This window comes from Sus scrofa, chromosome 9 (assembly GCF_000003025.6).
Source record: "Sus scrofa isolate TJ Tabasco breed Duroc chromosome 9, Sscrofa11.1, whole genome shotgun sequence".
Lineage (NCBI taxonomy): Eukaryota > Metazoa > Chordata > Mammalia > Artiodactyla > Suidae > Sus > Sus scrofa.
This window is the reverse complement of record NC_010451.4, coordinates 67,312,771-67,384,511: the sequence shown is the minus strand read 5'-3', so window position 1 is coordinate 67,384,511 and position 71,741 is coordinate 67,312,771. Positions and strand designations below refer to the sequence as shown.

At 50.4% G+C, this 71,741-nt stretch overlaps 1 protein-coding gene across 1 annotated transcript; it reads right to left on the bottom strand.

The window, feature by feature from the left end:
* MAPKAPK2 (mitogen-activated protein kinase-activated protein kinase 2) lies at positions 19,452-69,861 on the bottom strand. The gene is given in 12 exon segments (XM_003130462.6): positions 19,452-21,154; positions 21,841-21,921; positions 22,024-22,109; positions 22,692-22,816; positions 23,204-23,279; positions 24,397-24,432; positions 24,435-24,522; positions 25,000-25,079; positions 25,354-25,418; positions 25,595-25,734; positions 69,250-69,455; positions 69,458-69,861. Coding segments are annotated over 12 exon segments (1,236 nt in total). The 5' UTR covers positions 69,567-69,861; the 3' UTR covers positions 19,452-21,010.

Genomic DNA, 71,741 nt, shown 5'->3' with positions numbered 1-71,741 from the left:
GCAAGGAGTTCCTTCCCTTTCACCACAGGACATGAATGCTGAGTTTCAGCAAATGCTTGGGCCAGGCCCTGTCTCGCCTTCTGCTGGCTTTTGCCTAAGGGATCCAGAGCTCTGCGGGGCTAAGGGTGAGCTCTGATGTGGTGAATGAAATGTGTCAGGAGCACCTGTTCTGTTTATCTGGCCCACATCCGCCTTTCTCTCAGGGTTCTACCATCTCACCCCCTTTCTCCTGAGATGGCACCTCCTTCACAGGGTTGCTCAACCTCTAAGGGCCTTGTCAGAGGCCTCCCGTCCTATGATTTCTTCTACCACAGTGGAAGACTACCCTCTGATCTCTTCTCATGGACCCAACCTCTGGACCCCCCATTTAGACAATCAGTGATAATCTGAAAGATTCTGTCTTCTGATTATTTCCCCTGGGCTGGACATTATTCCTCAAACCTGACTGTGAACCTTTGAGTTCAGGGTCTTGCTGCCCAATATTCCCAATAGTGTCAAGCACAGAGAAGGTATTTAACAAATGCTTGAGTTCAACAAAAAGGAAAACGTCCTCTATCGTCATAAAAATCACAAACATGTTGAGTTGTACCCTAAGACACTCTCTGGTCCAACTGCCCACCTGGCCACCACAATGATCCAAATAGATGGACCTCAAGCTTATACTTCTATGTTTGCAATAAAGCAGAATCCTTTACTTTGTGGGCCAGCTGTTTCATTTCGGGACAGCTCTCATTATCGGAAAGGGTTTTGAGGAGTTCCCATTGTGACTCGGTGGTTAACAAACCCAACGAGGATCCATGAGGATGTGGGTTCCATCCCTGGCCTTGCTCAGTGGGTTAAGGATCCAGCATTGCCGTGAGCTGTGGTGCAGGTCACAGACACGGCTCAGATCCCACATTGCTGTGGCTGTGGTGTAGGCCGACAACTATAGCTCCGATTTGACACCTAGCCTGGCAACTTCCATATACCACAGATGCGGCCCTAAAAAGCAAGGAAGGAAGGAAGAAAGGATGAAAGAAAGAAAGAAAGAAAGAAAGAAAGAAAGAAAGAAAGAAAGAAAGAAAGAAAGAAAGAAAGAAAGAAAGAAAGAAAGGAAGAAAGAAAGGAAGGAAGGAAGGAAGGAAGGAAGGAAGGAAGGAAGGAAGGAAGGAAGAAAGAAAAAGAAAGAAAGAGAGAGAGAGAAAGAAAAATAGAAAGTTCTTTGAGTTTTATTATCTGGCCCAAATTAGCTTCCCTATTACTTGCCTTCAGCTGTTTCATATTTTCTGGGAGAAATAGAAAAAACACATTCCATCTTCACATGGATACTCTTCAATTTTTTTTTCTTTTTTTTTTTTGCTATTTCTTGGGCCGCTCCCTCGGCATATGGAGGTTCCCAGGCTAGAGGTCGAATCAGAGCTGTAGCCACTGGCCTACGCCAGAGCCACAGCAACGCAGGATCCAAGCCAAGTCTGCGACCTACACCACAGCTCACGGCAACGCCGGATCGTTAACCCACTGAGCAAGGGCAGGGATCAAACCCGCAACCTCATGGTTCCTAGTCGGATTCGTTAACCACTGCGCCACCATGGGAACTCCGATACTCTTCAAATATTAAAGGCAGCTGTTATATCTGTTCTGGTCTTAATTTCTTTGAGCTGATTATTTTCAGTTATTTACATTATACTGTAAAATCTATGGTTTCCAGAATCTTTTCCATTCCCATATTTTTTCTTGTATGCACTCATTAAAAGAGTCATTTCTTTCTTCAATCGTATTTATTTGTTTATTTATTTTGATTTTAGGGCCACACCTGCAGCATAGGAAGGTTCCTAGGCTAGGGGTTGAAGTGGAGCTGTAGCCAGTGGCCTACACCACAGCCACAGCCACAGCCACAGCCACAGCCACATCCGCACGGGATCCGAGCTGTGTCTGCAACCTACACCACAGCTCACGGCAACGCCAGATCCTTAATGCACTGAGCAAGGCCAGGGATCGAACCTGCATCCTCATGGATCCTAGTCAGATTCATTAACCGCTGAGCCACAACGGGAATTCCCAACCGCATTTATTAATTCAACGAGTATTGACTGAGTTCTCACTATGTGCCAGGTGTATGGCAGAGACTCAGATGCGGAGCTCGAAGTCCCAGGAGGGAAGACAAGCAAACAGTGACAGTGAGGAACAACGTGTGTGTGCCTGGTCACTGCATTGCACAACTTTGGGGGCACCTTTCATACATAATACGATACAAATTTCAGCCCTTGGCCTTGTGCAATGTGGTAGACCAGTCACTGATGGGGGCAGGAAAACAGTGGATCAGAAAAGGCGTCCCTAGGAGAAAGGGCATTTCAACTGAAACTAGAAATAGGAGGGTCAGTTAATTAGGCAAACAGAGAAAGGAACAGTGTGGTGTGCTGTGCTGTGGGAACAGCAGGTACAAAGAAGTGGAGGAGAAGGGGGAAAGTGTGAAGGCATTTCCCATTGTGGCTCAGCAGAAACAAATATGACTAGCATCCACGAGGACAAAGGTTCAATCCCTGGCCTCATTCAGTAGGTTAAGGATCTGGTATTGCCATGATCTGTGTGGCGTAGGTCTCAGACACGGCTCGGATCTGGCGTGGCTGTGGCGAAGGCTGGAGGCTACAGCTCCTATTGGACCCCTAGCCTGGGAACTTCCATATGCCCCAGGTGTGGCCCTAAAAAAAAAAAAAAAAAAGAAGAAGATGAAGGGGGTAGGTGTGAGAGTAAGACGCAGTAGCGATAGATGAAACTTGAGAAGTTATCAGGGGTCAGGCCTACAGTTTCTATTAGGCCATGTTAGGAAGGTTGACTCATATCCTAAAGAAAGCAGGAATCCATCGAAGGGTTTTAAGCAGGGAAATAACCTGATTATATTTGAATTCTGGCTGCTGTGTGGAAAGTGGATTGGCTGAGAATAAGACCAGCCACTGGGAGGAGTTCCTGCTGTGACACAGCTTAAGGATCTGGTGATGTCTCTGCAACAGCGTGAGTTTGATCCCCAGCCCAGCACAGTGGGTTAAGGATCCATCACTGCCCCAGCTGTGGTGCAGGTTGCAGCTGTGACTCAGATTCAATTCCTGGCCTGGGAACTTTCATAGACCACAGTTTCAGCAGAGGGAAAAAAAGAAGACCAGAGACTGGGAAATCAATTCAAACCTGTTCCAGTCATCCAAGCAAAAAAAAAAAAAAAAAATCAGACAGCGGCCTGAACCAAGGTAGTAGCAGTGAAATAAAAAGGAAATTACATAGACACATTTTTGCAATAGTTCAGATGTAGCGTCAAATAGATGTGATGTCTGGCTGCATGTGGGGAGGGAAGGTAAGGGAGAAATGGAGGATCTCTTAGACGAGTGGTGCCAGAGGCTGAGACTGGAAACAGCCCAGGTTTTTAAAAAGGGGAAAGGCGCAAAGCCCAGTTTGGGATATATTCCGTGGAGATCCTTGAAGATACTGAAATGAAGCTGTCTAATTCGATTTCAGGAGACATTGGCACAGAATACTGACAGAAGTTGTGGGAGAGGATGTCAACTCACTCCGAAAAAATATGTAGAATGAAAATAGAAGGTTTAAAGCATCAAGGGATACAGTCATTTCAGGGGAGGGCTGAGGAAGGGATAGCAGAAACGGCGCCCAAAGAGGAAGAGCCAGAAGTACAAAAAAAAAAAAAAACAGAGCATGATGCATGGAAGCCAAGGGGACCAGGAGGACCAAGTACTGCCGAGCATCTTCAGGCTGTGCCTGCTGGCAGGCTAGGACCACGCTGCTTCCCCAGGGTTCTCTATCAGGATGCATCCTCACCACTGTCCTGCAGCTCTTTCAATGGCAGCTGCACCACACGCCTGGCCATCCTGGGTATTGTGGGTTGAACTGTGTCTCCCCAAAAGATCTGTTCAAGTCCTAAGCCCCCAGGCCTGGAATGTGATCTTATTTGAAAACAGGGTCTGGAGTTCCCATCGTGGTGCAGCAGAAACGAATCCGACTAGGAACCATGAGGTTGCAGGTTCGATCCCTGGCCTCGCTCAGTGAGTTAAGGATCCGGCGTTGCCATGAGCTGTCGAGTAGGTCGCAGATGTGGCTCGGATCTGGCGTTGCGGTGTCTGTAGCCTAGGCCAGCAGCTACAGCTCCGATTAGACCCCTAGCCTGGGAACCTCCATATGCCACGAGTGCAGCCCTCAAAAGACCAAAAAAAAAAGAAAATAGGGTTTGTGCAGATGTAATTCAGATGAAGTTCTACTGGAGTTGTGTGGGCCCCCATCCAATGCCTGGTGTCCTTATAACACAAGGGAAATTTGGAGACAGACATAGAAGCACAGAAAAGATTACCCATGTGAAGATGGAGGCAGGATGGGAGTTATGCTGCCTCAATGCACAGAACACTAAAAATTACTTACAACCACCAGAACCTAGGAACAGGAAGGAAGAGTCTTTCCTAGAGCTTTCAGAAAGAGCATGGCCCTGCTGACTGCTTAATTTTGGACTTCTGTCCTCCAGAACTGTGAGTGAACATATTTCTGTTGTTTTAAGCCACCCAGTTTGTGGTGGTTTTTACAGAAGTTTTTAGGGTACCAGTACCCTGAAGGTCAGCTAAAATCCCAAGAGGCTGAAAAGTTTGAATCCATGGCTGGGCAGCTGTTTTCCAGCAACAAAGATGGAAGAGGAAGGAATCTGGAGTGTAGAGCTATTAGCCTTTTCTGCCACAGGGGACTGCAAGCAGCTAGATATCTAGGCTTTGTGGGGCTGTCTTTAAAAAAAATAAATTAAAAGTTGCAGATACCAAGTCAGGGCTTTGAAGCTGAAGCTGGTTAGTTTCACTAAAAAGGCCTCCTAGGACAATTCTATAGCGGCCACCACTCTCCACTCTGCAGGGTCACACAAACCAAGAAGAAAGAAGTGAGAGGTCTGAATGGCTTCAAAACCCCTTCGAGGGAGGAGTTAATAGTAAACTCTGGTGTTGGTGACAAGCTACAGAATCCGTGGAACTCTAGTCCAAATTCTATGAAAACAATGGTAAACATGCTGTGAGAATTGGGGGCGGGGGTTAAATATTGTTGCATTATTTTCTGTTAGTGGCAGCAGATGAAATGTTACCTCTTGAGACCACAATCCCTAAAGAAATTACTTCCCTTTGGTTTTTGTTCTGTTAAGTCGCTATTTTCAGTGGTTTGGGGCAGAGATTTTATTTTCGTTTATTTTTATTTTGGGCCACTCTGCAGCACATGGAGTTCCTGGGCCAGGGATCAGGTCTGAGCTGCAGTTGCAACCTCCAGTGCAGCTGCAACAACACCAGATCCTTGACCCAGTGTGCTAGGCTGGGGATCAAACCTGTGTCCTGGTGCTGCAGTGACCCATTTCTCCATTGCTCCATAGCAAGAACTCCAGAGCAGAGATATTTTTTAAGTAAAATGTTGATAGAAGTGAGGCATAAAAAATAGTATTTGGTGATCTTTGATTTCAGCAAGTTTGGAAAACAGCAGTATCCCTGTGTAAGCCTCTAGCCCTGACAGTCTCTGACACAGGGTTGCCCTCAGAATGTTCATCACTCAGCCTGGATAGGAGCGTGTGATACAAACCAGAGAGGTTTTACGGGGTCTTAGGATCGCATAAACATTGTGACCCTCCACTCTCCCTGTGAACAACAGTAGGGCTTTAAATGGCTGGGTTTCAGCTCTACCCGGTGGAGCTGGGTGAGAGCTGCTGGGGGGTGTTCTCTTTCCGACCTTCCCACTTTTACTTTCGTTTTCCCTTGATTTTCTTACTTGTTTTTATTCAGCTCTGTTATAGCACAACGAATACAGTTTGGGAAGCTTCTACTTGGAGAAAAGTGGTATAAAATTAATACACTAGGAGTTCCTGTTTGGGCTCAGTAGGTTAAGAACCCGATTAGTGGAGTTCCCGTCGTGGCGCAGTGGTTAACGAAACCGACTAGGAACCATGAGGTTGCGGGTTCGGTCCCTGCCCTTGCTCAGTGGGTTAACGATCCGGCGTTGCCGTGAGCTGTGGTGTAGGTTGCAGACGCGGCTTGGATCCCACGTTGCTGTGGCTGTGGCGTAGGCCGGCGGGCTACAGCTCCGATTAGACCCCTAACCTGGGAATCTCCATATGCAGCGGGTTGCGGCCCAAGAAATAGCAACAACAACAACAAAAGACAAAAAGACAAAAAAAAAAAAAAAAAGAACCCGATTAGTATCCATGAGACTGCGGGTTTGATCCCTGGCCTCGCTCAGTGGGTTAAGGAGCCAGCGTTGCCATGAGCTGCAGTGTAGGTCACAGACGCAGTTTGGATCTGGCGTTGCTCTGGCTGTGGTGTACACCGGCAGCTGCATCCAGTCCGACCCTAGCCTGGGGACTTCCACATGCCACGGGTGCAGCCATAAAAAGAAAAATAATAATAAAATAAAACAAATAAAATACTGAACATAAATAATAAAGTGAAATGATAAGCAAAAAATGGTTTAAATGATGTAGCTGCTGAAATCTAGACAGAAGCTAGATCATTAAAAGGAATTCTCAGGGCATCTTTTAACCCTCGGCTTCATCCATTCACTCATCTGACACATACTGAGCATCCCCTATGGTTCAGCCTTCTGATGGGTGCCAGGGACTGAGCCCCCAGGCGCTCCCCCTACTTCAGGGGCAGAGTGTTTCAGGCTGGCCCCTCCCAGGCTGCACAAGTCTGTGGGCAATTTGTGGCAGCCCCCACAGGGCCCGCTAGGCCGTCAGGTTGAGGAATGAGATAGGTTGGAACGGTTAGTGTGGTTACTGCCACAGGACCCACTGAGGGCAGCACAGAGGAAATGGGTTGAAACAGCAGCTGGAGGGATGGGGTTTGACAGAAGGAAGGCTCCCCCTCTATCCAGGAAGGAGCAGCTGTGCCAGGTGACAGGCAGGCTGGAAGGATTGCAGTGCCAGCTGCCCTCCTCCAGGAGGCCGTCCCTGGGTCCTCCTCTGGGGACAGCTCCTGGCCCTGGCACGTGCTGCTGTCTCGGCCACACCCTTTGGCACTTAGTCATACAGAGCCTGGCGTTGCCTCCTCGAAACCATCGGGGAGTCAGGGGTTCCGTCTTTTACACGTTACTAGGATGTTCCCATCAACATTCAACAAATATTAGAAGGCCGACGTGTGCCGGGCACCAGGGATGTATCAGTGAATAAAGCATACACGAATTCCTGCCCTTGTAGAGCTTACAGCCCAGGCATTATAAGGAAGTTATACAGCCTTTTAGGGGGTGAGTTTACGGGAGGCGGCGGGGGGGGGAGACTAAGTAGGGTATTTTTTTTTTTTGTATGTACATTGTATTTCAATAAAAATGATTTTTGAAAGATAAAACCAAGGTAGTTCCTTCCCATCGTGGCGCAGTGGTTAACAAATCCATCTAGGAACCATGAGGCTGCATGTTTGATCCCTGGCCTTGCTCAGTGGGTTAAGGATCTGGCATTGCCATGAGCTGGGGTGTAGGTCGCAGACGTGGCTCTGATCCCGCGTTGCTGTGGCTCTGGCGTAGGCCAGTGGCTACGGCTCTGATTAGACCCCTAGCCTGGGAACCTCCATATGCCATGGGAAGCGGCCCTAGAAAAAGCAAAAAGACCAAAAAAAAAAAAAGATAAGGGGAATCCAGCACCCGGCATGAGGCGTTGGGGGTGGAAAGGAAACCAGCAGCTTGAACTAGAACTCTAGACATAGGTGCCATTGAAAAAAGGGACACGCAAAGAGAACATAAAGGAAATAAGTTGTGCAGACATCTGAAGGAGGCGTTGGGGCAGGGGACCTGCGCTGTGCCCTTCCAGACCCTGGGGTTCACGAGTGCCATGGCTTGCCAATGACAACCAGCCATGAGCCTCTCTGAGCCTCCGATGACTTTACGGCCGCCTCTTTGCCTCTGCGAGGTGTTCCAAGCGACCTATGAACACATCAGGATACTGTACCATAAAAAGGTGGTTTTCTAAGGACTTCAGGTGAGCCTCCATTTACAAATCTAGAAAATGGGTGATAAGTGCGCTATCTGGTAGGGTGGTTGGAGGTCAAAAGCCACAACAGAAGAGAAGGTTACAAAGCAGAATGTGGCCTCCGAGCTGAGCTGGGAGGTACTCTCATTCACTCCATGCCAGGAACTGGGCTAAGAGTTCACATGATTAGCTATTAATTCTCACAAAACACTATGACAAAGATGCTCTGTTTCACTGATGGGAAATTGAGGCTTTCGGAGGTTGAAGGCCTTGAGCTGGCAGGTGGAAGAGCCCAAACGTGACCCCGATCTGTGGGAGGCCAGGCCGCCAGCCCACACCACACGGCCCCGCCTCTCCTGCTCAATCACTCAAGCCACATTTTCTTTGCTGGTATGAGCAGAAAGAGCCAGATTCTGAAACCCAACCTTGACACCGCTGCTCTCATATTTCCTTCCAATCAGCCCTCATCTCTGAGGCCTCCTATGCTGGGATAGAACTCAGTGGTTTTCACCCACCCCCCTCTGAAGTCAGGGGCCTGAATGGGGGGAGGGCATGCCTTCTTAGAACTGGGGCTGAGGCAGGGGCTGGCAGACTCCACTTTCGGCTCCTGCTAGATACCACAGGCAGGGTGGTATGAGAGGAACCCTGTGACTCACTCTCGCTTCTCATGGACCCTGTTTCATTCAAACGTACACCGTCTTCCCATCATCCTCCCTGGGCCTCATTGCTCCAACTCTGCCCATTGCTAACGCTCCCCATTGAACCACCCGGCCATGCCTGGGGCCTCCCAGCATGAGCGGGGCCGGGGCTGTCTGCCGGGCCAAGGAGCCACGGATCCACTGGTCTGAAAAATCCCACCGCAGACCTTATCACAGCCTTTCTCAACCAAAGCCGCATGGTGCTGCCACCTTTCCCAAGCAAAGGGCAGTCAGGGGCCAACCCAGGACACCTGCAGAGATAGCTACTACCACTGGGTTAGCCAAGTCCTGGGTCAGATGGGAGAGGGGACTCAGGAGAAAACGGAACAGGGAAGAGGGCAGGAAGACACATTTCTAGATTCCCAAATGCACACTCTCCTTTTAGGTTAGTCAATCTGCTCACACTGACACAATAATAAGACTACCTCCTTGGATATATGATAATAACGAGCGCTGTGCACCAGGCATCCGCCAGGCATCAGCGCACAAGCCTTCGGGTGACCTTTACACAATGTTTCATTTGTTTCTCACAACAATGATACTATTGTGTTAGTTTGGGTTCTCAAGAAGCAGATGACAAAATAGGATTAAACATGAAAGTGTCTGGAGTTCCCAGCATGGCACAGTGTGTTAGGAATCCTACTGCAGCAGCTCCGGTCACTGCGGAAGTGCTGTTTTGATCTCCAGCCTGGCACAGTGGGGTAAAGGATCTGGCATTGCCACATGTGCAGCATAGGTCGCAGCTGTGGCTCGGATTCAATCCTTGACCCGGGAACTTCCATATGCCATGGATGTGGCAATAAACAAAAACAAACAAACAAACAAACCACGCTAGCATTTGATTAGGGGAAATGCCTTTATGAGAGAAAGGAGGGTGGGAGGGGGGCCAGGCAGAGAAAGCCAGCAGATCGTGACTGCCATCCACTGAGGAGAAAGGGAGAGGAAGCTGGGCATAGGCTCCAGGAGGTTCCAGAGTTGCCAGGGCATCCTCTGGCCAAAGTCACTAGAGTTGCCCAGAGACCAATGTGCTTCGGCCTCCCTGCTGTGCCCAGTCATGGCTGTGGCAGGGGGAGGGAGGATGGCCTTGGTGCAAAAGCAACAGTGGATTTCAGAGCCAGCAACTGGAGCCTCCTGGATGATCATGCTGGAACTGGAAGTCTGTGAGGCAACATTTTCATAATTAACAATTAAGTATTATAAATATTAATAGTTGTAGAGTGCCACAATTATTAGCGCCATTGCACTGGTTGGCAAACTGAGGCTCAGAGAGGTCCAGCACCTGTCCATAGTTAGAACCCAGGGGAGTATGACGCCAAAGCTCTGTCCTGTGCAGTGTTCATCTGAGTAAGAGACCACCGCGTCACAAGCCTGCTCTCAGGTTTGGCAATCAACAGAGGACTGGGTACGCAATCAATGTCCCCAAAAGAGGCTTTTTCAGGGGGGAGAAGGGGATATGGTTGAGCTTCCGCAAAGAAAAGAATTGTTTGCACATCTCCTGTGTCCCCCACAACACCTAGCGGCCTGAGTCCTCTGCCAGGTGCTTCTCTTTCCCCAGGGTCCCCGATCCGAGGGGCCATCCCTCCCCCAACCTCCCAAGCACTCTGGGCCACACTCTGAGAACAGCACCCACCAGTCTTTCTTGTGTCAAAGTCAACGGCACACTGTCATCTCCTTGATGTTCCCACCAGGGACACTGGCTTCCTAGTCTGAGGAGTGGGTCAGGTAACCTGCTCAAAGTTCATACCCCAGGAGGAGGCTGAACAAGGCTGAAACTCAGAACTGTCTTTGAGCCATTCTGCCTACACACCCAAAATTTATGCAAATAACTGTAATTGAGAGAGCAGAGCTGCTGATGTGGGGAGAGGTTTTAGGAATCCCCTGCCCCCTCCAGATCTGATTTTTCCAGTCGCCCACGATGCAGCCAAGGGTATGCATCTATTGGTTTTAGGAAGTGTTTCAAATGTCCTCTTATTCTCAGCTGATCTACTCTATCCCCAGATTGCCTCACCGCTGACAGCAGATTCTTTCCGGGACCTCTCATTCAGAAAACAATATGCAAAGTGCATTCATTCATAAATCGATACTGTCTTACAATGCATGTCCGTACGCACTATTCCTGCCTGGATTTAATGAGTGCACTTCTAGGAATCTATCCTGTAGAAATCCTTACACATGTGCGCAAAGATACTGTCCAAAGTGCTTGCAACATTAATCCTAACAGTAAAAAAAAAAAAAAAAAAAAAAAAAAAAAGAGGAGTTCCCGTTGTGGCTCAGTGGTTAACGAACCCGACTAGCATCCATGAGGAGGCAGGTTTGATCCCTGGCATCGCTCAGTGGGTTAAGGATCTGGTGTTGCGGTGAGCTGTGGTATAGATCACTGATGAGGCTCAGATCCCGAGTTGCTATGGCTCTAGCGTAGGCTGGTGGCTATAGCTCTGATTGGACCCCTAGCCTGGAAACCTCCTTATGCCTCGGGTACTGCCCTAAAAAGACCAAAAAAAGAAAAAAGAAACGAAAATGAAACATCTATCAATAGCAGATAAACAAATTACGGCACATCCACAGTATGGAATACACTGCAGCTTTTTTTTTTTTTTTTTTTTTTTTTTTGTCTTTTTGTCTTTCTAGGGCCACGCCCGCAGCATATGGAGGTTCCCAGGCTAGGGGTACAATCAGAGCTGTAGCCACCAGCCTACACCACACCCACAGCAATGCAGGATCTGAGCCATGTCTGTGACCTACACCACAGCTCACGGCAACGCCAGATCCTTAACCCGATGAACAAGGCCAGGGATCAAACCTGCCTCCTCATGGATGCTAGTCAGGTTCGTTAACCAATGAACCACAATGGGAACTCCCTCTGCATCTTTTAAAACAGAATATGATGGTTCTGAGTTCAGTCACAAGCAACCACTACGAGGTGCTAACTGAAAAAAAGCAAATTGCATGTAGATTAAAAGGTATGAAAAAGTTCTGAAGATTTGCTGGGCAACAATGTGAATATACCTAGCTTCGCTGAACTCTACCCTTAAAAATGGTGGCGATGATAAATTGTACATTATGTGTATTTCACAATTTGAAGCAAGTTGCAGAACAATATGCCTAATGAGTCCATTTATGCTTGTTATAACCTTCAAAGAAATTCTTCATTTGTGTTTCTAAGCATATATGGATGAAGATAAGTAAGAGGTAGGGTTTTTGGTACAATCAAAATAAAATCAAGCTGTTAAGGGTGGTTATTTCTGAAGAGGCAGTTGGCTTAGCTGGGTGAGAAGAGGATATAAAGAGAAATTTTCACATTTCACTCTGCATGCATATCTAATTACGTGTGTAGAATGTATCTGAGGCTGGAATTGCCTGTGTTAATGGTTCTTCAGATGCATTTGTCTTTCCAGCAGGTACGGTGCCCCTTCGCTGGGTCAGCCGCTCTTCTCAGAATCTGGAATAGGCTGATGAGGCCAGATTTCTCATCTCCCTCTCCCCCCTCTTCGCAGACTGGCTCAGAGAATGGCCTGCCGTCATCCCGCTGTGTGGGAGGATGGTTGGGTGGGTGGGGTGAAAGGTAGGGTTCGAGTCTCATTATGAGGAATATTTCTGTAAGGCAGATTTCTGACCAGAAGAGGAGACAGCTGAGTGCCCGAAAACTATCGGCCCCCCTCTAGGTCTTACTGCAAACATGAGACCCCCTCCCTGCACCACAGGCTCCAGTCACAACTAACCCAGATCTTAGTTTCAGAGTCAGAGGAGACTGATTTCTTTGAAAAGTAAACCTCTACCTGGTGAATTCAGAACCACAGGTCTCCAAACCAGAGGTGGGGAGAACTCCACTCTTTCTTAACTTTCAGGCCTCGTAGTCCCAGGAGGCTCTAGCTGTTTGAGGAACAAAAGAGCAGCAGCTGCTCAAACTGCGGAAGGACCAAGATCACGTCTCACGTGGTCCCAGACAGCACCGGCCTGAGCCAGTGACTAGCCTGGGCTTGGGCCAGAGTCACGAAGACTGGGGACTCATTTGCATGACCTTTGCTGTACTTTGCATCTCAGGGCCCAGGGACACTGTTCCCCTAGGATCAGAGAGGTCAAGACCAGTATTTGGTCACACAGGGCCTGGGCGACAGAAACAAAACTCAGTTAGGGGAGAGGGGGTATGGCAAAGGGGGAAAGCCAGTCCCAATATTTCACTTGCAAATCCTGGCAGGGGTGTTGGATGGGGTAGGAAACTTCACTGTCCCTTAGAGCAAGAAAGTTATGCAAACAAATGCATTTGCATGGCAGCCTGGCCCCTAAAAATGACTTACCAACGTACAGGTTCCTGGCTCTCAGGACAACCACTCGCCCCACAGCCCCACCTGAGATCCTGCAGGCTTGACAGCCAAGACTTCCACCAGGGGCTCAGGGCAGTAACTTCCCTTCAGAGAAATAATTATTCCCTCCAGAAGATGGATGGATATTCCATGGGAACCCCAGCCTTGAGATATTGGTGTGTGACAAAAAGCATGGACACTTAGGTACATTAAAATTTGTATTTGTTACAGGGGAGATCCTGGGCTTCAGGTTTAATACCGTTGTGGGGACAGGTTCTTTCTTGTTTGTTTGTTTGCTTTTTAGGGCCACACCCACAGCATGTGGAGATTCCCAGACTAGGGGTTGAATCGAAGCTACAGCTGCCAGCCTACACCACAGCCACAGCAACACCAGATTCAAGCTGCATCTATGACATACACCACAGCTCACCGCAACCCTGGATCCTTAACCCACTGAGCGAGGCCAGGGATCAAACCCGCAACCTCATGGTTCCTAGCCGGATTTGTTTCCACATCACCATGACGGGAACTCCATGGGACTATAGTGAATAGGGATAAAAGGCCTGCAAAGAACTCTTTAGTGACGCTCGGGGAAGAGGAGCAAGAAAGCCCTTGACAATTTCATCCCCATTTTCAAGGACCCCCCAATCTCACATAATGGTATCCTTTTCTCTAATGATTTGTAAAATGCCTAACTGAAAATAGATCAAGTTTAACGTATAACCTTGTAAGGATTCTTTAAAAATTAATAAACTTAAGAATAGGTGGGAGTGAGGTGAGGGAAGAAGGAAGGGCAAAATGAGAGTGGGGGATTAAGAGGTACAAACTACTACGGAAAAAATAAAAAGCCCTGTAAATCAACTATAATAAAAAAATTTTTAGGGAGTTCCCATCGTGGCACAGCAGAAATGAATCCGACTAGGAACCATGAGATTGCAGGTTCAATCCCTGGCCTCGCTCAGTGGGTTAAGGATCTGGTGTTGTGCTGAGCTGTGGTAATCGAAGACGTGGCTTGGATCTGGCATGGCTGTGGCGTAGGCTGGCATCTGTAGCTCTGATTCGACCCCTAGCCTGAGAACCTCCATGTGCCACAAGAGCAGCCCTAAAAAGAAAAAAAAAAAAAAAAATTTAAAATAAGTAAATAGCTACAAGGATATGTAGTACAATACAGAGAATACAGCTTATTTTATAACTATAAGTGGTGTATAACCTTTTAAAATTGGGAATCACTATATTGTATACCTGAAACTTACATAATGTTGTGAGTCAACTAAACTTCAATTAAAAAAAAAAAAAAGAACATGTGGGAGAAATTCCTGTCGGGCTATGTTCCCAAATTTTGGTTTAGAGGGAAACAAACACAGTGAAGGGGAATCCAGGCGGAAGCGGGTGAAAAAAGAAAACGGACAGAAACATGGAGGATGCTCCACTGAGGGGTAAGGCCAGGTTCCCATCAGAGGACCGATGGCCTAAGGTCAGGCTGAAGCCATGAACCGGCAGAGGTTCAGACCAGAAGACAGAGGGGGTGATCCAGACTCAGAGAAAGGAAGCGCCGGCTGACTCCGCAGAAACCAGAGCGGAAATCTGATAGGAGCGTCTCCACCACGCTGTCCACTCAGTTTCTACAAACTGACTTGTCACGTTTGCCCGCCTCAAGGGCCCCTGAGTCTCTGTCAGAAGAGCACCACCCTCCGCACCTCAGCCCCCTGTTTCTTTTATTTGCTTTACACCTTTTTTCTTTTGGCCACACCCACAGCCCGTGGAAGTTTGGGGGCCAGGGATGGAAGCTACGCCACAGCGGTGATCTGAGCCACTGCAGCAGCAGCAGCGGATCCTTAACCAGCTGAGCCATAGGGAACTCCTGTGCCCCTGCTTCATGAAAGTGTTGATTCTCCCTGCCTTCTGGCCTGTTCAACACCCGCTTCTGCCCCAAGACTGGGTCTTGGGAGGGCGAGATCCACTTCTCACTCAGCTGTGGCTCCCGGAGTCCCCGGCACTGGGTGTGGCGCACAGCAGGTGCTCCAAAGCTGAATCCAAACCTGGCATTTTGGGAGCTCCCGCTGTGGCGCAATAGGATCGGCAGTGTCTTGGGAGCGCTGGGATGCAGGTTTCATCCCCGGCCCAGCATGGTAGGTTAAGGATCCGTCATTGCAGCCGCTGCAGCTTACTTGGAGGCTGTGGCTCAGATCTGTTCCCTGGCCCAGGAGCCCATATGCCTTGGAGTGCCCGAAAAAAAAAAAAAAAGAATCTGGCATTTCTATCCTGGAGAGGGTCTTCTCAAAGAGCCACCCAGGAGGCTGAGGCACTGACTCTAGTGTGGCCTGTTTGGAAGAGGGACTCACCCCTCACACCTGGATGGTGTGACCCTGCTCCCCAAGTCCTGGCATAGCCGTGGTTTGTCCTGACCTGATTATCCCCAGCAAAGCAGGCACCGAGGGCTTCATGCAACAGAGGACAAAGCTCCTCCTCTGACCTCGCTCCTGACCTTGCTCCTCCCTCAAGTCTCCAAATCAGGAGCCCCGAGCCACCTGGGCTTCGACTGCACACCCCTCACTGGAGCAGGTTTGTTCTTTTTGTTTTTGTCTTCTTGTCCTTTTCTAGAGCCACTCCCGTGGCATATGGAGGTTCCCAGGCTAGGTGTCTAATCGGAGCTGTAGCCGCCGGCCTACACCACAGCCACAGCAACACGGATCCGAGCAGCGTCTGCGTCCTACACCACAGCTCACGGCAACGCCGGATCCTTAACCCACTGAGCGAGGCCAGGGATCGAACCCGCAACCTCATGGTTCCTAGTCAGGATTCATTAACTACTGAGCCACAGTGGGAAATCTGGAGCAGTTTTGAATAGGGTGTTCAGGCCAGCAGATGCAAAGGAAGCCTCAGATGGTCACACACGGATTCTGTTTCTCACTGACCAGGTGACTAAGCACCGGAACCAGGGCTTGTGTTTTCCCAAAGCAGCCTATAGAGTGCCTGGGTATTTATTTAGGAACTTAGTATGCCGGGTCCAACTGAGCACAGGGAAAGAAAGAGGAATTCACCAAAAGGCCTCCCAGACAGAGGCTGGAGCCCCTCCCAAAGAAAGGCTGCTCCCTGACTCAGCCAGCCTCCCCCGGGGAGGTGGTCCCTAAGTGTGGGCTTCGAGAGACAGGCAGGGAGGGGCTGTACTCCCAGCACTGAGGGCACAGAGCGCCACCCCCCCTCCCCGCCCCCAGGCCCATCTGGAGGATACCCAGCAGATCTGTTTACATCTAGGCAGGTGAGATGGCACTTTCCCCAGACCGGCCAACCCCAGCCTCCTCCCCTGAATAACCGAACTTCCTTCATAACATACCCCACAGGCCGGGCCTGCCCGCTCTACCCACAGGCTCCATCTACCCGCTCGTCATTCACAGTCCCCCCTGCGCTTCCTGTCTCCAACCCAGTCAAAGGAAAACCCCCAATTTTCTGTTATTGTTTACCAACCCAACCGCCTCCTCACCCCAGGGCGGGGGCCACACCCTCAGGCAAAGGACAGGAACAGGGACTTAGCCTGCTGACCCTGCTCCAAACCTGAGGCAGCCCACCAGAGGGTGGGACACTAAGAGTGATAAGGCCACCTGTCAAAACACCTAAATCCATCATCTCGTTGCAGTCCTCCTCTAATAGCCTCGGGACCTAGGAGTGTCACACTGCCTCCCCCACCCCCAACCATGGAAAAGGAAACTCTATTCCGTGAAAAGGAGGCCAGCCATCCCCCTGCTTGGCTCCCCCTTTCGCCTTCCGTATCAAGAGGACTTCAGTGAGTTTTAAGAAGCTCGAAATTTGAGATCCAAGCCAGACTGACCTCTGCTCAGTCGTGAGGCCTTGGCTCAGTCATTTTACATCTCTGAGGCTGGGTTTCCTTACAGGTAAGTTGGACGCTAGTTTGACTCCCTTAGAGGGCTCTTATGATGGTGCAGATTTTAAGGGGAATAGCCCAGCACAGCATCAGTGCCTCGTGAGTGCCCATAAGCCCTCCTGACACCTCACACCACTTAAGTGTGTTCAATTATCATGTCCTGGTGCCTCCTGCAACCATGCACGCCAGCATCTGCCTTTAGGTATGAAAGTTCCACCACCATCCCACCTGGGAGCTTAGCAGATGGAGGTTAAGTTTGTTCTAGAGACAGGGTCACACCATGGAAGGTCAGCAGATTGGAGAGAGAGGAAAGGCACAGGCGGCAAAACCCCACTCGCCAAGCCAGGCCCCTCCTGCCCTGCACCCCAGCCATCTTCCCTGAGTGTCAGACCCAGTACCAAGAGCTGGGCTGGAGTTCCCTCATGGGTCAGCGGCTAACGAACCCGACTAGCATCCATGAGGACATAGGTTCGATCCCTGGCCTCGATCAGGGGTTAAAGCATCCGGCGCTGCCGTAAGCTGTGGTGTAGACTGCAGGCGTGACTCGCATCTGGTGTTGCCATGGCTATGGCGGAGGCCGGCAGCTAGAGCTCCAATTCGACTCCTAACTTGGAAACCTCCATTTGCCGCGGGTGCCAACCTAAAAAGAGAAAGAGAGAAAAAAAAAGAAGCGCTGGGTTGACCCAGCCAGAGGAGGAAGCAAAACAGAACTGTTCACATGTGGGGCAAGAGGATGAGAAGGCACAAAACAGGCCATGGCAGAGCAGGACCCCACAGGTGCCCACATCCCGGTCCTGGACCAGTGAACACCTTGCCTACGTGGTGAAGGGGCTGTGCAGGTGGGATTAAGGGGAAGGGCCTCCTGGATTCCCTGGGCAGGCATAGTCTAATCTTTACACAGGTCCTCAAAAGTGGAGACTCCCTCCTGCCTCAGTCAGAGATGTGACAATGGAAGGGTTAGAGAGCTGCCACATTGCAGGCCTTGAAGACAGCAGAAGAGGGTCACGTGCTAAGGAATGGGGAAACCTCTAGAAGCTGGAAACGCAAGGTGACGAAATCTCCTAAAGCCTCCAAAAAGGAATGCAGCTCTGCTGAGACCTTGACTTTAGACCAGGGAACCACATCAGACTTCTGGCCTCAGAACTATATTAGATCTGTGCTGTTTTAATGTACAATTTTTTTTTTTTTTTTTTTTTTTTTGTCTTTTTGGGCCCCACCACTGGTGGCATATGAAGGTTCCAGGCTAGGGATCCAATGAGAGCTGTAGCCGCCGGCCTACACCACAGCCACAGCAACACCAGATCCAGGCACCACAGCTCACAGCAACACTGGATCCTTAACCCGCTAAGTGAGGAGAAACTGATTCGCTTCCACTGAGCCATGATGGGAACTCCTGCACTGTTTTAAGCTACAAAATGTATTGCAGCAACCACAGAAAATTAATGCAGCCTCCAAAGACGGGAGGGTTCTGACAACAGCCCTTCCCCTGGCACCCCATTCCCCCCTTGCGCCCCTTATTCTCTCTCCCCCCAGTTCTTAGCACCTCTGATACCTACGTAAGCACAGACACATGACTGGATTTCTCTGAAAACCTCACGCTGGTTCATTTGAGCAAGTTTCTAGAGTGATGGGTAGTTTCACAGCGACCCACTCAGGAGTTACGGGGGAGGGGGGTTGTCGTGGGGGCCACCAGGGATGCCCTGCCTCAGTCCTGGGCATGAGCAGGGCAGATGTGATCCCAGAGGTGACTGACAGGATGGGCAGGAGGCCAGGTCTAAGGACGAGACCCCCGCCCAGGTCTTCAGTCCCTGAGTTCTGGTCCAAACCGATCAGGTGTGCAGCCCCCAGCACACCCCCTCACCCTCTCGGTTCTCACTCATAAAACAGGGATGACAATCCCATCTTCCCTTCTCCCCTGACAGTTCTGAGGACCATCTGAGGAAACATAGGTGAAATTGTCTCCAACTATGTTTCCATCTGACTGAGAGGGACAACAGTGGGGTCAGTAGACCAATTTCCACCCCAGGACCCACAGCAACCCGACTGACAGTGTGACCTCAGATATCCCAGCTCTGGGACTCAGTCTTCTCATCTGTGAATTGAGGGGAATGGGTCACAGGAGCCCCGAGGCCTCCTCCAGGTCTGATGCAGAGGATTTGGTTTCTGCCGGACCCCTATCGCCCCCTCCTGGAATTTTTGGGAACTACACCAACCTGCTCCTCTGGACTCTTTCCCAAGAATTTGAACCCATTCACCAACTTCATGGATCTCCATGCCAGCGACCCCCTTGGCTGAGGGTGTCAATGCCTGGCTGTGGCTACAGAGGTCAAAGCACTGGGCTCAGAAGTGGCTTGGCTCCTGATTCAGTCCTTGGCAAAAAGACTCGGGTTTCCCAGCCGTGGTTGGCACCAGCCCTGCTCCTCAGATCCCCACAGCAGACACGTCCAGACCAGGTCCTTGGCAGGGCGGGCGCTGGCTCCCTTTCACCCAGAAGGCTCTCCTCTCCTCTCCTCTCCCAGGGCACCCGGGCTCTGCCCTCCCAACCCGCAGGCCCACTCTGCACATGTGGGAAGAGATAGGGGTCAAGGTCTGAGCCCCATGAAGGAAGAAGAAGGAAACCTTCCAACTATTAAATCTGTTTAGTAAAGACAATTTTGCTCATACAAAACAACAAGAGTTTACAACAATCTGAGTGCTGGACACACCATCAGAGACGGGGAGGTGTTGCAGGCCCTGGAGCCCTCCTCCCAGGCCCGGAGAAGACCCCCCCTCAACTCTGCCCCTGAGGGAGATGAAAGCTGAAGTATGACTGCCAGCCCTGCCCCAAGGGACCTTGGCCGAGGCCCTTTCCCGGCCTTGCTCCAAGCTAACACTGGGGGAGGGCCTTCCCCTCCCCACCTCACCCCACCCCCCTCACTGGCCGGGACACATGCTGCTGAGTTGTTTGGGGTGGGGGTGAAGTGGCTGACGGGGAAGGAGCAGAGTCAGGACATCTTTGGTGCAAAGACCCTCCACCACCACCACCACCCGCTAGGCCACACGATGGAAATTTGCAGGAGGGTCACAGAAGTGGTGCTGCCTTTGCCCACAAGGGGTCGCTGGCCAGTGCCCCCAGGAGGCACATGAAATGCAGCAGCCATGTCACTCATAAACCACTCAGGCTCACCCCCCTGAGGGAGCCTGTTGAGAAGTAGCTCAAACCGTAAGAAAATAAACAAGAACAACGGGTTAATAATGGCAGGAAGGGGAAGTAGAGAGGGAACTTGGTAGATGAGTGCCTCGGAGGGTCAGGACCAGCCCTGCGTGGGGAGTGGGGGTCCTGGGGCGGGGCTCCAGTCCATAGTCCAAGGCTAAGTCACTCCTCTCCACCTCCCAGAACCAGCTCACAGAGGCAGGCACGGACGGCCTGGCTCAGAACCTGGACAGGCTTCCCAGGCACTTTGGCAGGCCCAGCACGGGCAGGGCAGGCCGAGGGGGGAGAAGGTTCCTGAGCCACGGCAGAGACCCCCCCTCAGCAGCCCTGCCTGCCCTGACCCCTCAAATGCCCAGGCCCAGGTACTGATCCAGGCACACGTGCACGGGCACACGCACACGCACACACACGACCACACTCACTCCTATCCGTCTGGCACACAGGGGGGATGTTGGTGGGCTCAGCAGAGGAGGCAGGGGGCCCTCTTGGCCCCGGCCCCCCATGGCCCACAGCTCTGGGAATGGCTCAGCCAGCGGGGTCCTCGGGCTGTAGTGGGGAAATCAGAGGGTAGGTGGAACGACACAGGGACACCCCCTCTAACAGTTTCCACAAATCCCCTTGAGCAAACCCCAAACCCTTGCAGGATTCAGAGAGGCAGGGGCTTGGGGGAGAGGAGCAGGAGTGAGGGCAAGAACAATAGAAGAAGTTTCATAAAAATTCTAAGTCAAATTACTGATAAAATTGCAAAATGAGCACAGGTTCAAGAGCATCTTGCTCCTTCTCACCAAGCCCTCCCAGCCTCCCAGCCTCTCCTTCTCCAGGAGGCGGCCAGATCCAAAGGCAGAATCCAGCCCCGATGAGGTCCGGGCTCCATGCAGCCAAGGAGGAGGGGAGGCGGAAATGGACAATTCTGTGTCTCTTCATTTAAAAAATATATCCAGGTCAAGAGTTATTGCTTGTCCTCCAGTGTGGCAGGACGGGCTCAGCGGCTCAGTGGGCGAGGGCCGCGGCCTCCAGGGCCCGAGCTTTCTTCCGCCTCTTCAGAAGCAGAGGGTTGGACGCGTCTTCAATCTTTTTGATTTTGATCTGCTCGTAGTCGACCCGCATGGTGGCCAAGGCACTGGTCATCTCCTCCTGGGGGCAGTGACCGAAAGAGAGGTGAGAGGTGACAGAGCAAGGGCAAGGATGACGGTGATGGGGCTGGTGGTGGGTCCAGGGCTGGGTCAAAAGACCCTGGCCACCGTGCTGCCACCGCTCTCCTAGATCTATCCTAAGACCCCACAGGAGGGCAGAAAGGGTACTAGTCAGGAGACCTGGGTTCCCGTCTGCCCAGCCAGTCACTAGCCGTGTCCTTGAACGCGTCACTGCCCCCCAGCCTATTTCCTCATCTGCAAAATGAGAAGATGGTACCAATGGCTTTTCTTTTGCAGGGATGGGGCTGCACTTACACATGTGGAAGTTCCCCAGCCAGGAATCGAACCCACGCTGCAGGTGCGACCTATGTCACAGCTGCGGCAATGCCAGATCTGATCCTTAATCCGCTGTCCCACAGGGGAAGTTCCCAGATGGCCTTTCATGTCCCTTTAGAGACCCAGGAAGTAGCGGGCTTGTGGGAAACAGCCATGACCAAGTTTAGACCCAACACAGCATCCTCTGCCCACAACCCGCTCATGGAAATGGCTCAGCGTCACCGGTCCTATTGTAACAGACATGGCCTGTGGTGAGAGGACACAGGACCAATCCCCAGGCCAGCACCACCTCTCACCGCCGGGTACCCCAGTGAGCACCCCTGAGCCCCTCTGGGCCACTGGTCCCCTCACCTTGACATCCTCCCACCGCTCCTTGTCCTCCTTCAGGACCCGGCTGGTGTGCAGTGGGGTTTGAGGGACCTTCGTAGATTGCTGAGGGGAGAGAAGAGGGTCTGAGTGAAAGCCGGGGGTGGGGGGGGGGGTCCCAAAGGCCAGTCCCCCTGGACCCAGGTCCCTCGGGCCCCCCAGGCTCACCATGATCCAGGGGTGGTTCATGAACTCGGTGATGGTCATCCTCTGGGTGGGCTCTGTCTTCAGCAGGTTCCGGATGAGCATCTTCACTGTGGGGAGAGCAGCGCGTGGGCAGGGGACAGAGGCAGCTCAGGGGCCACTCTCCTGCTCTGGCTCCTTGCCACAGTTTTTTTTTGTTTTGTTTTGTTTTGTTTTTGTCTTTTTGCCATTTCTAGGGCCACTCCCACGGCATATGGAGGTTCCCAGGCTAGGGGTCGAATCAGAGCTGCAGCTGCTGGCCTACACCAGAGCCATAGCAACGCAGGATCTGAGCCACGCCTGCGACCCACACCACAGCTCACGGCAATGCCGGATCCTTAACCCACTGAGCAAGGCCAGGGACCAAACCCGCAACCTCATGGTTCCAAGTCGGATTCGTTAACCCCTGCACCGTGACGGGAACTCCCTTGCCACAGTTTTCAGGGAGAAACCAGATTGAAAGGGGGCATGGAGGCAGACCACCTAAGGAGCCGGACCCGAGGACCATTACAGTGCCACCAGCTGGGAGCCCGCCCCGCCCTGAGGCAGGCCCTTCACATGGGGGCCATACCCAGTGAGTAACCCACAGCCACACCACACACGGAGACCACCCTGCATACACACACACACACATTCACATGCAGGCTCTTTACCTTCTTCTGATACTTCTGACCATTCCGGGTTGGGAAATTCATACTGGCCCATTCGGATGCGACTCTTCATGCCGGGAGAGATGGCGAGGCCATGGTTGGAATAGAAGGGGGGGTACCCACACAGCCTGAGCCGAGAGGAAGCAGGAAGAGAGGGACAGAGCTGGTGTTATTGAGGGGTCCTGGGCCAGGACGTCAGTGAGACAGAGGCTTCTTCTTGTAAAGGTCACAGAGAAATGGGACTCACTAATTTGGGTGCAATATATAAAGAATAGAGTCCAGGAATCCAACATGGCAAGTGTCTCAACCACCCATTTTCCTGCCCGTCAGCTAACTTACAGCACTCATTAGCTGTCAGAGTCCACTAGACACCGAGAGAGGAGGGCAGGCAGGGGGTTCCCAGGGCATCTCCCATCCTGCAGGGGAATGCTCACGTCTGCCCCTTCCTCGCATCCTGGGGAGGTAAAGGCCTCCTTCCACCCCTGCCCCAGCCCCAACCCTCCCTGTACACTCACAGGATGTACATGATGACACCCAAGGACCACATGTCACAGGACTTGTCATACTTCTCGGGGCCCAGCACTTCTGGAGCTGCAAACCAAAGGTCAACGTGGGTGGGCGTGGCCCTCGGAACACAGGGATCTGCCCCCGTTCCTCTGTGGACGGTGTGCTTCCCGTCATGACAGGACCACGGCTGGGCTGGGAGGGGAACGGACACGGCCCGGGCCCCGGGGTGGACAGAGGAGAGTGAAAGACCCTCCACCAAAGGAGCCCTCGGGCTAGAATCTCGAGATGAAACAAGCCTTGAAATGCAAGAGCCTTCCAGACTGCCTGATTTTGGGGGGTTTTTGTTTGTTTGTTTTGTCTTTTTGCTTTTTCTAGGGCCGCACCTGCAGCATATGGAGGTTCCCAGGCTAGGGGTCCAATCAGAGCTATAGCTGCCAGCCTGCGCCAGAGCTATAGCCACTCAGGATCCGAGCCGCATCTGCGACCTACATCACAGCTCACGGCAACGCTGGATCCTTAACCCACTGAGGAAGGCCAGGGATCGAACCCGCATCCTCATGGTTCCTAGTTGGATTTGTTAACCACTGAGCCACCACGGGAACTCTGAGACTGCTGGTTAATTTGACAAACACGTTTTGAGATTTGACTCTGTGCCAGTCAGTTGGGGCTCCTGAACCAAATCTGCATCCCAGATCCACCAGGAATCTGATGGGAACGACGGCTCTTCCCAGCAAAAGGGCACAGGTGCACAAAATCCCGCCCATCACCTCAAGCAGATGGTTTCTTTTTTTTTTTTTTTGCTTTTCAGGGCCGCACCCACAGCATATGGAGGTTCCCAGGCTAGGGGTCCAACCAGAACTGCAGCTGCCAGCCTACACCACAGCCACAGCAACTCCAGAGCCAAGTTGTGTTTGCGACCTACACCACAGCTCATGGCAATGCTGGATCCTTAACCCACTGAGCAGGGCCAGGGATCGAACCCTGGATTCGTTGCCGCTGAGCCACAGAGGGAGCTCCTCAGGCAGATCATTCCTAGGCTGCCAACGAGCTCCGAGAGCTACCCCAGGTCATGTCAGAACTGGTGCTAGGAAGGACTGGAGAACATGCCTCTCCTCGGACCCATGGCCCTGAGACCTGCACCAGGAGGGTGTAAGAAAACCTCCAGGAAAAGACAAGCTCCCTGGGCCTCCTTGGGACTTACCCACATAGTACGGCGTGTAACAGGGAGTGGTCAGGAGTTGTGGCTGGTGGTTTCCTTGGCAAAGCCAAAATCGGTGAGTTTGAGAATGGCGTTGGGCCTTTTGGAGGTGTACAAGAGATTCTCAGGCTAGAGAGAGAGACACAGACACGGTGACAGCCCTGCTGAAGCTGTGAGGGGCTATCAGAAATGCCATCAGCCATGATTCCACCCTTCCTTCCTCAGCAGCCCCTGCAGTCTGCACACTGGGAGGACCCTCAGCTCCCAGCCCCCCGAGAGCTCACAGTGCATGGAGATACGTGATTAACACAGAGAAAACACCACAGAGACACAGAGACGGAGGGTGTGATGGTGAGGTGTGGCTGAGGAGGACCACAGGGCTGAGCGTGGCCTCGGAAGGCTTCACCGGGGAGGGGGTTTGCCCAGAGAGGGCAGGGCCTGTGGGGTGGAGAGTGACACTCTGCCCCCCTACCCCTGGGAACCAGGCTGCGGTGATGCAGGACAATTCTGGGGACTCTGCTAGAGCCACCATTACCCTGACCCCCATGGCCTCCATGGCACTTGAGTTGGGGGGCTATGGGGGAGGCCAAGAAGAATAGCGGGTACCTTGACGTCTCGATGAGCAATGTTGATTGAGTGCAAATACTGGATGGCCTCACCAATGCTCTTCATGATTTCTGATGCCTCTGCAAAGAACAGAGAAGGTGGGAGACAGAAGGAAAGTCACAAGAGGTGTCATTAGGTTCGAAAACCCAAGACACCAGTGCCCCCCGTGCAGCCTAAGGCTCCCTACATTCCCCCCCCCACCCCAGAAACTGAGAAACGAGGAGCAGCCCAGGCTCAGCTGAGGAAGCAAGCCCAGCAGCCGGCTGGAGGAGGCAATGGGCCTCAGCCTCTTCCACAAGAGACACCCGCTGCCCTGCCTGCCCGAGCCCAGTCCTCACAACAGACCCTTTCTACCTCTTTCTGTGAACGCTTGGTCTCCTCGGTCCTGGATTCGGCTAAAGAGTTCTCCACCATCCAAACTGAAACAAAGGGCACCGTCAGAGCGGGCTCTCACTCTCCACCACCACTCCCCCAAAGAAATCAACATTTTAGGCTTCAGAGTCCCCACGGGGCCGCCCCTCCAAGGGTGAGGGGCCAGAGCGGGGAGTGGGGAGTGGGATCGCGCTGGCCAGGAATGAAGCAAAGGGCTGCTCACCACTCCATGACGATCAGTAGGCACTTCCTCCCCGCGTACAGGTTCTCATAGACGTCCACGATCCGCACGATGTGTGGGCACTGGGAGGCCCGCCAGTGCAGCTCCACCTCGCGGCGGGCCTTGGGACAGTCCTGAAGCATCTGCAAGCCAAACGCCTCCTGAGAGACCGCGGGGGTGGCTGGCTGCCACGCCACCTGGGCCTGCTTGGGGCCTGGCCTGCACCCACTGACACCCCCATCGACACGCCGTCACCTCCCCATACCGCTGCTCCACCACCAGCCCCCCTGGGGAACTTTCCCTGCACTGCACCCCCTTCTCCTGCTTTAGAGTTCTCAGCTCCCTATCTGCTCTCAAAGAAACCTCAGGATGACCCCTCATGGGGCCTCAACAGCTACACTGAGACCACCCTTGACCATTCTCCCCAGCTAAGGGCACGAAGTCATTCCAGAAGGCGAGCAGAGTGGAGCACTGGGAGACAGAGGGCAAAGGAGGCCTGGGCAGAAAGACAGATCAGGAAAACCCAAGAAAGAGAGGAGACTACAGATCAATTAGAAAAGCTACCTCCAAGACCCCTAAACCCGCACCCCAAATCCGGAGCAATGTCCTTCTAACCAACCCATGGCCTTGGGAGTCAGCCCAATGTTATCCGAACCCTGGTTCTTCCTGCAAATACAACCCTGAGCAAGTTATTAACGCGTGAGCCTTGTTCCTGTCCGTGCTTCTTCCGTGGACCAGACGCAAGGGATGTATTAAAGGAGCCTGGATCCCTTGCCTGCCTCAAAGACCGAATCTTAACTAGTCTAAGCCAGTCAGTCTCAGATCACCAAAGGCAAACTGGCTTTGCAGAGGCAATCCCCCAACAGGTGCTCAGATAAATTGTCTCCTAGGGAGCAGGCAGAGACAAGGTCGCTGTGGGCTCACACTGCCACCTCGTGGCCATCTAAGGATACTGCATGGGTCCTAAGTTTGCCACTCAACTTCATTCATTTGTTGTTGTTTTAACTTCGTTCATTTGGATGGACCAAGGAAAAGGGTTATCTTCCTTTCCCATTCTCTATGAGGAGCAGGAGGAGATGCTGGCCAATTTCATTTGCCTGTTCAACAAACATTTATCAACCTCCTCCTAGCCACACATAGTGCTAGGTGTCAAGACCAAATAGAAGAGTCCCAATTTGAAAGAATTTGGACGGGGGGGGGGGCATGAGGTTATAAGAAAATGCTTATAATCCAGCAAGATAACGTGCTGTAAGACTGATAAGCTCAAAGGGTTCAACAGCAAAAGTTCTCAGAGCAGCCAAAAAAGAAAGACCTCTATCGCCCCCTACAGGCACATAGGAACTGAAGCCAAAAGGAAGAATTAAAAGTTGTCATATCTGCTCAGAGGCTATAAGATCAGGAGAGATTTGGGCCTGGAAATGGAATTTGTCAATTTATGGCTTGCAGAGCCATGGAAAGGCCATGATCTTTCCAAGCCTGCTCCACATTTATAAGTTAGGGTTATAATACCTGCCTAGCCCTTCCTTCATAGAGCCATTGCAAGTATCTAATGAAATAATAACCTCTCAGAGAGCTTTGTTATCAGAAAGGCACTCACCACTGCAAACCAGCAGCATAACCGCCACAGCACACAGCGTAACTCTCCGTCACCTCTGAGCTGAGACTGGAACACCCTGATATAACCAAGACACCCTGACATATGCAAGTCACCAGCAAGACTGTAGGCTGGGTTTCTGTCTGCAGCCCGTGACCACCACATGAAAACCAGCTCCAAGCTGTAACCAGACACAGCTATGCTAAGTGAGGACACACCAAGGCCCAAACCCCAGTGCATGCTCCTCAGCCACCCCCCACCTCCTGCCAAGCTCAGAGCACGCACTCTGAGTTAAAGGTTCTGCTTGCTCTCTCTGCCTGAGACAGGTTAGCATGTGCAGCATTAAACAAAAGAGAACCTGCAGCCAGAAAGCCTGGGGTCACACTCCCCTCCAAGCTTACACACCTGGCAGAGGAGCCGGACTGACCTAGTACAACAAACCTGGCTTGGCAATTGCACACAATTGGCATCCAGGTTCTGTACTTCCTGGCTTGTGTCAGGCAAGCCAGTCTACCTTTCTGAAAAGGGCTTTCTCATCTGTTAAACTGGATTCAGTTTAGCAACATCGGTAAATTGAAACAGTAGGATCTTACATTTCTAAGAGAAACATAATAAGAACTTCCCATGAAGACTGGTAATTGGCAGCCAGGTATGTATGTATCGAGATCCCTGAATGGCTATAAAAACCAGCTCACACAAATGAAAGCAAGACTTTCACCCCGGTCAGACAGACAGGCTGGCTGATGTCACAGGGGCAGAACAGTGAAGAGCCAAAGATGCTGTGCGGACAGCTGTAGGGTGCGGGAGCCAGAGAGAGGAAGGCCAGAATGTGCTAATCCGGAGTATCAGGCTAAGTAAAGAACAGCAGGTGAGATGCTGAGTTCCAAGCCAGAGAAGAGTCAGGGAGAGAAAAGAGGATTCCTGGGGTGTGGCCAGGGGCCACCCGCAGAGGTCCAAGGCAGGTTCAACCAGAAGCCACAGGAGCCACGTGGGAAAGGCTCCTACCTCTCTGACCTGGACAAGGGCAGTGGAGGCCAAAGGGCCCAAGTCTGGAGGAAGGAAGGGTCTTCCCAACAAAAAGCCAGAGGCCTGAGACAAAGAATGCCTAAAAGGGACTGCAAAATATTTTCATCTCGTGCGAAGCCTGGAATGAATACGGTGACCTGCCTCTGCCCATTCCCCACCCCACAGTTTGTGTCTGAAATTCCCTTGCTCTGTAGAGAAGGTTAACTGTTGTATGTGCTAGACTGCAAGGCAATACAGGCAAGGTCACCTGCATATCAAGTGTGGTGGGGGCCAGGGACCAGGCCACAGAGCCCATTGCCTGGGGAGGAAACTCCTGGGTGATGGTGGCAACGAGGGAGCCGGAGGAGCTCTCCCAAAATACTGTTCCATTACCATATGATCCGGCAAGCCCACTCCTGGGCATAGCTCTAGAAAAGATGAAAACTCTTAATTTGAAAAGACGCATGCACCCCAGAGTTCACTGCAGGATATATGAGAGCCAGGACATGGACACCACCTAAATGCCCATCAACAAATGAATGGATAAAGAAGATGTGGTACATACACATGCAATGGAATATTACTCAGCCATAAAAAAGAATAAAATCATGCCATTTGCAGCAACATGGATGGGCCTAGAGATTATCATACTAAGTGAAATAAATCAAACGAGTAAAGACAAATATCTTGTCATTTACATGTGAAATCCAAAAAAAAAATGATATAAATGAACTTATTTACAAAACAGAAATAGACTCACAGACATAGAAAACAAATAGTTACCAAGGGGGGAAGGGGAGGGGAAGGGACAAATTAGGAGCTTAGGATGAGCAGATACAAACTACAGCACGTAAAACAGATAAAAAAGGAAAATAAACAAGGGCCTACTGTATAGCCCAGGGAACTATATTCAGTATCTTATAATAACCTATAATGGAAAAGAATCTGGAAAAGGAAATACTTATAAATACGTATATGTATAATTGAATCACATGGCTGTGATTTTGTAAACTTTTTTAAAAAATACTGTCCCATGTCTCTGTCTTTGCCAGAAACTGGAGGGAAGAGGATGGCCCCCCCACCTCCCCACCAAACCTTCCATCATGGGGCCACGTGGAAGGACTCGGGAGGAGGCAGCATCCTAAGCCTAGATGAGCCAGAGAAGAGGAAAGAAAAGAGGGCAGCCCCTGAGGCACTGCCCACCAGCAAGGCAGCCCCAAGGACAGGACAGGAAGGGATGAACCCCAACTCTCAAGGGACCACCTCCTTCGCAAGCTCCACCATATACCAAGTGTGTGAACTTGGGAAGGTTTTTAATCCCCTTGTGTCTCAGTTTCCTTATGTGTTATAGAGGATAAGAGTACCTGAGTTATTAAACGAGTTAGTACACAGTACGCTGTGTAAACTACTCTGAGCGGTGCTTGGCACATAGTCTGCACTGATTGGTGTTTGCAATCATTGTTCTGCCCCCAAACTCCCTCTGTGCCAGGGTCTCACTGGGGTGGGCAGCTGGGATCCTGCTCACTCGTTTCTCATCTGAAGTGCGATTATTAGCTCCAAGGCGCTGGGCAGAGAGGGACCCAGGATGCCTGGAAGGGAAGTGAGCTTCGGAACCCCAGCCTCAAGTCTTCCTCTCCCTCCCTACAACACCTAACCTGTACAGCTGGGCGAGGGGGCAAGGCGGCGCCGTCCTGAGACAAGGAAGCCATCCGTCCCATCCCAAGACTGAGTTACTGCCAAGAGTGATGCAGAAGTATGAATCGGACCCGGAGCGTGTGGGTGTGTGGTGCAAACTGGTAAACAAGACTGTCACTGCACTCCCAGCAGTGCGGCACCAACAACCAGCCCCCCCCAGGCCCACCCGCTGCCCTTCCACAGAGGAAGCTGACCTGGGTACTGTGTGGGGCCAGAAGAAAAGAGGAGGGAGTGGGAAAGAGGGCAGATACTGGGGGATGGAGCCCTGCAACCTCCTTAGCAGAGAGCTGGCAGCAAGCAAGCTGCAGTCTTGAGGACCCAGAGGAGCAGGGAAAGGGAAACCCCACTTCCTGGGAGTGCTCTGGGTTAAATACCTGCTAAGCACATCCCACAGGAGCCCTCACATGCATCCCTAAAAGATGCATCCTATTTTATAAATGAGGACAAATCCCACAGGCTCAGAGAAGCTCAGGAATTGGTTCACGGCCTCTGAGCTGGAATCTAAAACCCATTCTCATTGCTCCCAAAGCCCCCTGCCCACCACCTCCTGAAAGCGGTGGGCACATCTGCCCAAGACTGTCCATGCACCTACAGCCAAAAACAGGGGCTGCAAATGTACCTGGGCCTTAAAGTGCAAACCAACCGTTTTAACCTTGAAATTCCAAATTTCAGAATTTTAGAATTTTACCCCATGGCACTAATCACAGATGTGATTAAAAGGCTAAATATATTCCAAGATTTGTTTACCTTAACTAGAAATGGCTAGAAACCAAATGCCCATCAACAAGCCATGGAGATCGTGTTTTCAAAAAGAGTTTATCTATGTAATCATCAATCACTAAAACGATGTTTCAAGAGTTTCCATCGTGGCTCAATGGAAAGAAATCTGACTAGCATCCACGAGGACCCAGGTTCAATCCCTGGCCTCGCTCAGTGGGTTAAGGATCTGGAACTGCCATGAGCTGTGGTATAGGTCCAAGACGAGGCTCAGAGCTGACGTGGCTGTGACGTAGGCCAGTTCCAATTCACCCCCTAGCCTGGGAACCTCCGTAGGCGCAGGTACAGCCCTAAAAATAAAAAAGCAATAAATAAATAAATAAACATATAAATAAATAAAATCAATAATTTTAAAAATGATATTTCAGAAGAATGTTTCATGAGAAATGAATTCTAAATGTCTCAGTCACAATTCTAAAAGTGCTGTCATTATTGGTGGCAGCACTTTTTTTCTTTTGCAGCACAATTCCCCATCTGAAGTTTCCTTAAATTTATCTGATAGTAAGTGAAGAAACAAGCTACAAAGCTTTATGCACAGTATGGTTCTATATGTATATTTGTGTGTGTGTATAGGTACACAGATGGATATAGTATGTGTATGTGTGTACACATATAAAACAGGAAGGGCAGTCAGTAAAATGATACTAACTCAGTAACATGTAAATAACTACGTATCTGAAAGACAGGGCTACAGGTGACTTTATTTTCTTTATTGTATCTTTATTTCCTAGGTGACGTACAATTAGCAATATACTTTTTTTTTTTTTGGTCTTTTTAGGGCCGCACCCATGGCATATGGAGGTTCCCAGGCTAGGGGTCGAATCAGAGCTGTAGCCACTGGCCCACACTGCCACTGTCAGCTGCGCCACTGATGCAGCAGGATCTGAGCTGTGTCTGTGCCCATAGCTCATGGCAATGCCGGATCCTTAGCCCACTGAGTGAGGCCAGGGATCGAACCTGCATCTTCATGGATACTAGTTGGGTTCGTTAACCACTGAGCCATGACAGGAACCCCCAGCACATATAATTTTTAAAGAAACAAAAAGCTTAGCTTCTCTTTTTTTGGCTGCCCCCGTGGCATATGGAAGTTCCAGGGCCAGGGATGGGATCCGAGCTGCAGCTGTGACCAGTGCCAGGGCTGCAACACCACCAGATCTTTAACCCACGGAGCCAGGCCAGGGATCAAATCCAAGACTCTGTAGTGACTGGAGCTGTTACAGTCAGATCCTTAACCCACTGCACCACAGTGGGAACTCCAAGCTTTCCAAATTTTAATCAGAGTCTGTCACCCATACCCCCAGACCCTGTGGTGGGGGAGCAGTGGCTGTAGGCTTCCAGGCAACTCTGCTGGGCAGCTTAGCCACGGACCAGGGGCTGCCCTCTGTCGTTTGGAGCAAGAGCAGCTCATGCCCAGAGGGTGTCAGCTGCTGCACAGCCCTCTGCTAAGAGGAGGGGAAGAGAAGGAGAACTATAGAGCTACCTACGTAGTCACTCTGCCCTACTCCAGCCCCACCTGACCCTGACCTAGCCTCCCCAGCTCCCCAGCTAGAAGTGGAGCATCTATGTCCAGCTCAAAAATCACCGGACCTCTTCGTGCAGCCTGAAACCTGGGGAACAGTCCCTGAACAGTGAACAGGAGGTTCACGAGGCTGCAGAACCAGGACATGCTGCCCTGGCATCATGTGTTCTCTCTCTAAAGAGCCAGGTCCCTCCCAAGCTCCTGTCCCTGGATCTGGAGCCATCGAGGGGATGGAGGGACAGGCGGCACCCACAGCACTTGACCGCACCTGCCCAGATTGCCATCACGCAGCAAAAGTGGAGTGCCCAGCACATGCCACCTGCTGATTTGGAAGGTGCTAGGATATAACAGAGAATAGGACAAACATGGCCTGCGCCCCTGTGGAACTTCCATTTTAATACAGGAAGCACACAATAAACAAGGAATTTTTTAAATTTTTAGTTACATATTGTGATTTGTGCTGTAAAGGACATAAATTAGCTGCTGCCATAAAAGCGGCAGTGGTGCTGAGGGAGAATCTCTTTCATCCTCCAAATTAAAGAGAACCCTGAAAGGCTAGAGGGAGGTGGCACATGTCTCTTGTTATATAGCCCAGCTCAGGAACATAAGACATAACAAATCTTAGGAGTTCCCATTGTGGCTCAACGGAAAGGAATCTGACTAATAACCATGAGGATGCAGGTTTGATCCCTGGCCCCGCTCAGTGGGTTAAGAATCCGGCGCTGCTGTGGCTGTGGTGTAGGCCGGCAGCTGTAGCTCCCACTCGACCCCTAGCCTGGGAATCTCCATATGCCGCAGTGCAGCCCTAAAAAGACAAACAAAAAAAAAAAAGACCTAATAATCTTGATTGAAATGATGGTTTTGCTCTACATCAATAGGCGGGAAAAAGAGTATGTCCCCCTTCTAGAACTTCTGCAAAGCTCAGAGAGGAGCAACTGATGGTCCTCCCCTAGAAACTGATGTAAACACAAATCTAACCGCAGATTTTTAAATCTTAGAAACATGCCGAAATGAAAGATACACAGAAGTACATCATCCGAGTCTTCCACATACACTCCTAAGCATTTGGGTTGGGAGGTAAACCAGGTCTTCTATTTGTTTATTGATTTTCACTAATGTGATGGGGATAAATCCTGACCCAAGACAAGGCTAAAACTTACAAAGGAGAATCCAGTACCAAAAGCCTTTTATTTTTTTATTTCTTTTTTGGCCAAGCCTGAGGCATGTGAAGTCCCAGGACCAGGGATCGAACCTACACCACAGCAGTGACAACATCAGATCCTTAACCCACTAACCTCCAGGGAACTCCCCCCAAAACCTTATAAAACATGGCACCACACTGCCCAGAGGGTGAGCGCAACCTTCCCTCTGGCCCCCACTCCGGCCCTCACTGTCCAGGACTTTCCCTGGGCAGCCGCAAAGGACTGAGCTTCAACAAAAAGGCAAGAGGCTTAGAAGTCACGCCGTAAATGACAAATTTTTTTAAAATATTTGCAACACATGAGGGATAAAAAGTTAACTCTGGCAAATCAATGGTAAAAGATTAATAATCCAGACAAAGGAATGGATAAAGAAAATGTGGCTCATATACACAGTAGAATATTATTCAGCCATAAAAAAAAAGAAATAGTGCCATTTGCAGCAACATGGATGGACCCAGAGATTCTCATACTGAGTGAAAAGTCAGACAAAGAAAACTATCATATGAGACAACTTACATGTTGAATCTAATAAAAATGATATAAAAGAACTTATTTATAAAACAAACTCGCAGATTTCAAAACAAATCTTGCAGTTACCATAGGTGAAACTGTTGCCCGGAGGGAGGTAGCAGGAGAGCGGCACTAACATATATACACACTACTGTACAAAACAGATGATTAAGGAGAACCTACTGAACAGCACAGGAAAATCTACTCAATCGTTTGTAATAACATAATGAAAAAAAGAATGGATATATTTACGTGTAGGACTCATTCACTTTGCTGTACAATGTTGTATTCGTTTCAGGTGTAAGTCAACTATAATCCAGTAAAATTAACTTTAAAAAAAAGAGATTAAAAATCCAATATAAAGATGGCCAAAGAGTAAGATGAGGCAGCTCAAAGAAAAAGAAACATACATGGCCAAATGGAAGATGCTCAAGGCAACTCATTAAAAGAGAAATGTCTAGGAGCCCTCTTGTAGAGCAGTGGGTTAAGGGTCAGGCATTGTCACTGCAGCAGCTGGCTGGTGGGGGGGGGTCGTCGCTGCTGTGGTGGTGGGTTCGATTCCTGCCCCAGGAATTGTTACATGCTGCAGGCGCAGCCAAAAAAAGAGAGAGAGAGAACCGTTTATAAAAACAGTAACAATAATTTCACCAGAATGGCAATTTTCTTTTAAATGTTTGAACAAAAACAAAACAAAATAAAACTCCTATGTTTATGAAAAATTCCTGAGGAAAAGGCATTCTCTCATACACTCAACAGGGATATTAAAGTGTATATGGGGCTCTATTAATCAAAATTGTAAACGTTCAAAACCTTGGACCCAGCAATTACGTAGTTAGGAAGTCATCCTACAAATAAGTTCCTAAAGCAATTTAATATTAAGCAAAAAAAAAAAAAAAAAAAAAAAAAAAAAAATGGCCAGAACCGGAGTTCCCGTCGTGGCGCAGTGGTTAACGCATCCGACTAGGAACCATGAGGTTGCGGGTTCAGTCCCTGCCCTTGCTCAGTGGGTTAAGGATCCGGCGTTGCCGTGAGCTGTGGTGTAGGTTGTAGATGTGGCTTGGATCCCGCATTGCTGTGGCTCTGGTGTAGGCCAGTGGCTACAGCTCCGACTGGACCACTAGCCTGGGAACCTCCATATGCTGCAGGAGCGGCCCAAGAAATAGCAAAAAGACCAAAAAAAAAAAAAAAAAAAAAGGCCAGAACCTAAATGTCTACCCCTAAGGAGCTGGTCAAATAAATGGCAGCACATCTATACAACAGCCCAGAGACAGAGAGGCAGGGCTGCACCTGCCACTGGCATGGGTGGGGAATCCGGGTGTTAATAAATGGGAACCCACACAAAGAACAGGAGGATGATTGATACTCTGGCTTTTTTGTTTATACTCTAACTTTTTTTAATAAGGAGGCATTCATATTACTTAAGTAACTTCTAACGTATATTCACAAAGACAAGCACACACACCAAAAATTCATTAGCGGTTATTCATAAAAGGTGGTAATACGGTAACACTCTCCTTTTTGTGTTTTTTAAATTTCCAAAAATAAAAAAGCACTAAACAGAATGCAAAACATACTGTTTGGGTGGTTTTGTTATCGTCCTTTTGTTTTGTTTAAGCCAGAGGGGATTACACAGACCTGTGGATGCTTAATATTTTTCTGGAGGTATTTATCCTCCCCCTCCAAAAAAATATCAACAGTGTTGACCACAAGGGAGTCGGTACTAGAGAGAAGCCAGTATTTTGCCATGTTTTGCCTTCTTCCTTTCCCTTTTATATCTCTCTGTACAGTTTGGATCTCTTAACATCTGTATGTATTTCTTTTTTAAGTCCAGGGGAGTTCCCATCGCAGCTCAGCAGAAACAAATCTGATGCAGCATCCATGAAGTAAAGGTTCAATCCCTGGCCTCACTGAGTGGGTCAAGGATCCGGTGTTGCCATGAGCTGTGGTGTAGGTCACAGATGCAGCTCAGACCTGGCATTGCTGTAGCTGTGGCATAGGCCGGTGGCTACAGCCCCGATTGGACCCCTAGCCTGGGCACCTCCATATACCACGGTGCAGCCCTAAAAAGACAACAAATAATAATAAAATTAAGTCTAAAGACTCTGAGGTGCAGTATGCTTCAGTCTTGTATTTGCCCCAGGGCCTGAGTGTCCTCAGCAAGCCAACCTTCCTGTTAGAGCAGGAGGTGAGTAGATTCGGAGACCCCACGCCAGCTACCTCACCAGGTGGGCTTGGGGGAGAAGGGCCTGCTGGAACTCAGGGGATGAGGGTAATGCTGGTGATGGAAAGCCCTGGCATCTTTCCAGAGAATATAACCCAAACATGATAAAGAACAGGCCGAGGCCCAGACTCCACTGTTAACCATTTGTGACTTACATGGAAATGAGCCCTGCACATAGCGACCATGTCACCACGCTGGAGTCTTGGGGAAGAAACTGAAAGGCTGGGGGACACAGGTATTTCTGTGTCTTCCAGCAGATGATCAGGACTTTGAAAGAGAAAGAGGAATTTGCATGTATACTGTACCATGTGTCAGGTGCACTTTATATATAGAACACATGCTATGTTTAAGCCTCCGGACGGCCTCTGGAATTGAGTCAACCGCAGACTCCATTTACAGGTGTGGCATCGAGGGCTGGAGAGGTAACATGCCCCAGGTCCCTAGTAACTGACAGAGCCAGGATTCAACCCAATTTAGACTCTAACCCCAGGTTCTTTTTTTCCTGCTCTGTTGGCTGGTCGGCCCCATTTATCTCTGCCTCTGTCAGGCACAGCAAGAGCTTAATGCAGGGGGAGTTGCAACATAATCGTACTGATTAAATGGGAACAACTCCCCAGGCCCATTGCTCACAACAGGATGCAAGGCGTCTCTCCCCCGGACACAGGGGAGGCGGGGATAGGAAGGAAACACTCTAAACTCTTCAGGTTGCCTGTAAACTGGGAGCTGAGTGGCAGGGAGAAAAATGCCACGTTCTTTGTAGCATGTATGTATGGCTTTACGAAATCCACAGAGACGGACAAACTATCAAGAAAAATTAAGGAGTTCCCAGTTAACGAATCTGACTAGGAACCATGAGGTTGCAGGTTCGATCCCTGGCCTTGCTCAGTGAGTTAAGGATCCGGCGTTGCCGTGAGCTGAGGTGTAGGTTGCAGATGCGGCTTGGATCCTGCATTGCTATGGCTCTGGTGTAGGCCAGCAGCTACAGCTCCGATTAGATCCCTAGCCTGGGAACCTCCATATGCCACAGGTGCGGCCCTAGAAAAAGGCAAAAAGACCAAAAAAAAAGAGAGAGAGAGAGAGAGAGAGAAAGAAAAAGAAAGAAAAATTAAGACAAAAGGAGATCACAAGTTCTGCTCTGGTCAACACACAGCCCCCATCAATTTGACCCTGTACAACCAGCAAAGCAAATACAAAGTCGTAAGTGGAAGCGACAAATGCCATCTCTTCTTCATCACCCCACCTTAGTGGAAAGAGATTCAAGGCATGTGTATCTCAATCAACAGGTCTAATGGAAGGCGGAGGGAGCTGAGAGAGGAGAGGAGTAGAGTCTTAAAATCAAGAGCCATACACAGATCCACACATACCACCCCTAACACAATCTCACAGTTCCACGTGCTGAAGACAGGAGGACAGCTGGGTGAAGAAAGAAGGAAAAAGAGCAAGAAGTTAGGCAGTTATTGTGGTAACACATGGGGCATATGTGGTAGAAGAGAAACCGCTCTTTCCTACACAGCAAATAGCCCAGATGCAGGACAGAGCTCAAATTACCCACCATGAGCACAAGGACATCTGAGAGATGCCTTTTTTTCTGCTAAGAACATGGCACCTGATAAATCTGTCTTGCCTTGCTAAAGATTCATGCCTTGGAGTTCCCATTGTGGCACAGTGGTTCACAGATCTGACTAGGAACCATGAGGTTGCAGGTTCGATCCCTGGCCTTGCTCAGTGGGTTGAGGACCCGGCGTTGCCGTGAGCTGTGGTGTAGGTCGCAGACGTGGCTCAGATCCCATGTTGCTGTGGTTCTGGCATAGGCCAGTGGCCACGGCTCAGATTAGACCCCTAACCTGGGAACCTCCATATGCCACGGGAGCAGCCCTAGAAAAGACACAAAGAAAAAAGTAAAAAAAAAAAAGATTCATGCCTCATACAGCTGAAGATGCATCAAGGTAAGTGCTAACCCAGAACTCAATTCTGACTAGAAACCAAAGGCTAGCAAACTACGCTTTAAAAAGAGCTCCCGTGTGGTACAGCGGGTTAAGGATCTGGTATTGTCACTGCAGCAGCTCATGTTGCTGCTGTGGTGTGGGTTCAATCCTGGACCAGGAACTTCCACATACTGTGGCATGGCCAAGATAAAGAGAGAAAGAAAAAAGGAAAAAAATGGAGTTTCCATTGTGGCTCAGCAGGTTAAGAACCCGACATGGTGCCAATGAGAATCCTGGTTCGATCCCTGTCCTCCCTCAGAGGATTAAGGATCCAGACCATTGCCATAAGCTACAGTGTGAGTTACAGATGTGGCTCAGATCCAGTGTTGCGGTGGCTGTGGTGTCAGTCGGCAGCTGCAGCTCTGATTCGACCCCTCGCCTGGGAACTTCCATGTGTCACAGGTGCAGCCCTAAAAAAAAAAAAAAAAAAAAAGAACAAGAAAAAAACTTAAATAGCAAAACCAACAAGAACAAGAATACCACATTGGGAAGAAGTAACCTTGTCATCTCAGAGTTCAAAGGAGGGAAGAAAAGGCCTGGGGACAAAAACAATTGTTTAGCCTAAACCTCCAGAGAAACCAACAAAGGCACGGTAGGAGCAGAGATCCCAAAAAAGAATGCACTGTGAAAGACAAGGCCTGGTCTCCAACAAGGAGATTCTGATCTAAAGCACAATAACCCCTGAGAAAGGAACCCCCGTGGAAGCAGCCACCAATGGCAAGGCAGGCCTAAGGCCAATGGCACAGGGGTCTGCAGATGTGCCCAGAGACACAAGCAACTGCTCACACCCAGGACAGACCAAGAGAGCGGTGTGGGCTCATAAAACAGCATGAGCAGAGCTGGTGAAATGCAAGAATTACTAGAAATGGGTCTTAAAAGCTCCATTCAAAGCTGTACAAAGAACCAGGGAGGAAGTGAGCCCCTCATGGGCACAGAGGCTCTAATCTACTCAGGGGACAGAGAAGGCAGGATGTTCATGGCCAGCGTGTTCCATCTTTTTTCTCAAGGAGAGTGTTCCTCAAGCTGGAACATACTTAAGGGAAACCTCCAATCCAAGCTCACCCAAGAACTAACTCATAATCACCCAAGGATGAGTGAGAAGATGCAAATCTTAGAAGAATCACTTCCAGGAGTTCCCATCATGGCTTAGCGGTTAGTGAACATGACTTGCATCCATGAGGACGCAGGTTCAATCCTTGGCCTCGCTGAGTGGGTTAAGGATCCGGCGTTGCCATGAGCTATGGTGTAGGTCGCAGGCAAGGTCAGATCCCACATTGCTGTGGCTGTGGCGTAGGCCAGTGGCTACAGCTCTGATTGGACCCCTAGCCTGGGAACCTCCATATGCCACACCCACGACCCTAAAGAGACACAAAAAAAAAAAGAAGAAGAAGAAGAAGAAGAATCACATCCAGGATGCAGAAGGAACCTGCAGGTCTGATTCCCAAACCACTGGTGGCCATCGCTCAAGGGGACTTGGGGGAGAACTGGCAATGTCCTGCTTTTTGGCAGCTGGCATTCCCTCAGTGCCCACTCTGCTAGAGGCACCAGACGCCACACTCAGGAGTTCAAGGAGTTTAGTCCAGAGAAGGAAACGAGTCAAGGAAAACAGAAACAAAATGTACACAAAATTGTTCATAGGAAGGACCACTTAACTTCACATCAGTCTCTGGCAAAGCTCTAGAGCAGATCCTGAGCTGGGCCATCACAACCCAGCCTGGTTCCCTGAGGAGCAGTGGCTCACTGGTCTCGTTACCTTTTCTAGCAGGGTTACTGAATTATAGACCAGGGAAATAACAGGTCCAAGGGTCCTTGCCTTCTACAGCCTATATGGACAAAGTCTCCTCAAAGTCCTAAAGGCAGACCTTTAGGACGACAAAGAAAGAGAGGGTGAGATGACAAAGCATTCTGATAGTATTTGTAATTGTCACAAATGACCAACAATAAAGTGTCATTTAATGGATCTAGGACAGGCTGACCGTACACCAATCGAACTCACTGCTCCTGCTGACTTGTTGCTCGTGCCAGTAAATGACAGTGACATCACCATGCAGGCAGGCTCCGGATATCAACCTGAGCAGTCATCCTCAGCCTCGCTCCCTCCCTCACCCACAGAACCAATTCAATTTTGTCTATGGAAAAATCTCCCAAATCTATCTCCCCCTTTCTAGTCTTTTTTTTTTTTTTTTTTTTTTTTTTGCTTTTTAGGGCTGCACCCACAGCATATGGAGGTTCCCGGGCTAGGGGTCCAATCAGAGCTACAGCTACCGGCCTACACCAGAGCCACAGCAGAGCAGGATCTGAGCCGCATCTGCGACCTACACCACAGTTCACGGCAACACCAGATCCTTAACCCACTGAGCGAGGCCAGGGATCAAACCCGCAACCTCATGGTTCCTAGTCAGATTCGTGTCCGCCACACCACGAAGGGAACTCCCCCCTTTCTAATCTTGCTGCCACTTGCTTGGTTCCATTTTCTCTCATGTGCTTTCTGATTTCTAGATAGTAGACTTGCTCTGCTTCCATACATCTTGCATCAACCTCTGAAAGGCAAATCTGAGCAGAACATTTTCTTCCTTAAACATGTCAGCCGGCTAACAGGAGCAAACCCATATTCCTTGGCTTGATCTTCCCTCGCTCCTACCCATATATCTCTGCCCTCATCTCCCAAAACATTCTCTCTATTTAAGCTACAGTGAGCTTCAATTCACTGTCCTCAAACAAGGCAGGCCTTGTCATGATTCCGTGTCTCTGCATCTACTGAGTGCAGGGCAATGGCAGCTCCTGTACGAAGCCTCCCTGATGACTTCCAGGCAGAGTCGGGCCCTTTTTCCTCTCTGCTCCCACAAGACTCTTGTTAAACTCTTACTCCAGCCCTCGCTGGTATTATTTCCAAGACTGGTCCTCCTTCTGCTGTACAGACCTTGTGCCTTTTGGAGACGAAGGCCATGTCTCACTCACCTTTTGATTCCTAATTCTGGGCCTAATACATGGCATTTTGGCCATATGCAAATATTTTGCTTGTTGACTAAGCCTAGAGAACACTTCCAGTGACAGACCAAGGAATGCCATCTTTGGCTTTACCTAATACTTTACCAACAAGCCGGTTGACGACATAGTGGACAGCAAGCGCATCAAACTTTCAAGTGACCAAAAGAATTAGGAGTATGCCAGGTAACAGATTTTTAACAGAGCATAGTAGGGGGAAATATGGGCTAAAACTAACCCCCTAAAAAAGCCATACTAACATATGGCTCAAAAAAAGTCATCTATAATAGCATGTGATGAGAGAGACCATCAGGTCAGTCCATACAACATGATGAGTAAGAGCAAAGGCTCTAGGAGTTCCCTTTGTGGCTCAGCAACTAGGATGCATGAGATGCAGGTTCGATCCCTGGCCTCCCTCAGTGGGTTAAGGATCCAGTGTTGCCAAGAGCTGCGGTGTAGGTCACAGACATGGCTAGAATCTGGCATTGCTGTGGCTGTGGCACAAGCTGGCAACTGTAGCTCCAATTTGACCCCTAGCCAGGGGAACTTCCATTTGCCACAGGTGCGTGGCCCTAAGAAGCAAAAAAAAAAGCAAAGGCTCTAAAGCCAGGCTTCCAGGGTGAGTCCCAGTTCTTCATTAACTAATCACGAGATACTAGAAGTTTTCTAACTTTCTATCTCCAGTTTCCTTCTTGTAAGACAGCAATAATAATAGTATCTATCTCATAGGGTTATTGTTTAATTAACAATAAGTATACTGTACTTGCACTTAGAATGACGCCTAATTCAATAAATTTTACTATTATTTGTCAATGATGTTGTTGTTGCTGTTGTTAAAAGCCACTTAGAAGAGAAACTATAAAGCACTGTTGTTAATAGCAAGGGCTCTGCAATTAGACCGCCCTAAATTTAAGCCAGCTCTAAGCTTAGGAGCTTCCTGACCTCAGACAGTTATTTCAGGTTTTTTTTTTGTTTGTTTTTGTTTTTTGTCTTTTTGCTGTTTCTTGGGCCGCTCCCACGCATATGGAGGTTCCCAGGCTAGGGGTTGAATCGGAGCTGCAGCCACTGGCCTACACCAGAGCCACAGCAATGCGGGATCCGAGCCGTGTCTGCAACCTACACCACAGCTCGAGGCAACACCAGATCCTTAAACCACTGAGCAAGGGCAGGGACCAAACCCGCAACCTCATGGCTCCTAGTCGGATTCGTTAACCACTGTGCCACGATGGGAACTCCTATTTCAGTTTTTAATCTTCATTGTGTTCATCCCTTAAATGGGGCTAATGATAGTTCGTGTCAGAGCCGCTCACGTTAGCATTACGGTTGGCCCTTGAAACAGCAAGGGTTTAAACTGCACAAGTCCACTCAAATGCATCCCCCTCCACCCCCAAAATATGTACTATAGGACTAGAGAGCATCCCCAGGTGACTGAATCCACGGATGCGGAATTTCAGATACAGAGAGCTGACTACAAAGTTACATGCAGATTTTTGACTGCATGGGGGTCAGTGCCCCTAACCCTCACACTGGTCAAGGGTCAAGTGTGTTTCAAACAGCTTAAAGAAGGAAAAAAAAAAAAAGGAAAGGAAAGAGAGATAAAATAAAACTGGTCAGATATATATATATTATGGTACATCCATAACGGTGTACTACAAAACACGCAATTATAAAATAGAATGAGGCAGATGTAGATATACTGAGATCAAAATTTCTCCAAAAGAGATATTCTTCCATAAAAAAGGCAAGCTGCAGACTGATACATATAGTCTGGTCCTATTTTTGTAAAATGATTTGAAAAAGCAGGAGAGAGAGAGAGGGAGGGAGAGAGAGAGAGCGTGTGTGTGTGTGTGTGTGTTCACCCACACTTTTGTAAATACAGACAGCCTTTGCTTTGCTTAGTAACATGGAACCTTACAAATGACCATGCAAATAATCTTAATCATCAATGGGGACAATGAAGATTGTTTCATGACCTTTAGACATTGAAAAACTCTTTATGTTCAGTTATAAATAAAATGAGAAATTAAAAAAAAAAAAAAAAAAAAAAACAGGAGTTCCTGTCGTGGCACAGTGGTTAACGAATCCGACTAGGAGCCATGAGGTTTCGGGTTCGGTCCCTGCCCTCGCTCAGTGGGTTAACGATCCGGCATTGCCATGAGCTGTGGTGCAAGTTGCAGACGCGGCTCGGATCCAGCATTGCTGTGGCTCTGGTGTAGGCCGGTGGCTGCAGCTGCATTCAACCAGCCTGGGAACCTCCATATGCTGTAGGAGTGGCCCAAGAAATAGCAAAAAAAAAAAAAAAAAAAAAAAAAAAAAACAGTAAAGCTAATATTTGGTTAGTACACTGTAACTAGAAAATGTTAGAGACACTGAGAATGAGCACTTTATTTCTTTGTAAAAACTCATCCAGGACAGTTTGAACACTGCCTGCCTTCTCGGTGTTCAACACACAATACACAGCAAGCATCTTTCGCACGCTTTTGCAAACTGCCACACTCCTTTCTAAATTTGGATCCGTTTCCAATGCTTTATCCTTTGCCCTTTCGATGTTGCAAGATACCTCCAAGAGTGCTTCCATGTGAAGTTTTTCCCAGTGTCACTTCCTCTGGAACATCTTCATCCTTTTGTGTCACAACCACTATGTCAATGAGGTTGCCTTCACTTGAGTTCCTTGGCTGCACGCGCAGTCTCAGACTGTGGCCATGTCGGCATTCCTAAAATAGGCTATTTATTCTCTAAGTCCACTTATGCTCAGTTATGGAATTTCTAGCATTATCCCCTTTTATTTCTTTGCTGAAATTTCATTAATGGTTGGGCAATTTCCTCTTCCAGTTACCCACGCTGGTAAAATGTCCCATGAGTTTATCGCTAGGAAACAAGGAGACAACACCACAACGGGACACTTGCCTGTGTATTGTGGGAACTCAATCACAGAGGGACAGTGACCACCTCTAACAGACTCCAAACAGATGTGGTTGGTCCCTGATCGTCACAAACATCTGTCAGGGACAGAGTCATTTGTGGGCAGCTAGTAGCAAAGTTTGTCCTCTCTGCAGTTACTCAGCGTTAACACACCGCAGTAACTGGAACTTGAACCATGCTGTTGGGGTGTTATTGAACTGAGCTGTGGTAAATGAAATTCATGCGTGTGGTAACTGTGAAAAGCAAGGACTGCCCGTAAAAGGGACGGAATAGGGAAGTGTCTTTACTAAAGAGTAACAGTAGTTACCCTTCAGGAAAAGCTGTTACTTAAATTTCTTTCCAGTGACTAAGTTCTATGCCTTGGGAATGGTTCTCAACCTGAGATGATTTTCCCCCAGAGTGGACATTTGAAAATGTCTGGAGACATTTTGCGATGGTCGCACCTTGGGGGGCCCAGAAAGGGTTGCACGGGGATCCTTATGCCAAGGATGCTAATCCCTAAGAAGCAGAGGACAATGCCCACAACCAAGAATTACCTGGTCCAAAAAGTCTAGTGTCAAAGCTGACAAGCCCCGTTTTAAACCAAACGGCTTTTATTAAGTTCTTTTTAACAGCACCTTTCTCATAAAGGAGAGACAAAAATTAAATGAGATGATGGCAAGCAGAAGTTACGCAACAGATGCTACGAGTATCAGAGGCTCTAGAAGTTCCTGTCATGGCACAACAGAAACGAATCTGACTAGTATCCATGAGGACACAGGTCTGATCCCTGGCCTCGCTCCGTGGGTTAAGGATCCAGCGTTGCCATGAGCTGTGGTGTAGGTCGCAGACACAGCTCAGATCCCGTGTTGCTGTGGCTGTGGTGTAGGCTGGCAGCTGTAGCTCTGACTGGACCCCTAGCCTGGGAACCTCCATATGCCTCGGGTGCAGCCCGGAAAAAAATGCATACATACATACCAGGGGCCCTAAACAACTTCAAGCTGCATGAGTACTTTAATACCACCTTAGCTTTGTGGCATTTTTTAATAAACATTAACTCATCTGATCCAACTCCATGATGTGGCTGCTGAAACGTTAACATCACCTTCAGCTCACTGGCAGATCAAGTATGTAGATCAAGACAGAAGTTCAAATCCAGCCACACTCTACACCTCTCAGGTCACATCTAGAATCCAGTGTTAATACTCTGCTGTAACTTAACAGTGTCTCATACGCTTTTTTCTGGGCAAAAAGAGCATGACACTTCCAAAGAATAATGACCAGTTCGTAAAAGGTCTACGAACCAAGTCACATGAGAAATAAACAGGTCAAAAAACTGGGACGATTATCCTGAAAAAGAGAAAGCCTGAAGGAGCAGCTGAGGGACTGGATGTGAGACCAGGGCTGTCCCAGAGAAGTGGGCTAAATTGTTAGACTTGTCCTGGGTGGCTCCCCAAGGCACAAATTATAAGGAGCTCTCCCTCAATAGCAGCGCCTCTAAGGTAGTGAGCTCCCCGTCCCTGGAAACTATCAAGCTGAGGCTCTCAGGTGGGCTCTCCTGGGTTCCTACACTGAGTGAAAGAATAACCTACAGGAGCAATAACGCACTTTCTGATCCCCACAATCTTGGGTGCAGAATACAGGGAATTATTTCAGGAACAATTAAAAGCTTCCTTTGACCCAGCAAGCCCCTCCTAGATACTGACCCCAAGAGAAATAAAAACATTATGTCCAACAAAAAGACTTATGCAAGAATATTCGTAGGCGCTTTATTCATCACAGTCCCAAACTGGAAACATTCCAAAGGAGATTGGATAAGCCAATTGCATCATATCCATACAATGGAAAACTACTCTGTATACAAAGAAACAAACTACCAATATAGGTAACCAGGGGGATGAATTTTACATAAAAATAATTCATTGTGATTATCCCATTTATATGGCATTCCAGAACAGGCAAAACTAACCTATAGTGGGGGAAAAACAAAACAAAACAAAACACACCAGAATTGTGATTGTCTGGGAAGAAGCATGAGGGAACTTACTAGGGAAACAAAAATTTTTGTTCTCTTTCTCTTTTTTTCTTTTTCATTTTTTTAAAGTTTTATTGACCTATAATCGATTTACGATGTTGTAACAGATCTCCTGTACAATCAAGTCAGTCATACATGTACACACACATCCATTCTTTTTCAGATTCTTTTCCCACATAGATCATCACAGCATTCTGGGTAGAGGTCTCTGTGCTATCCAGCTGGTTCCCGTTGGCCAATCATTCCGTATACCTCAGTGTGCATATGCCAGTTCCAAGCCCTGAGTCCATCCCTCCCCTTGTTCCTATTTGACAGAGGGTTGGGTTTCACAGATGGACACATTTATAAGAACCCATCAAATGATATACTTCAAATCTGAGCATTTCACTGTTCTATAAATTTTACCACCAAAAAAATAATAATAACTAAAACAAACCCACGAACAAATACTGAACTCTAACTAGTGCCTATGGATGCTGAAATGTTTCAGGGTGAAGTACACCGATATCTACCACTTACTATACAGAATGCATTCCCAAATAAGATAGACTGATAAATGGACAGAGAGAAGGAAAGGTAGAGAAAGAGAGAAAGACAGGAGAAAGTAGAGTAAAATGTTAATGGTAGAATCTAGGTCACTGGGTATATGGGTGTTCACTAGACAATCCTTTAATCCTTTCAAGTTCGCTGCCTATCTATCACTGCCTATCTAAAGTGTTTCATAATAAAAAGTGGGGGTGGAGGAAGTAACAGCCAGTAGGGAGCACAGGGAAAGAAGAGGTGGCTGGGAGGTCATGGGAGGAGAGCAGCGAGTGGAAGAACAGGGACTGTTTCAGTCAACAAAGGGGCTACTCAAGGGCAAAATTGCAAAAGGCCCGGCTGACCTGGGGACAGGCAGGCTTGGCCAAGAAGGAGCACATGTGAGGTTGGTGCTCAGACCTTTGCTGTTGTTAATTCTTGTTCCCATGGGACCAGTTCCATGACTATCTAGCCCTGCCCCGGTCTGGCCTTAGTACCTTCCCCTGGACACTAAAGTGACCAGCTCTGACAATCCACTATTCACTGCGTCTGTGCAAGCCATGTTTCTAGACAGGAGCCAAAGAATGCAGAGAAGCAATTTCAGCTTCAGCAAGCTCCAGCCACATCCTGCAGGCGAGTTTCCTACAGCAAGGAGGTTACTGTCCTACCCATGTGTCCTCAAAGAAAGGGAATGGGTGCAGCTAGCTCTGTCTGCATGTAAATGACCCACATCGTAAATTATCCACAGCAAACACCGAATCAATGAGTAGGAAGGAGCGCCCTGCCTCCCAACGCACAGCAGTTCTTGGGATGTAGAACATTATGGACATAGAACATGCTCCCAAGAGAATTAAGGAGGTATATTTGCTGGAGGAAAAAAAAAAAATCACTGATAATTTGAAAAATCCAATGTCAATAATCTGATGACTTAACTATCGCCACTCCCCTGCCCACAACAGCACAGACCACCTAAACCTGATTGCATACAAGACTTTCGGATTTTCTGTGGCATGACGTATCTACTCTACAGCTCTCTACCCTGAGGACATGCATCCTGGAGGGGTCAAGTGATAGAAGGAGATGCCAGAAAGAGATGTCCGACCCAGGTCTACAGTCAACTGGCTGAGACTCTGCACACGAGTCACGTGCACTGTCTCCCCTTCTGTGGAGGTCAGGATAGGCCTACCTGAGGTCAAAGGTTTCTTCTGATGCTAAATTCTTTGACATGATTCTCTCTTCTTAGGTAAGTAACACAACTGGAAATATGTTTAATTTGTATATATTCCATAGCCCTTGAAAGCCACAATCCAGGTGGAGCTGACATGATTCTCACTTCAGGCACATGGAAACGAGGATACAGAAAGTCTAAGACACTTGTCGAGGTCCCACAGCTGGCTGTGACAGTGAGGGCTACAACCCAGAGCCCTGAGTAGAGCATGCAGAGTCTCTGGAATAGCACAGGGACCCAGGAGCCCCTCTTAGATCTCAGCGCCTATCACCAGACCCTTCTTGCTCTGCCTTATCCACCCTGGTTTCCTTGGAAACCAGAGAATCTAGGGCTTCTGGCCTCCCATCTTAGAGGAGAGGGGAAGATGTTTGTGTTTCTCAAACCAAAGACTGTTACCTCACAAACCAAAAAACAACTTCTGGCAGGACTTCCTTCCCGCCTGTCTCCTTGGGGGAGGGGGTGGGGGCAGGCTGTTTAGAGGTGCAGACTCCAATGGGAGCCTGGAGGAAGCTTCTGGAGTGCCTAAGGGTGGGAGAAATCCTGCTCCTCCCCTGGAACAACTGTGACCAATCACTAGGAGAAATCTGGAATCCTCACTACACAGGACAACAGGACACCCCGTCCAGATCCAGATGTGCCCCAGCTGCAAGGGCAGCCATGACAGGAAATGGAGACCCAACAAGGCTGAGACCTGCGGGAAACAGGAACGGCGGGTGTGCAATGCCGTCCCTCCCCCCATCCGTGCCCACGATGCACCAGGCTAGAATCAGGTGAAGACAGGGGGACAGGTGAAGGGATGGCAAGAGGGAGACTGGAGGAATGGGGCTCAGACACTGCCCTGCCTTCCAACCTTGAGGCGGGGAGTAGGTAAAGGCTCCGTCCTCGTGGCCAGAACCTGGAAAGAACACATCTGAAGATCCTTCTGAACAAGGAAGGCTCCCCCCTGGGGTAAGAAAGAATTTCCCTAATGACCAATTTGCCTACAAGTGGCCTGAGCGTGTTCCCAGCAGTGGTGATGGGTCCAGGTTGATGTGGGAGGGAGAGAGAGTCATCCCTTCTGTCCACTGCCCAGCCTCGTCCACCTCAAGTTCACTCAGAGCCTGCTGGCCAGGGCTCCCTCCTGGGAGCCACCAGCCTTCGGGGTGGGAGGGTGGGGGTCAGAGTCGCTGGTCCCTCTGGGCACGCCGGAGCCTGGGAGTCTGCAAACATAACCCCAGTGGCGGCAGCAGCTAAGACTCCTGCTTCCCAAACCAAAGCCCGGCCCACCCAGACTTCCTGTTCGGGGGACCCAAGGGCAGCTTCTGCCCTCTCTCCACCGACACAGGCAGCCTTCCGAGGGACTGGGTCTGCTCCGCCCCCCTCTGAGCGACGCCAGACCACTGTGGCTATGGCTGAGGAAAGGCAGGGCGATGGCCAGAGAGGCTGGGAGGCGGCCAACAGCTCACCCTCATTCCTGAGGACAAACTAATTCCCGTCCCCCTGGGAAAGTTAGAAAAGGAAACACAACGTAAAAAATAAAAACACACACATACATACAAGCAGACAGGAAATCCTGGGCCTGCCTTCGCGACACTCAGCTCTACCTATTTGGAAGGTGGACAATCCCCAGGGATCCCCTGATTCCCATCGACAACCCCTTTTCCCTCCGTGGCTGATTTCCTTGTGAAGAACCATGGCCTCCTGGCAAAGCTGCACCGGGACGGCACCGGGCCCTGCAGCGGGCTCCACCGCTCCCTGGGCCTGGGCTCATTCCAAGGGAAGAACACGGTGAGGCCACCCAGACCCTCCTCAGGAGCCAGCCACAGGGGGACCCACTGACATCCACCTCCTGTCACCAATGGTCTGAAAACAATTCTAGCTGGGACTCCTGAATGTGAAAATTCCACCAACTTTAGTAAATCACTTCCCACTTCTGAAGTCTTCCTTTGGGAGGTCTCTTGCAGCACAGCGGGCTAAGGATCTGGGGTTGTCATTGCAGCAGCTTGGGTCGCTGCTGTGGCGCAGGTTCCATGTCTGTCCGCGGGCACGGACCAAAAAAAAAAAAAAAAAAGAATTCTTCCTTTAATGTAACCCAAAATGCCTTCGTCTTGGGTCCCCTGGGTGATGGAGAGCCAAGTGCCAAGTGCCTTTTCCTCGTGGTCTCCACCTTCCAGATGCCCCTTAGTTGGTGGGGAGGGGAGAAAACAACCAGCCCACCTGCTTCCTCCTGGCAGCCAGCTCAAGGTTCAACACTATCTCCCCCACCCCCCACCAGCCAAGGAGGAGGCCCAGAGATGAGGGAGCTAACTCCTGCACCCCTACACTCCAGGACCAGCAAGCAGCTGCCTCCAGATCACCAGCTCCCCCCCCCCCCACCTCTTCGCTGAGCAAAGAGCCCTCAGCAGCCTGGGCCTCGAGCAGGGATGTCTGCTTGTGGCCCGTCCCCCGACGCTGCACACTGTCGCTTCCCAGGCATGACAGATGTAACTGCTATTCAGCACACTCAGGCCAAGACAAAAGCCTTCTCCAGAAGCACAAAGCCAGCAGGAATGCAGACAGGCCAACTTCAATAGGAGCCACCTGCCCAGGGCCCTTCTCTAGCACACCCGCAGCACGCGCACACATGCACACATGCACAGACACACACACAAGCGTGTGCACATACACAATTCTATAAGCCTCTCAAACCTGTGCTGACATAAAGTCAGGTGAATTTTTCTCTGAATCACTGGAACGTTCTCCCAGAGCAGAGAGGCTATAAGACCATTTCTCAAACAGTATTCAGTAGGATGTTAATAAGTGAAAGGTAAAAACAGGGCCCTATAAATATCAGACTCACCAGGTTATACAAAGTCAAAGAGATTTTTTTTTTTTTACTACAGAACTTCTCAGAGCCTTTAGAATATAAGTGTGCATCGTGGAATGTTTTCCCGACTCATTTGATCACAGAGCATCTCAGGACCGGTGTTCCACCAACACATCCAAGATTTTCCAGAGCCTGGAGAAATGAGTGGCTCTTCCTTCATGCTCAGCCAGTCCCAGGACACAGCTCTTCTACCATTTGGAATATATAAGGAGTACTGTGCTTACGCGTTCCCCTTCAATAAGCTTCCAGTGATCAGATGAGCCAACAGATTCATGAACTTCCCAGTTCAGTTCAACCAGCGACGAAGCTTCTGCCAGGACCATTAGACCTTCAACCAAAAGACCAAACCGCTACACACACTCCAGCCAACCCTGGCTGTGTGACTCATCTGCGCTTATGTCACCAAGGACAAGGGTTTGACTCCAGATGAGCCAGCTGGTTCTATTCCCCTACCAAGACTCCCCCCTAGACTCCCCCACCTGGTTTGCATTTGGCTACAAGGGTATCGGAGTGAGGGAGGGGGACACCTGACCTGTGGTCAGTGAGCAGTCACCACCTTAAGAATCCCACGTGGTCTGGCTGAGCTCACCCATTAATACCGCTAAATTGAACAAAGCAACCTGAAAGGAACAGCAGGGCTAACCAAGCTTGACCAGCAAGAGTTCTCACCCAGCCTTCCTCCCAGCATGGCAGTGACAGACACTCAGACGTGGCATTGACTGTCAACGTCTCCCAGAAAGTTCCACGTTTTCATGTTCCAACTGTATACCTCAGATTATCTCTTGGAACCTAGGAGCAGTCCTCCCCTAAAAAAAAAAAAAAAATCGCTTGTCGGACAGACCCCTTCTACGCGTTGAAAAAAGAGGCTGAGTACCCTGGGGTGAACTTGTAGAAAAGCCCCTTCGGCGGCCTCTCTGGTTTGCTGGTGCGGGCTTTCGACTTCATCCACAATAAAACAGACTCTGAAAGGGCGTCTCCCACTGACCTCTGCAGCCCAGCACAGAGGCAGCCGCCCCCCATAACCCCGTGACAAGCTGCAGGCCGCTCACCAGCCCCCACGCCTCACACAGGAAGCCACTGCCTCCTAAAGCCTCTGCCCTTGCTCTGAGGCCACGGACTGTTTCTGGCCTGCCTGTTTCTCAGAACACCTCTGGTGGAGATGGAGATTGTGGTTACTATCTGGGCACCAACCAAGAGTCTGGGGAACTCCTCGTGCTCAATTCCGACCTAGGAAGGGAGGAGGCCCTGTGTCAGCCCTCCCCTCCCAGCCCTAGTGCAGGAGAAGAAAGCAAGATGAGAGACCACGAGGTGGTCGTGAACAGTCTCCATTTATCACCAAATACAAACATGCCTGCTCTGTCATCTTAGGCAAAGGCCCAGAGTTTATTCCTACCCTATGTTTCCAAAACTTCCCTTCTTGCCCACCTGCCCAGTTTCTCTAGAAACTGGGAATGAACAGGAATTCAGACAGCCCTTCCTAGTAAAACACCCCTCTTCCATTCCCCCAAGCCATCCCAGACCCCGCCCCAGGGAGCAGACACAGAAAAGCCCCTTCCCTGGCTCCTGCCAACACCCATGCCCCCAGGCCTCTCCCCACCCTGGGCTCCTCAAGGCTTCCTTGGTTCCATCATTCCACTTATCTTCTTGAACCGGGAGGGCTTGTGTTTGGACATAGCTGCTTCTGAAGCTGACACTTTAATTCTGGATTGGAAAAACTTTATTGTTTAAATACCAGTTTTGCCTCTGAGGCAGCCAGGGCTCCACACACTGTGTGTTAATTATCAGCTGCTAAACAGCACTTTTCTCAAATCTGATGAGGCCTGAGGCCACTGGGGGTAAGAATGCTGGTGCTGGAAAGGGGGCTCCCGCCTGTCTGTGGCAGGCGCCTCAGAATCCAATAGTCAAGCAGGCAAGAAGCTCACCTGTTTCTGTGGCTGCAGTGCACCTCAGCTAAGTGCCTGCACTCTGCTTGCACTGGAGGATACCAAACCCGGAAGACACAGCTCTGTCCTCAGGGGCTCAGAATCTAGCAGGGCAGGACATGGGAGCGACCGTCATTTAAGCTTAGAGCCGGAGTTCCTGTCATGCGCGGCTCGGCGGAAATCAATCTGACTAGCATCCATAGGACGCAGGTTCAATACCTGACCTCGCTCAGTGGGTTAAAGATCGGTATTGCCATGAGCTCTGGTGTAGGTCACAGACGCGGCTTGGATCTGGCGTTGATGTGGCTGTGATGTAGGCTGGCAGCTGCAGTTCCAATTCGACCCGTAGCCTGGGAACCTCCATATGCTGCAGGTACGGCCCTAAAAAGACAAAAAAAAAAAAAGAAGAAGAAGGATCCTGAAAGGATGTCACATCCCTGCATCTCTAGAGGCCTTGGCCAGCTGAGCACTCTGAAATGGGGGGCAGAGCACTCACAGCTCTGCACAGGTACCTGCAGCAGGCTGAGTGCAGATGATGGGCCTGGGGCATCTGCGAGACTCTGGAAAACTCCACTAGCAGAGATAGTATAACTTCAGGGAACCAAAGTGTGACTCAATAAACATAAAACTTTAAAAACAGGAAAAAAAATGTTTTACTAGTAAGATTTTCTTGGAACGGGGGAGGCTCCCCCATCACTGAAGGAATTTAAGAATAGGTTCAACGGGTTGCCAAACACAGATGATTATCACAGGCAAAAATACACATGCCTGAATCCCACCTCTGTAGTCTTGGACTCAAAAAGATACAAAGAAGGGAGCCTCGGAATCTGTATTTTCCAATGGTACCCACAGGTGATTCTGAAATTGACTTGGTTGGGAGCCACTGGGCTAGACGACCATCTGCTGGGATGGAGCCCTAGACAAGACAAACCAAACACTACCGAAGGTCCCTTCTAAATGACCCATCTGCTTTTTACACTCTCACCCGGGCCTCCAAACCTCTCCTCAGGTTCCTGCACAAATCCCCTCCAGGCTCCGCTAACTCTTTATCGGGGGGGGGGGGGGGGGGGGTAGAATGATGACCTCAGAGTCCGGTGCCATCTGAGAGAGCATTCTGCGATAATGGCATGGTTTCCATCTGCGCTGCTCTATGTGGAAGCCACTGGCTCTATGCAACCCTGGAGCACTTGAAATGTGGCTAGGGCTATGGAGGAACTAATTTTTAATTTTAAATAGTCACATGTGGCTGGTGGCCCTTGGATGGGCCAGGGCAGCTGGCCATGAAAGAGGGCTTATGTATTCACCCCAAGATTCACACAAACAAGTAAATTCTAACTCTGCTGCCTCCACCACTTCTTGGAGCTCACCTCCAGCCTAAAGAGACCCAACTGGGAGTTCCCGTCATGGCATAGCGGTTACTGAACCTGACTAGCATCCACAAGGACATGGGTTCGAACCCAGGCCTCGCTCAGGGGGTTAAGGATCCAGCGTTGCTGTGAGCTGTGGTGTAGGTTGCAAACGCGGCTCGGATCCCACGTTGCTGTGTCTCTGGTGTAGGACGGCGGCTACAGCTCCGATTGGACCCCTAGCCTAGAACCTCCATATGCTGTGGGTGTGGCCCTAAAAGACAAAAAGACCCCCCCCCCAAAAAAAGAGAGAGACACACAACTGATGAGGGAGAGATTAAATTCAAAGAAAACAACAGGAAAGGAGGTGCTCTGTGTCAGCTGTACCAGAGACAACAGGTACAGAGAACAAAGGGCCTGAGCAAAACTCCTCAGCCCACAGGACTTCGCCCTTCTCTGCTCAGGAGAGCAATTAACACCAGCGGTGTCAGCAGCCATCACCCCATCCCGGAGAGTAGGGCCAGCTGGCTGGTGAAAGCACCCAGCTTCATCCAAGCAAGTGGACCTCATTCTCAAGGATAAGCCAGCACATCCCTTAGCTGTCAAAAGCTGGAGTCTCAAAGTGCTGGTTGGTCCTGGAACTTGGCAGTTGCTCTGGGGTAGAGCAATTCAAGGGAGAAGAAATAACACTCACACACACAAAAAACCCCACTACTTTTCCAGACTTGAGAAGTTTTCAGCAGGAAGATATATCATCTGCACACTAAAAAACACAACTGGACCCCTGCCCAGGTACAGCACAGAGGCCAAATTCAAGCCTGATCCAGGACTCCAGATTCCCCTGGGTGGTCTTCCAGCCTCGACTGCTGCTCCCACATTTTGGGCTTCCTTTCCCAGCATCTTCCCCGACACACGCTCTGAATCGGCCAAAAAGGGTGGTTATCTGAGCCGAGACACAAGTCCTGCCTCACACCTTCTGGGGCACCAAATGCACACAGACCAAAGCCACCGTGAGAGAGGCCAGGTGGGGACCAGGAAGCACCTGCCGTATTTAAACAGCTCTCGCTCTCGGGGCGAGAGGCCAGTAGGCAACCTTCCAGGAAGGAGCTGGTGCGGCTGGTCTCTCACCTGGAGGGCAGTGGACAGAGATGCTTTCTCAAGGCCTCGTCAGGCCAAGCTGCCGACTCCCTCCCTCCGTCCGTCGACTTGGGAGAGAAACTGCAGCAAGGCAGGCCCTCAGAAGCACCCTGGCAGGGATGAATGGGAGAGGAAGGATGCGAGAAAGACCACATCCATCAAAGACCAAATACTTTTTCTGACGTTTACTGGAAGACTTTTTCCCCCTTGCTCTATAAAAAGAAAGAAAGAAAAAATGTTGCAACTTCCTTTGTCACAGCACATGCTCAGGAAAAAACAGGCCCAATCCATTGCTTCACATTCCCATATGCACCAACGGCCAGCACCATCCTGAGCCCCGACTTTTGTTGGCCCAGTTCCCAAGAGGCAGGAAGCAACGATGGCCAGAGCTGGGGTGCAGAGAGCCCCCAGCACTCCATGTGCCCTGCCCACCAGCCTGCCTGGAAGGCTCAGCACAGGAAAGAGGAGAACCTCAGCTGCAGCTGCAGCTCGGCTAGCTCTTTCTCATCACCCCCTTCCCCTGGCTCCATGGGATGGTCAACGTAATCCTGAGCACTTCCCGTTACCAGAAAAAATCCCTGGGGTTGAGACCTCTTCCCTCCTCAGCCAACAGAAGGCAGCGGGAGTCTCAGCAGAGTCCCTCCCGCTCCTCCCCTCCACTGGCCAAATTTCCATCTGCAGTGGCCCCTGGGCATGGCACAGGTGTGAGCCCAGACCAGGCAAAGGTGACCCAGCTCTGACCTCTGTGGCCTTGAGGAACCTCTTGTCTCTGTATCCTTAGGGGCCCTGACACCACCACTTTCCCATCACCAGTTCCCGGCACCTCTAGACAGGTAAAATCAGAATCAGACCACCTGGCCGACCTCCATCAGAGAGGTACCACCTGTCAGAGCGGGAAGATGTATAAGGGCACTGTCCGAATTTGCCGGGGGAGGGGGGGGCATTCCTTTTATACACAGAGGTGTTCCCTCCTCCTCTAAACGTTAAGTTCCCAAAGGCAGGGCTCCCATCTTATCATGGTAGCAATTTGCACAAAATAAGCATTCCATAAATATTTGATGAGAAAACAAAGAGCTGGATCAACTAAGTACTGAATTATAGTGGAGTCACAGAAGAACTATTAAGAGAGGCAGTATTGCAAACTACTTATAGAGCTAGACACACCCATCATTAATAGCCTCGGGGCTTTGTACTTGTTGTCCTAGTACCTGCCCCTACCCCTTCCAGGGATCACTCAAAGGTCACCTTTGCAAGGAAACCTTCCCTGAGCCCCTATTTAAAATTTCGACACCAAGCACATGTTCCTAGCATTCCAGTGCTGCCTCCCCTCCTTTATTTTCTCATTTGAACCCATCACTCTCTGACAAGCTGTATCATTTATCTGATTACATTTAGTCTGTCTCCCCCTGTTAGAATGCAAGCTCTGTGCAGACAGGACTTTTTTGGGGGGGGGGGGGAATCTGCTTGGTATACTGATCTACCTCTCCAGAGCCTGAGACAACACTTAGCACTTAGTAGTAGCTGCTCAATAAATAACTGCTAATGAATGAATGATTCTGAGCATCTTTCCTCTTCTATAAAATGAGGACTAGAGTTCCTGTTGTGGCTCAGCAGAAACGAATCTGACTAGTATCCATGAGGACACAGGTTTACCCCTGGCCTCGCTCAGTGGGTTAAGGATCCAGGGTTGCCATGAGCTGGGTGTAGGTCACAGACATGGCTCGGATCTGGTGTTGCTGTGGCTGTGGTATAGACCAGTGGCTGCAACTCCAATTCGACCCCTAGCCTGGGAACCTCCATGTGCCATGGGGGCAGCCCTAAAAAAAAGACAAAAGACAAAGAAGGGGAGGGGCTTTTACTGTGCAGTATTATTTTAAGGATTAACAAGAATGTAAGTGAAACACTTAACAATGCCTGATACATCATAGCTGCTCAATAAAGACTTTTGATTAATCGGGGAACCTTCACAGTGTTGCTAAACTTTCAACAGTGATCTGAAGGAGACAGAAGGCAGAAGATTGCTGTGTGTATCAAAGTCATGCTGCTGTTCTGATCTATCCTCAGGGAGGCTGCAAGAGTCATTCTTGGCATGCTAATTAATTTTCTAGAGTGGTGAGTTGCTTGCAGGGGGGCTAGAAGGCACCCTGAGGCAAATCCTGCTTAGAAAGGCAGGGGTCTAGTCTAAGCGGCTAGAAAGAATTGTTCTAAATCCCTCTCATCTCATATAGCAGAGGTATTAAAGGGGTCTGAACCCAAGGGGTGACCCTGACTAGTTGCCCTGCTAGGCTAATCCTGCCATCTGGGCCTCCTGATGGCCAGTCAGCAGGGAAGACAGGAGGCAGGCACAGAGAAGAATTAATGTTTATAAACACTGGCTGAATGGTTGAATGAATAAAAATACTACAGCCAGGAGGAGGGCGAAGAACATCGGCCGGCAGAAAGTTGAGACAGAGGGGCTGGCTCCCAGGCCGGGAATCCCTGGAACCTGGACTCACCACCTCTTTCCCAGCAGCAGGCTGTGTTCCTAGCAGTGGGGCTGCAGCAACAGTAATGAAGAAAGTGCTTCAATACAGGAGATCAAGTCTGAGCCCTTCAATTTACAAATGAAGCAACTAAGTGAGGTCCAGACAGTTTCGAGGACTTGCAGAGGACCGCATGGCCAGGTAGGTCTCTCAGATGCCAGTCCAGTCCTACTTCCCTTGCAAACCTGTGGCACGGAATTAAGTGGTCCCCCAAGGTGCAAACCTCTGACCTCAGTTCCAGCCATACCGTGCCCAATGCTGGTCCTCTTGCAACACACAGGAGCAAGGCCAGCAGACAGATCACCTGGGACTGCATCTGTGTGTCTCTGCTGTGTCTGGGGCTGCCTAGAAGATGCCAAGAACTGTGGGAGAGCTGGCAAGCTCCACGTCTGCCCCTCCCTCCATCAAAGTTCTCCAAAGGCCAGAAGGGACATGTCCGCAGTGCAACAGGAAAAGGAGGGGGGACTCTGGGATGGGGAGGAGGAGGAGGAGAGGCATCAATGGGAAACTGTGGTCAGGGCCCTTACCAGAACAAGAACTCCGTTAGCAGAAAGACAAGGTGCCAGCTTGAGTCAGCATAACCGAGTGGTGAAGGGAAGAGTGCCCAGAAGGCTGTCCTGAGAATGGCTTCTTAGCAGCCAGGAGGATCAGGGAGGGCCACTTAGGGGAACACTCACTACAGCCCCTGACTTGAGCCCAGGCCAACACTGCCCCTGACCCACAGGCACCCCCCTCAACCCTGAGGATCACCACTAGTACCTGATACTTAGGTAGAAGCATCACTATTTTTCAGTTATCACACCTATAAGAGGCAGCTAGGTATAATACACAATGCCAAAACACTTGGAATTTTTATTTTTATTTATTTACGTTTTTTTGGCCACACCTGCAGCACGTGGATATTCCTGGGCCAGGGATCAAAACACACAGAGACGACCAGAGACGACGCTAGATCCTTAATCCACTGCACCACAGTGGGAACTCCAGAAATACTCTGAATTTTTTTTTTTTTAATTTTTGGTTGCTGTTTTTATTTGTTTGTTTGTTTGTTTTTAGGGCTGCATCCACGGCATATGGAGGTTCACAGGTTAGGGGTCAAATCGGAGCTGCAACTGCTGGCCTACACCACAGCCACAGCAACGCGGGATCCGAACTGAGTCTGCAACCTACCCCACACAGCTCATGGCAATGCCAGATCCCCAGGGGATCGATCCTGTGTCCTCATGGATACTAGCTGGGTTCATTTCCACTGAGCCACAATAGGAACTCCCTGATTTTTTTTTTTTTTTAATGACAGCATATGGTCACTAACAAAAATATGAGGCTATGAAAATAATTGAGATGTGGGTTTTCAAGGAACTTACAATATCTCCACTTTGCACATGGAGAAATACATTTTAAAATGTGAAACAAAAGGTAAGAGTATCTCAGCAAGTGTGATGGGCAGGGATGCAGGAGAGTTGCATCTGGCTTCATGAAGGAGCAGCATGTGTCCAGGGTGGGGTGGGTAGATAGGGTCAGAGGTGGGGATGGGGTGGGAGGGTAACAAAGATTACAGAGGACAAATGGGATACAGACCTTAACTGAAGGTGTGGGGGCTGGAAGGCAGAGTTCTATAGGAAGCAGCATATAGAAGTCACTTAAGCTGAAGCTTAGCGTACATTCAGAAAAAAAAAAGCAGATGGGATTCAGGATCTGAGAAGGGTTTGGGAATCTCCTGTACGCTGTGGGCAAAGGGAACTCACAGAAGGGTTTAAGATGGGATGCTCCACGATCAGAGCTGGGCTTTAGGCACACTAATCCCCACGCTCCCCAAAGAACCGAAGAGACAAGACCTTCATTCCGAGGCCAAGGTTCTCAAGGTCATTCAAGTGTCCCACTGCCCATCCCACTGCCTCCTCTATTCTCTAGTCCTTCCTTCTCTAATGCCACCTCAGGCTCAATTTTATTTTCTCTTTAGAAATCTACAGCCAGGTAGCCAGCAGAAGTCCATGAAACTGGGGGGAGTCGAGTGGCAGCGAGGGGGCACTCACACCCCGTCTACATCCTCCTAAGAGCACAGGTGCCTGAAGTACTGCCAGGGGGAGGGGGACACTGAGGCAGTGAAGTCCCTGAGAATGCCACACAGGCTCCAGCGGAAGGGATGTGGTGCTCGTGAGCCTGGCAGCCAAAGGAAAGAACCCTTGTCGTTTCTGTAAACGTGAGTTTACAAAGCAGCTTCCGCTACACACTCGTGCTGCTCCCCGGGCTGGCCAGCCCGGCAGAGCAAACCAGGCAGAGCTGACCCGCTGCAAGCTCCAGGGCGGGCTGGTCTCTTCACCAGTCCACCTGCATTCCTAGGATGCTCCAAGTTCCATACACGTGGCCTCAAGGGCCCAGGGCTCCCCCTCTTCCTCCCGCCCCTCCCCCCACCCTTTGAACTCTGCAGAAATTGGGGCCTGACAAGCAACCCGCAGATTCTTCTCTTAGAAAGGCTTCCCTCACCTATGGGCTCCTGTGACGCCTGGCCTTTAAAATGCTTCCGAGCCGCCCTCGAAGAATTACAGAAGCCAGGCAAGGAGGCCCAGGACAGGGACCGGAGAGGGACGCCATGGCTACTCCAAGGACAGGAGCTCCTTCTGTCAGAGTTAAAAATAAACTCTTAGCAATTTACACCCAACTCCTCCCCTCCAGAGGCCAATGGGCCTTGGCAGAGAAATCTCTCCCTGCAGAGGAAATGAGGCCCCAGGGGGAACAGGCAGGAGTGGGCAGCGGTGGAGACAGGGTCCCGGTACGTACCTCCAGCTAAAGGCAGAGGGGCCATACACGTTCTGATCACTCTCCCCCATGCACCCCTTCTCCCAAATCATCCCTAACCCCAGAAAATGGACACAGAACCCTCCTGTGCCATGCTTAGTACCAACACCTGTCCAGGGATTAGAAAAATCAACAAGAGAATGTCAAAGTCAAGCTAAAGGAAATACTCTATCTAACCCAGTCAGATAATGACCCAGTTATCTCTGGGTTAAGCAGGAATCCCAGCTTCCTGAGCCCCTCTCCTTGCCTTGTTCACCTGCTCTCCAGGATCCATGGGCCACCTCAGTGGACCTCAAGACACACTGCCCCCCACAGTCAGGAGATAGACAGGACCCATGCTCTCTGTGACATCCTGCAGGTGGCTGAGCTGGGAGGGCCAGAGGGGCCACAGCCTGACTCATGACAGAGGTCCTGAGAGCCAGGGCCCAGTTATTCTTGGAAGCCAACGAGATGAGGTCACGCTTTTGAACGTGGTCAACTGAAGCCCCGGAGGTGGTGGAGAGCGCTTAGCAACAGGGCAGGAGTCCTGGGGCAGGCAGCACCCTCAGTCACAGGGCGGTGGGGGTGAGGGTTCTGCCCGGCCTCGTGCGGGCTCCAACGCATCCTCACACGCCTTCTGCGGGGAGGCCTGCTCGTGGATGGAGCATGGCAGAAGCCAGAGCTAGAGGCCAGCACACAAAGTCTCACTCTGCCAAACCCGCTTGCCCCCCTCCCCTAGCTCCACGGAGCCTCAGCACATGAATCTCCTGGGGAAGCAGCAACTCTTGACTCCCTCGAGCATGCAGAAACAGAAATGCAAAACCCCGAACACCCACCAAGCTCAGGCTAGAAGGGGTGAGGGGTGCCAGTGAGTTTGAGAAACAGCTCAGCCTGCAGCAGGAAGACCTGGGACAGATGTCAGGGCCTGGCTGCCAGGGGAGACTGCACCAGTGGCCGGTTTATTTTTAGCTCTTAGGACAGAGGGGCTGAGTGACAGTTCTGGGCCCTGGGCAGGAGGCCAGGTTACAAATGTCCTGGGTGGGCTGGGAGCCTTGTAACAACATGAATAATCAAAAAGGCAGCAAAGCCATCAACTCAATCACCTGGGGAGGGGCTGAGAGGGTGAGACGCCCCTGGGGGCATGAAGGGGGAGCAACAGTCAGGGGAGGGTCTGGAGAGATTCAACTCTGCGTCAGGTTCAGGTTCAAAAGAACCATCACAGAGATAAGCCAAACAGAGAAGCGGCACCAAAGGTACAGCCCCCTCCATTCCTTTCATCTTGAGACAGACAAGGCTTCCAACAGCGACCCTGTAGCTTTAGTCACTACTCTTCACCTCCCAGGAAGAGTCCTGGATGGACACTGGCCATGGAGATGCCTGGAAACGTCCCTCAAGAGTAAGATTGGCCTTTCATATGACCCTTTTAGACAGCTCAGGTTCCTGGTGGAATAAACATACGGCTTGGCTAGTCTGAGAAGGGAACATCAGATAAAGGTTGACCTTGGAGCCCCGTCCCAGCCTCTACCACCTGCCAGATGGCACACAAAGGTGTTTATCGGGTCAGAGAATAAAGACCCCCCCCCCCAAGAACTCTATTCTGCTAGAGGTTGAGCACAACCCTATCCCTCTTTTCACTGCATCTCTTCTTCCTCCGACCAAATCTTCCCGCCCGGCACTCAGTCCAGGGCTCCAGGGCTGAAACCACTGCTTTCGCCCTGAATGGGCAAGAATATGAGAAAAGAGAAGAGACATCACCAGACACCCGCCTCTCCTCAGATTCCTCATCCTCCTTGTACCCAGTCCCATAGATGAGAAGTCGTAGCCAAATGGACCTCCCAAGCTCCCCATCGGCTCTGGGAATCGGTCCCCAGCTTTCACCTCAGGACAGCCCCAGCCTACCCTATAACTGCACAGACCCAGCCACCCACCAAGGCAAAGCCTGACAAGTGGACGGTGGGCTGGGTCGGAGCCCCTCACTCCTCGGTCAGTCAGGTGCTGCGTGCAGGGCACCACCTGCACGGCCAACCCCAGTGGCCACGCCTGGCCCCACAACGTCAAATGGGAAGGAGTGTCAGATGCAGAAAACCAAGAGTTTCCATCTCTACCCTGAGCCACCCCGACACTAAGATTCTGATTTCAGGGAAGGAGCAGATTCACACCTCACTGAGTTCCACAGCCCGCCCTCCGTGCTGAGGCACTAGCTGGAACACTTCACCAAGTGTGCACACGTGAGAAGGAGCAGCTGGTCAGTGCCGATTATTAATTAACCGGACAGAAGCTGCCCCAGAGCCCGGCAGTAAGCCTATCGAAAGGGCATCCGCACTGGCCCAGATACTGCTCATGGTCAGACATGGAGCAAGTCAGCAAGCCTCCTGCTTCCAGCACAGCCCTCCACTGACCCGAACTACCACGTCCCAGGATCCACAGGTAGCCTGACCCTCTGATGTGTGCACTAAGGCCTGGAAAGTTTAAGTGACCTAGTCAAGGTCATAAAACTAGTTAGCAGGGCACAAAGACTGGATCTTTGTTCTTTCTTTCCCATCTAGCACATAACCCATTGTCACAGGTTCACGCCTAAATCTTCATATCCATATATATCCCTACAAAATAGCAGTATTCTCCTAAAGACTAGAAAAGGTACAAGATCCACTTTTAGTTACATGCCTGGTGTACATCAAGTTGCTCGGTGGTGTGGCCCCGTCTCTTTGCCAATGGCCCAGTTTCTAAGGGGACTGATGTGGAAAGATCCCAATGACCAGTTAGTGGAGATGAGGTTTGTACTGCCAGGTCCACAATGCCAGTACTTCTACCTCCAGCAACCAAAACACAAAAGAAACCCAGACCAAGGGGAGGTGCCAGCGAACCAAGTGCCAAGACAGTCTCTGATGCTGACACCAGATAAGACCTTGGATATACCGGTGAAGCTTTCTGGACTCGCCAGCCCCTTCCTCGGTAAGGTGGAAGGGGTCAAGAAAGATGATCAAGGAGTGTCGTGAACTCTAAGGAGCTGTGGGGTGTGGGTCCCTTTACCACTGAGCCTTAAACCATTACCAAGAGCAGCCACGGCCCTGTTAAACACAAAGAACAGCTCTGTCCTGCCCACCCACTTCCGGCCAGGACACTGAAACACCTGGAAAGGTGAAGCACAGGGAGGAGGGGGAAAAGGAGCCCCCACAGGACCCTTGGGAAGGCTTGAAGCAGAGTAGAGGAGAGGGAGGCAAGAGAGGATGACTCCTGTGCCACAGACATCAAACCACCAGGGAGAAGCTGCATTGGGGCACAGGAGGGCCTCTTGGGAATTGTGAAAGGACTCAGATGCTGATGGCCTGTCCTTCCCCGCCATGGCTGACATTCCTGCTGGCACAGACTCCACACACCCCTGGGCTCTGCCGGGGAGGGGGACGCTCCCCCCCCACCTTCAGGATGTGGCCAGGGATTAAGTTTGCCTCCAGCAGTCCTGACGCTTGGCTCCTCCAGGCCTCTCCCTGAATCTCCTGCACCTGCTACTTAAGTAAAATCATGAACTGGTGATGGTCCAGCTCCTCAGATTCCAAGCAGTCAAAACATCTTAATCACAAATACCAATACCTTCACCCTCTAAAAAGGAGCCCCTTCACTTCCCAGACACCCACCAAGGTCTGGTCCCAAGGCCTGGGGCTGTTTTTCTCCCCTCTTCTGACAGTCAGTGATCCCACTTCTTAGCCGGAGATTAGGTTCAAGCTCTACCAAAGCCCAGAATTCACGAGTGAGAAAGAACTGTGAGCCGACCCAGCTTTAATCCTGCCTCAGCGGATGCCAAGAGCCCCGCTGCAGTTGACAGGGGCCAGGGCAGGGCCCAAAAAGAGGAACAGGGTCTCTGAACCCAGAAACTAGACCCTCCCTCAAAAAACCACAAGCCTCAACCTCAGAGATTTGTAACCTTTCTTTCTAACATCGTGATAGTTTACTTTATGCTCCTCTAACACTTTAAAACCTGCTTTTGACACAAAGATGGGTTGGGCTCAATTCTGAGCCGCCAGCCCTGCTTGCTCCCTACCTGATCCAAGTTCCCCTCAGCTCTCCCCAGGACAAGGCCACCATCACCTCCATGTGCCCATTCCTCAGAGGCCACGCAACGAGGAGGCCACTCAGCTCCTTCTGTCCTCACAGATTTCCCGCTTTCAAAGCTCCTCTATTCCCAAGCACACAGTTTAACCCCTAGACCAGCAAAGTCAGCAGAACTTTCCACAAGGACAAAAACATCCTTCTCGGAGTTCCCAAAGTGGCTCAGCGGTTAGCGAACCCGACTAGCATCCATGAGGACGCAGGTTCAACCCCTGGCCTCGTTCAGTGGGTTAAGGGTCCAGAGTTGCTGTGAGCTGTGGTGTAGGTTGCAGGTGCGGCTCAGATCCTGCATTGCTGCGGCTGTGGCGTGGGCTGGTAGCTACAGCTCCGACTGGACCCTTAGCCAGGGAACCTCCACATGCCGTGGGTGCGACCCTAAAAAAAGACAAAAAGACCAAAATATAAAAGTCCTTCTCCACTGTTCAATTCAGTAGCCATTAGCCACATGTAGCTACTTGACATGTGGCTAGCAACGGATTTTTTAACTTCACTTAACCTAATACATTTTAAGTAACTTTAATTTTTTTTTTTTTCGGTCTTTTGTCTTTTTAAGGCCACACCCGTGGCATGTGGAGGTTCCCAGGCTAGGGGTCTAATCGGAGCTACAGCTGCCTGCCTACACCACAGCCACAACAACACCAGATCCAAACCGAGTCTGAGACCTACACCACAGCTCACGGCAACACCAGATCCTTAACCCACTGAGCGAGGCCAGGGATCAAACCCGCAACCTCACGGTTCCTAGTCAGATTCATTTCTGCTGCACCACAAGGGAAACTCCTAAGTAACTTTAATTTAAATAGCTTTGCATGGGTATTGGCTACCATATTAGACGGGGCAGTTCTAATCTGTATTTGTTAATTTCACCTTCTCCCAATCAGCTCCTTGACCTCCAAAATTTTAAGATCACTTTACATTATCTGTATCTTCCACACAACTAAGCATATGGTAGGATGCTCAGCAAATTGTTAACTACCTGTAACCACAGTGGATACAGAATGAAACTTTCCTCACCTTGTGATTCTATCCAGCAAAGCCCGATTTGGGACACGGCCCCTCACCCAGCCACACTAAGTCTCTCCCTCCCTGACAGGTGCACAGCATAAGCTGTGCTGGAAAGGATGCTCCCTGCCCCATGAGGATGTGGGAGGCCTGGCTCTCTCTCTAACAGTGTCCAGACCAGCCATCGGAAGTTCTGATCAGCTCCCCCTCAGAACACTAAGGAAGCCACATGGCGGTGACACAAAGTCACCTGGAGAGGAAGGACCGCTGGAGAAAGGAAAGGAGAAGGACTTTGTTTCCTCTAAACCACACAACGGAAAGACAAACAGAGATAAGTTATGACCACAGTCTATATTTTGTAAAGCAATAACATGCTTCACCGAATCAGAGTCACACAGAAGAGAGGGACAACAGTGCTGGCTTTAATTAAATTTGTTCGGCTGATACCTAAGAGTCACCATGACACAATGAAGCAGGAAGCAGCTGAGGAACCCCACAGGGAATAGGACCAATTACTGCACAAGCGGATTGAGACTAGGCATCCCTACCAAAGAAACAGTGAATAGAATTCTCCCCTTGCACAGAAAATAATAAGATTCCCAGCAAACACCTCCTTAAAGGGGGAAGGGGTGGGTTTAAAAAAAAAAGGAGCTTGTGAGCTTGTTACTACAGACTAAAAACTCATGGAGCTGCTGAGTTGGTTTATAAGCTGCGCCTCCAGCCTTGGGGATCCCTGCTGTCGAGGCACCAAGTTCCCCCAAAGCCCCCTGGCCAACAGTCACGGAGGGCCTGTCCAGAGAGCAGCATCTCAGGCTACAGGGGCTCTGGAGCAGCAGCTGGTCCCAGGTCCAAGCGTGCTGAAGTCCCTGCCATTACCAAGTGGGAGAGGCCTGCGACCGAGTGTCAGCCGTCTTGGGTTCTAATCCTGTCTCTGCCAAGTGCATGACTGTATATACCTCAGGCACGTCTTTGCTCTGGGTCTAGGTTTTCTCATCTGCGACATGAGGGGGCTAGACGAGATGACCTCTAAAGTACCCTCCGACTCTGAAGTACAAATATGACTCAGAACTTCACAAAAGCGGCCAGGAGAGACGGTGAGGTGAGGTCACAGCCACCCACCAAAAGGCATTTAGATGGCAGATCTCTCAGGTGGAGGCAAAGAAGAAGCAGGCGAACTGCAACTATTTTCGAAAGTACCGATTGCATATATAGGACTAAGAGGTCATCAGACCACAGACAGTGACCGGGGCGTCTGGGCGGCCGCGACCTCCCCATCCACTCTCAGAGCTGTGAGGCGGCCAACAGCAGGACTCCCCGAGGCCCTGCAGCTGCCCTATCGCTCTCTGCCCTAAATGCCCAGGAATGGCCTAACACCCTGTGTAGAGCAGAGGTCTCCTCCCTCTCTCTTCAGGCACCTTCCTGATGGGGCAATCCCTCCTGCCCCACATCTTCCTCCCTTGCTTAAGCATCAAAAGACTCCTGGTTTTGAAAATCATTTCACTACTCAGCGCCTACCGTTCAGTTCATCAAGATTCAAGATCTAGAAATCTCTTTGGCGTGTGTCTTTGGAACAGGATTCTCTCAAACCGGATTTCCCCCACAGCTGTAATTAAGTCTTAGCTGATATTTGGATATGGAAGTGCTGTTGACACTGCTGTCAGTCTTTGAATGCCTCGCCCCTTCTTTCTTCCTCTGTTATTAAGTTTTTACACAAAGATGTGTGGGAAATCTACCATTTAACAGTTGAGTCAACTTGTAAGATCTGGGAGAAGGCTGCCTGTCAAAACACACTCTGACTTCAGTCTTCACCCACTTCTAACCTGAGAAGGACAAACGAGGAGTGTTATTTAACATACTGCTGGATCTTTCCTGTCAAAACTCTTCAGAGGAGGAAAATAGCCAAATCTCTCTCCTATTAATTACAACAGAAATCTGGATTGCCACCCAAAAGCACTGTAGAGGGTGGTTTTGTGTGTCTACTAAATGGAATTAAGGAGCAGAAGTTGAGAGCTTTTGTTTTGAAGTCTTTATACAATATTTCATCTATCCAAGCAAATAAGCAGCCAGTGTCCCCAAACTGCTGATGGGTGAAGGCAGATGGTGTCTCAGAGGGGACAGAAAACTCTCCTGGAAAGAATGTCTGTCACTTCCTCAACAGTACAGGTTAACTGTGGTCAAACAGTATCCACTCTACTCCACTCCCCAAGGTCAAAGCCACGGTCAAACAACCACTCTCCCTCCCTGCCCCCAGTTATGAGTAGGGAAAGAGCAGTCTAAGGCACAAACTGGGTTCAGGATACTGATATATTCCTTCTCCGAAAGTCAACACTAAACAACCAAAGGGCCACAGTAACAGCTTATAGTAAAAGCCAAAGAAATCTGACAGTATTGGGGCTCGCTGAAGCTTTCCCCCAAAAGGAGGATGGAAAACAGCAAGAAAAGAAGGTTAAAGGTCTTAAAATCTGTCAGGTGGACAGGCTTGCCTTCCACAATCCCCAAGCACCAGGGTTTTATTACATCTAATTATATATTCCAACGGTTCCACCCCTAACATATATCTGAGTTTTGTATGAATAGCTGAAACACAGGTAGCCGTAGGGGTTGAGGGGGAAGAGAAAATATAACACAGGAAGTATTTTTCTCCCCCTCCAATCATTGAAACACCTCAGGGGAAATAGGCATTATGTGTCACCTTTAGAGATGTGGTTTGATCTGAAAGCCCTCTGCGGGGAAAACCTTTTTAGTGACCCTAAACACTGGCTCCCACTGGCATTGAGGACCCATCTGTCTCATCAGATCTCGGAGTCCATTCTGTTTAACTTCTCACGTAGATATTCTCACTTAACTCTCCATTCTCCCCACTACCCTTTAAAGAAAACAAACAAATAAAAGAGGGAGCTCAAGGAAAATGCTCCCTCCTACGGTCCACCAATCGCCCATGTCCAGGACTCAAGTGGCCACCTCCGATTTGCGGAATCAGCACGCGGGCCAAGCCTTGGTGTACAGATCCGGTTTACAATGATCAATGGAGCTATGGAAACAGCAGACACTGCGCGTGAGCCTGCTGGCCTCCCATCTGGAGCCTCACAGGCACTGAAGGTAGGAGGGGGCCTGCTCTCGGATCAAAACAATCCCTCCCCCGCGCCGGGGTGAGGCGGGGGTGCGGTGTCCCCGCGGAATCTCCAGCCTTGCACCTCCTGGGCCGGCGCGCCCCAAGGCCGCTCACCCGCACTCTCGAGGCCCAGGGAAGTGAAATCACACATTCCGGCTCCCAAATAAGGAGCGAGGCTAAATAAACCTCTGAGATCCGACTTCTCCAAGCCAACCGACCAACCAACTCAATGAGTAATGGGCCTTTTGTGCCCGCAGAAAGAAAGAAAGGAGGGAAGAGAGGATGGGGAACAACCACCTCCGAAAATCACTTCCTTGAGACAGAGGGGAAATGAGCTGAAGCGGTCCCGAAGCCAAACCGTTGCGACTCGGCTGGATCCCGCTCAAACCCAAAATGGCAGAGTCCTCACGAGTCCTCTCGAGTCCCCGCCACTCACACCCGGAGGTGACCGGAAACTCGATCTCGGGCGGCGTGGACCGCCGGGACCTGACCTTCCTGCGGCCCCTCGCCCCCCCTGCCGCGAACTTGGAACCCCTCGCGCGCGCGGGATGGACAGCCCTGTCGCGGCCACTCCTCCGCAGCCCTGACGCCCGTCAGAGGCAAGCGTCGCGGCGATCCTGCTGAGCCACCGGGCGCTTCGGCCGCTCCGGGACGCCAGGGGTCGTCCCCGGGAGCCCCCCTCCGCCCGTCCACTCCTCCCCTGGCCCCTAAACCTACTTTTAGGGCGAATTTCTCCTGGGTCCTCTTGTTGAAGATCTGCAAAACTTTCCCGTTGATGCCCAGTCCCAGGACCTGGGTGGTGACCTTGTAGTCGTCGATGATGGCGTTCTTCTTGATCTGCAGGCTTGACTTGACGTGGAACTGGGGGAACTGCTGCGGGGGCTGCGGCGGCGGCTGGGCCGGCGGGTGAGGTTGGGCCGGGGCGGGGGCTGCGGCGGCGGCGGCGGGTTGGGGAACAGCACCGGAGTTGGACAGCATGGGGCGGCCGCGGCGGCAGCGGCGGGCTGGGGAACAGCACCGGAGTTGGACAGCATGGTGCCCGGAGACGCGGGAGCAGCGGCAGGAGGGCTCGCGGCCGGCCCCTCCTCCGGCTCCGGACAGGGTCCCCGCCACCCCCCGCCCGGCTGCGAAGTTTGCTCGGGGCTGGAGCCGGCTTCCCCGCCCCGACCCGGCTCCAGGCTCGGCGGGTCGCGGGGCTCCGTGGGTCCCGCCGTGCGCCGCAGGCGCCCACCGGCCCAGTTCCCTCCCTCCCACCCTCCCCCCGGGGGCCAGGAGCTCGGAAGAACGCGGGATGGCGGGGGCCCGGCCGGGGGGGAAGCCGCCGCGCGACAAAGTACCCAGCCCGGGGGCCGGCGGCCGCGTCACAGCCTCGTCTGCGTCCGGGGCCGGTCCTTAAAGGGGTGGGTCGGAGGGGGCAGGGCTTGGGGAGGCGGGGCGGAGCCGGAGAGGTGTGGGTGTGGGGGAGGGGCTGGCCTTAAAGGGGAGGACGAGAGGCGTCCGGAGTGTGGAGGAAGGGAGCTGGGAACTGGGGCTCTGGGCAGGGAGTGGGGACCGAGAAATCCTAGTTCTTAATTAATCAGGGCCACGCAAAGGGAAGGGGGAGGCGTATGAAAGCAGCTGCATTATCAGATAGAAAATCGACTTTTCTCCAATTGTCTGGCTCTTCTAGACACCAGCAGCTGGGGGGTGGATTTTGAAGGCGAGAGATGACTAGTAAGAATCAGCCAGACGAGACCACGGGGTGAGCTGGAGTTACAGAGGCCATTCATCCTAGAATACGGAATATTTCTTCACTTGGACACTTTCGTATGAATTTTACATTTCTTTTCTCATAAATTTGTTTTTCAGTAAAGATTTGCTGTTGTCAAAATATAAGCAATTTAGTAATTATACTTCTGAACTTTTTTTTTTTTCATGTAAATGAGTTTAAAAGCGGTACAGAGTAGGAAGAGGATGGACGGACATCCAGACTGCCTGAATTCAGGAAGCCTCTCCATTAACCAGCTGTGGGATCCTGAGCAAGCCAGCGCACCTCTCCCAGTGGGAAGAATAGGGTGTGGGGCGAAGTCCAGGAAACTATGTACCAACAAGGGAAAGTCTGAGAAATAGGTCCTGATTTCCAACGTGAAAAAAAGACCCCAAAGTGGGTATTTTTGAAGAAGCCGAGTTCTAGTCCAGGGTAATGCCATGTCTCTGTGGAAGAGAGCAAGGCTCTAGCTGGACCTAATTAGGAAAGGAGATTGGGGAGGCCCTACATATAAGCTGCCAGGGGGGTTCTGTGCATATTCTGATGGGTGGTTGGGGATGATCTTCAAATGCGCCGCTGCTGACCTCTTGCCCACTCGGACTAGTGGACCAGTTGAGAAATAAGACAAAGAAACCAGACAGGGGAAGACAAAACCTCAGCTTAATTACTGATAAGGCTGAATTAGAGAAGGTGATTTGACCTATGGCCATTTGTGGCCCCTGGCATGTTTCCCTAACCCTCTAGAGCCCCCTTGTCCGCAGAAACTCAGCTCAGGGAGAAGCAGAGAAGGGAACATCCTAAGGACAGGTGCCCTTGGAGACGGAGCCCAGACAGGCAAGGAGCTCCAGGGAAGGAACGAGGGGTATTCTGAAAGGTAGAAGTTACCCTCCCAGCACAACCCCTTCCTGGACTCACCCCAGGGCTCGCTGCATGGGCCAAGGAGAAAAACAGTTCCCTTAACAGGAATACTAGCTCTTTTTTTTTTTTTTTTTTTAATTTTTTGGCCACACCCCCAGGCATTGCAGAAGTTCCTGGGCCAGGGATAGAACCTGTGCCTCAGCAGCGACCCCAGCTGCTGCAATGACAATGCCAGATCCTTAACCTGCTGAGCCACCAGGGAACTCCAGTACTCCTGCTTTCTGAGCTGAGTTTATTTAGTGTACACCTTGACTTTGCAAAGTGCCACGCTCAGCCTTGCCCTAGTGGATGATGCCAATCTGTGGGAAAGAAAATAGATACCAGCAGGTAGCATGAAGCAAGTCTGAGAGGTGAAGGCAGAGGGATTCTCAGCTATCTGTAGGAGCTGGAGTTTCCTCTTGTGCTGGAGGTTGGACACAGTTAGACAGTTCCCCATTCTTCCCACTCCTCAAAGATAAAAAGGCGGCCTGCGGCCACAGAGATTGAAAAACACCTCACCCGTTCTACAGTACTGCTGTCACCTCCTAAAGGCACACACACAGCG